Raw genomic sequence first — 71,295 nt, forward strand, 5'->3', positions numbered from 1 at the left:
CATGGGACTGAACTAGGCCCGCTGAATGTGGGTGACAGCTACGTGACTCCATCTGTTTGTGGGGTCCCTGGCAGCAGGACCAGGACTTATCCCAGGTGCATGAACTGACTTTTTGGAGCGCACTCCCTGTGGTGGGATACCTTTCTCAGCCTTGATACAATGGAGAGGGGCTAGGCTCTCCTTCAACTTGGTATGCCAGACTTTGTTGACTACCGTGGGAGGCCTTACCCACTCTGAGGAGTGGATGGGGGTAGAGTGGGAGGGAGGGGAGAAGGGGAGGGAGGGGGAACTGGGGTTGGTATGTAAAATGGAAAAAAAAGTTTTAATAAATAAATATTTAATAATAAAAAATATAATGTTTTTATTAATTCTTTAGGAATTCCATACAATGCTAAACAAAAGCCTCAGTGGAAAGCCTCACCAACAGATCATGTTGAAAGTAGGGAGGCAAGAATGGAAGACAAACTAGAGAAATTGGATCACTTAATAAAGGTCAATGAAAAAAATTTTTTTAATGTACGAATGGAAGGAGAGAGTTTTGGAGTATCATGAAAAGACCCAACCTCTGAGTTATGGACATAAAAGAAGGAGAATATTGTGGTGAAGACATACAGCATATCTTCAATAAAGTCATAGGAGAATTTCCAAATCAAGAGAAAGGGATGCCTATCCAAGATAAGAAACCTACAGAACATGAAATAGACAGGACCAAAAAGTAACGCCCTATGACACAATATAGTTAAAATACCAAACACACACACACACACACACACACACACACACACACACACACACACGGGAGAGAGTACGGAAAGCTGCAAAAGAGAAAGTTCCAGTCACTTATAAACAGGAGCTCATTAAAATAACATCTGAATATTCAACAGAAAACTTTAAAGCCAGAATGGCCTAGGAATGTATTCTTGGTTATGAAGGACCACAATTGTAAAAATCAGACTTTTTTTTTTTTTTTTTTTGGTTTTTCAAGACAGGGTTTCCCTGTGTAGCTTTGCGCCTTTCCTGGAACTCACTTGGTAGCCCAGGCTGGCCTCAAACTCACAGAGATCTGCCTGCCTCTGCCTCCTGAGTGCTGGGATTAAAGGCGTGCGCCACCACTGCCCGGCAAAATCAGACCTTTATACCTAGCAAAACTATTATCTATTAGAATTGAAGGAGGGGGCTGGGAAGTTGGCTCAGTGGTTAAGAGCACTTGTCACTGTTTCAGAGGACCCAGTGCTCAATACAATCTATGACTCCAGTGACACCCTCTTCTAATCTCCTTGGGCACCAGGCATGCACATGGTGCACAGACATATACATACAGACAAAACCTTCATACACATTAAATAAATCAATACATCTTTTTTTGTTTTAAAAGAAAAAAAAGCTTTTAATTGGATAAACTAAAACTTCCTGTAGTCAAAACAGAAGAAAGGAATCTAAAGTTACTAAGCCAACTCTACAAAGGAGACTAGAAGGGACACTTCAGCCAAGGAGGAGGACAAGCAACCCCAGGAGGAGGTCAGTGACATACCCATGGATGGTGCCACTCACGGTGAGCTGGACCCTACTATAGCAATCATCCATCAAGAACACGCACCACAGGGCTGGAGAGATGGCTCAGTGGTTAAGAGCACCGACTGCTCTTGCAGAGGACCTGAGTTCAATTCCCAGCAACCACATGGTGGCTCACAAGCATCTGTAATGAGATCTGGTGCCCTCTTCTGGCCTGCAGGAATACATAACAAATAAGTTTTTTTTAAAATAAAAAAAAAAAAAAAGAAGAACATGCACCACAGGCTTACCTGTTAGGGACACTTTCTCAATTGAAGTTCTCTCTTCTAAAATGACTCTAGCTTGTGTCAAATTGACATAATCTTAGTTAGGGTTTCTATTGCTGTGATGAAACACTATGACCAAAAGCAACTTGAGGAGCAAAGGGTTTGTCTGGGTTATAAATTCCACATCACAGTTCATCATGAAAGGGGTCAGAGCAGGAACTCAAGACAAGAGCCTCGAGACACAAACTGAAGCAGAAGCCATGGGAGAGTGCTGCTTACTGGCTTGCTCTCCATGGCTTGCTAGGTCTGCTTTCTTATCCAACTCAGAACCGCTACCCATAGGTGGCACTATCCACAATGAGCTGGGCCCTACTGTATCAATCACCTATCAAGAAAATGCACTGCTGGCTTGCTCACAGGCCAATCTTGTAGGGGCATTTTCTCATACCCAGTACCGTTAACTTGGACCAAAGTCTCGTGACTGCCTAAGTCATAGATGAGAACTAATATGTTTATTCCCAAATGAACATAATAATAAATTACCACCTAAGTTCTTGGCCTGAAGATTGGGAGCATCTTTCAACCATCATCACAGAGGTTTCTTTTTGCAGTAAAAGGTGATTGATAAAGGGAGCCATAACTGGTCACTATCCAAAGAATAAGAGGCTGGATCGCTCAGCTCTAAATGGAACATCTGTCATGCCCTGTCTTAGGGTTTCTATTCTGTGATGAAACACTATGACCAAAAGCAACTTGGGGAGAGCAGGGTTGATTTGACTTACATATATCAGGCCACAGTCCACTGAGGGAAGCCAAGGCAAGACAGAAGCCTGAAGGTGGGGCTGAAGCAGAGCTGTAGAGGAATGCTTCTTCTTGGCTTGCCCAGCCTGCTTTCATATTCCACCCAGAACCATCTAACCATGGATGACACTGCCCACGACTAGCGTGGCCCTTCCACATCAATCCTTAATCAAGAACATGAGCTTGCCTGCAGGCCAGTTTTAGGGGGGCATTTTCTCAGTTAAGATACTCTCTTCCCAGATATGTCTCAAGTTTGTGTCAAGTTGACAAAACCCAACCAGCACAGACCCACTTCAATAGAAAAGTGACTCTGCCCTAGAGGCCACCAACTACCAGTGGCTACTCAGCTGTGGTGGAGACTCTGGAGCCCTCCCCATAACAATCCATTTTTACACAAAGACGGAATTTATTATATTTTGATTATGTGTTTAGTTTTGGTTGTTTTGTTGAGACAGCTGACCTAGAACTCATTAATGACCAGGCTGGCCTCAGATTGTAGTTTCCTACCCAGTTCTGCCTCAGGAGCCCTGGTATCACAGGTGTGCACCTCCAAGCTGGATACTGTCTCATTCTTCTGAAAAATTAGCACAAATTTGGTCCATTCCCCTATTGATGCTCCAACTTCCGAATTCCAACTTTATTTTTCTGGAAACTTGGTTTTTTGTTTGTTTGTTTGCTGATCTTGGTCAAAAGTATGAACTTGTAAGAATTTTCCTTGAGCTCAAGAGTAAACTGAGAAACTCACACTTGAGTCCCCATAAAGGATAGTGACAGTCACATCCTCACAGGGGAATTGCGTGTGATGTCGCAGGCAACTGGAGAAGATCTGAACAATAGTATGGACTTACTCATAGTTTTCCAAAGGAGTTTAATATCCATTATTTTGTCTGGGTCTGGAAATAACCCCAGGAGGGTGGCCCGGTTGTCATCATTGTTTTACAGGCAAGGAGGCTGAGATGAGAGGGTCGATGTGGCAGAGCTAGCCTAGAGCGGTAACAGTAACAGCAATGACCATGTTGACAATGATGACCTTGGCTGGCACGTGCCATTTGTGCTCAGGCTAAGCTCTCTTCCTCATGACACTGGCAGAGGACTAAAGGTCTTCTGGTTGCCCAGAACCTGACAACAATCAGTGACCTTCTTCTACCCACCCTGCTGAACCAGGCTCGGTCCAGCCCCTCCAGGTTCTGTGAGTGTGTCCCCTGGGGAGAACTCAGAAGGGGAGAGCAGAGAAGTCACGGGGTGGAGTCAAAGCCACAGAGCACTTCAAAGGCTGGGGGAGGTAGAAAGACATGCACAGGCTGGGGACAGTATCATGTTTGGCTCTCAGGGAGACTGAGGGTTACACCAGGGGCTCAATAGGCACATCCCAGGGGATAGCATCCACCTAAGCAGAAAAGATAGACAGCCAGCTCTGGTCCCTCCACAGCATCCCGCCCTGCCTGCACTGGACCAACAGCTGGAGCTGGCCATGGCCAAACATGGTGTTAATGTCCTCATGTGTGTTAAATATAAGAATCAGGGCTGGGCAGTGGTGGCGCACACCTTTAATCCCAGCACTCAGGAGGCAAAGCCAGGCGGATCTCTGTGAGTTCAAGGCCAGCCTGGTCTTCAGAGTGGGATCCAGGACAGGCACCAAAACTACATGGAGAAACCCTGTCTCAAAAAACCACACACACACACACACACACACACACACAAATAAGACAGAATGTCCCATAATCTTGCATGCACAACCCCTCTAGTCAGGGAGGGATGGAGAGTTCTAGACTCATTTGCTGATTCCACCCCACACTCTGCTAGAGCAGAAAGTCAACAAGGGCTTGTGTTAATCACTTTTTCTATTGCTGTGTGAAAACACAAGGGCCTAGTCAACTTATTTAAAAAGGCATTTAATTGGGCTTACAGTTTCAGAGGGTTGGAGTCTATAGTGGTAGAGCTAGGGCATGGCGACAGGCAGCTAGAGCAGCAGCTGAGAGCTCACATCTTGATCCACAACACTAGGCATAGAGAGCACACTAGGAATGGCATGAGTCTTTGGAAACCTTAAGGCCCGCCCCTGTGACACACCTCCTCCAACAAGGCCACACCTCCTAATCCTTCCCAAATATTTCACCAACAAAAACCAGGTCTGGACCATGCACTGCTGGTGTCTGAGGCCTGGTGCCTTGCCTGGAAATACCCTAACCAGATGCTCCCCATCTCTTCTGCCTCTTTCAGGGCCCCTGTAGTGTGTGGGCAGTAGGAATAGACCAGTCCATGGGGTCTCAGGGCTCTCCAATGCCTGTGGACCCTTTTGGGTACCAGTCCTCTGGAGGCCCCAGAATCACTCCCCTCCCAAGCTTAGGACTCAGCCCACAGGCACCAGCATGCCATTTTTCTTAAGGAGCAGATGTTGGTTTGACAGAGACTTCCTGCCTGGTTCAGGGCCAGTAATCAATAAAGCAAATACTGGCTTCCATGGGTTGTAATCTCTAAAGCTCACCATGTATCCCAGGAAAAAACTGTTCCAGAGGTTGAATTAACTTGTCTGAGTTCGTGGACCAAGATGGATGACCTCAGGAACTCTTCCATCACCAGCTTCCATCCTGAAGCCTGTCACCAATGTCCGTCTTGACTCAAGGCCACAGAGCTGCTCCTGAAACTTGGGACAACACAACACCTCCTCCCCCACCCAGCAAGAGCTTCTCTCTGCAGCTCTCAGAAACTACGGGACTGTTAATCTCTGGTAAGAGGAGGGGTCCCCGTCAGCCTTGGGGGAGCCTCTTGCTTTCCATAGTCAACCTCAGGGGCCTGGCCGTTTTTCAGAGTGAGGCTTGACTTTCTGTGACCACAGGAAACCCATGTGGCTCTGGCTTCAACAAGGGGAAGCTGGGGTCATCATCTGGTCTTCTCGGGGTCTTAGGAAGCTTTCCCATGCTCCTGATAGGTTTCCCTCCTTCCTGTGGACCTGGAGACTGAATCTGCCCTCAACCAGAGGACACCCGAGAAAGACATACCCTCCTCTCCCACTTACTCGGTGCTTTGGGGACAGTTGTGGCCCCCATAAAAAGGCTTTGTCCTTGTTCTTCCAAGGCCACATCATGCCTGTCCTAGGGTAGGAGGTAGGAATCTCAGTCTCTGCAGGTGAGGTCCCCAGAGCCCACTGAAAGGGAGCTGCCCCTGTCCCATCCCTAATCATCTCTCTGTCTATTTTTCGAGCATGCACACACACCCTCACCCTTTCACCCCTGCAAGTCCATGTTCTTCAGGAGGCTCTCCTCCCCATGCAAAGCCTCCTATAAAACACCAGTTCCAGTCATAGACTTTCATGGGATAGAACCAGCTAAGAGAAAAGACTCTGAGGGACAGTAGAGTTGAGAGCGCTGTCTGAGACTGAGCATCAGCCTCCTGTCTCCAGGCCTTCCAATTTGTCGGGGCAGGGGGAGACTAGAAATCTACATTTCTATGTATGAGATTCTCAAATTGAAATACCAATTGCTAACTTGAAAATTAATAATAATAATAATAATAATAATAATAATAATAATAATAATAAAGAACAGGGAGGGCTGGAGAGATGACTCAGCAGTTAAGAGCACTGGCTGCTCTTCCAGAAGACCCAGGTTCAATTCTCAGCACCCACATGGCAGCTCACAACTGTCTGTAACTCCAGTTCCAGGGGATCTGACACCCTCACACAGACATGCATGCAGGCAAAACACCAATGCACATTAAATAAAAGAGAGAGAGAAAGAAAGAACAGGGGGAAAGGGAGAAATATATAAGTTCTGGGGGTTGGGAATATGGCTCAGTTGGTCAAGAGCTTGCCTAGCATGTACAAGGCCCTGAGTTTGATCCCAACATAGTATAAACTGGGTGTGGTGGTATATGACAATAATCCCAGCAGATAGAGGCAGGAAGATCAGGAGTTCAAGGGTATTCCTTGGCTACATATGGAGTTTGAAACCAGTCTGAAATGCATAAGATGATATTTAAAATAACAACACAAAACCAAGCAGGCTCAAGGCCCCAACACTGCTCAGAGAGGCTGTAACTAAGACTGACTTCAACCACTCTGGACTCTAAAGAGGCACAGTTACCTCAGGGACATTTTAGAGATGCTGATAACAGCCACCTGTCTCTTAGGGCAGGTCCTTGAGGGACTCCTTGTGTCTTCTGAAATTTACCACTCAAGGCCTTTCCTCTCTGAGCTTTCTCCTTGGGTTCAGCCTGCCTCTGACATGCTAGGAGTGAACAGATGTTTGTGGAGACCTACAGCTGGCTAGGTGTGCCTTCCCCACTTGGCCAGCTCCCCAAGAGCTGAAAAGACATCTGGGATCCACCTACCTGCTGCTGGCTCCTGAAGGTTCCAGAATCCCCATCCTGCAGCCAGAAGAGGCAATGGAAAGACCAGCGAGTGCTCCTTCCTGGAACCCGATGGCTGTGTGGGCGACACCTCTTAGTGTACACATTCCAAGTAGCGATGCAGCCCTGCTTAGTTCCAGATGAGGCCCAGGCTGTCCCTTCCACCCACTCCTCCATTGACCAGCTCTGCCACCTGGCCCGGTCTTGCCTATCATACGTCTTATATCCCTGAGGCCTTTTTCTCATGTAAGCCTGAAACCTGGGAAGGTATCCCCGTCCCTCACTTAGGAGCGCTAATCCTGGTCTGAAGTGTGTCTCCTCTCTCAGGCCTGCCTGCTTTCCAGACCACCTCAGTTGCCTCCAGGAGGAGCCCAGAGGACACAGGGACCAGCAGGAATGGGCTCTGAGGCCCCGACAGAGTGAAAGCATTCATGGCTTCCAATCCCCCAGGCTTGTGTGTGTGTGTGTGTGTGTGTGTGTGTGTGTGTGTGTGTGTGTTTAAAGATTTATTTATTTATTATGCATACAGAAGAGAGTGCCAGATCTCATTACAGATGGTTGTGAGCCACCATATGGTTGCTGGGAATTGAACTCAGGACCTCCGGAAGAGCAGTCAGTGCTTTTAACCTCTGAGCCATCTCTCCAGCCCCAGGCTCATGTGTTTTGACAAGTGGGTTTTGACAAGACAAGGGGCCCATCTGGTTCCAGATGGAATGGAGGGATCCAAGATCCTTGCTGGGCTCCTGCAGTATCTCAGGGTCTCTCTGAGCCTCAGACCTGAGAAGTCCAGAACAATGTGTCAAACCTATGCAGTGGAGACAGATGGACCTGCTCTGCAATCTCAGGTAAGTTCCTTTAACTCTCTGAGTCTCCAGCACGATGGCAGAGAGGAAAAGGGTGCTAAAAGCTACCCTCTGTGGCTGTTGACAGGGCTGTGAGGGTCGTGCACAGAGTATCTGGCACCGAACAGGGCTCAGCAGCCAGGCTCGGTCATGATTACTTCATAGGATTAAATGGAATGAGATAATGTGTGCACAGCAGCTTGGTGAAAAACGGTGCACGGATGGTTACAATTACCATTTATCGGAGTCTCCGCTCCCTGGGCCTCATCACCGTCCTCTGTTTCTTTCTAGTTTATTTTTTCTGGCTTGACCACTTCTTGGCCTCCTTTTCCCTAGTCTCTTTCCTTCCCTTGAATTCCTGTTGCTTGAACCAATATCCAACACCACTTTTCATCTGTCCTTACTTCAGAACTCACAGTAGCTCCCCATCAGCCCTTCTGTCCAAATTGAACAGTGGTACCAACCACCACCCTGAGTTACTGCCTCCCCTATGACCCCTTGTGACCTCTTGCCTCTCTCCCTTGTACCAGCTTCCCAGTCTGGGGGTCCTATGCTGTTAGATGCCCACCCACCCTTCAAGTCCAAATTATGTTTAATTTCCAAGTCTATAGGGTTGCAGCTAACCGCCCTGGGGTAGAGACATCCCAACGGCTTCTCTCCTTGGTAGAACCACCTTAAAACGAGCCAATATTTTCTGGCTGCAACCCTGAGACACTCACCTACCCTTTCTGGGTCTCCCTTTGTAGTAGCCATAAAGGCCAAATGAAGTGAGTGAGTTGGGCAGTTGCTGGCAGGTGCTCAAAGTATAGAAAGTAGGTAAGACATAGTCATTACTTACATTACTCTGGGCCTTTACACAATGGGTATACACAATGAAGCCATGAAGACTAGCAAGAAGTGTTCCACGGGGACTGTGCAATTAGTGGCCCTTTTGTTTTGTTTTTGAGACAGGTTCTTGTGTAGCCCAGGCTTGCCCCAAACTCACTATGTAGCAAAGGATGACTTTGAACTAAACTGATCTCCCACCTCCACTTTCTGAGTTCTAGGATTTCAGTCATGCACCACCATACCCAGGGTTTTGTGCATTCTAGGCAAGCACTCTACCTGACTGAGCTACGTGCCCTGCCTCAGCATCCTTTGTTTCACATCAAGCATCTTCTCTTAGCCTGCCAGTCAAATCCTCTCCTGTCTTTTGACATCTTATGAGAAGAGTCCTGGCTCCATTTGAACCCTGTTCTCCTGGCTTCCTGTGATCTGAAGCAAACATCAGCTCCTCCTGACCTCCCCATATCCTGTGGTGGAGCTTAGGAAGGCATCTGCCACCTGCTACAGGCTCACAGGATGACAATGAAAGCCAGGAAGGGTACCCCCCATGCAATCTAGAAATGTCACTTTACTGAAGGATGCAATAAAAAGGAGAGAGGTAATCTACTATTTTAATAATAACTTTCTGGGAGCTAGAGAGATGGCTCAGAGGTTAAGAGAATTAGGTACCAGACACAGGGGCAGTTGGAGCAGAGTAGGGGGCAGAGTGACATTGGAGTGTCATCTGGGGTCTGTGCGCTGGGAACTGCTGAGAGAGGGCAATCAGAGCCCAAGTGCAGGCTTTCACCGTAGCCCACCCACCCTACATCTGCAGGGGTCCTCGAACTTCTGGTATTATCCCCAAGGTCCCCTTGCAGAGCTCCTGAGGCAGGTTGTGCGTGTCAAAAAGCTCTGATGAAGCTTCCTCCATGATGGCATGGTCTGGGCTCACAGTGGGTCACGTGATATTGAGCTTCTCCAAATTCTCAACCCTCCCTTCTATCATCCTTCTTGCTAAAAAGAGGATCTCTCCCTCCCCCACCCCTCAAAAAAAATACTTTGCTCTCCTGGGTTATGTCTGCAAAGCCCCCATGATCCAAGGACACCCAGGAGACCCAGACAGTACTGCTAAACCCGTGGGGAGCTGTGAGGAGCCCACAGGAGGTCAGCACCAGCTGAGCCCCACAGGGTCTCTTGCTGCCCAGATGCTGTTACATGGAGTTTCTGCTCCCCAGTGGAGTTAGGAGTAACCAGAGATCGTGGCACTGGCCAAGATTGGGCTCTTGGAAGGGCTTGGATTGTATGCCTGGTGTTTTTACTTAGAGTCATCCCAGGGCATAGTCACTGAGCTCTTTATTTTGATTTTTTACAACAGAGCCTCCTTATGTAGCTCAGGCTGATCTGGAACTCGCTGTCCAGGCTGCCCTGCATTACAGGTGTGAGCCACCCAGATGTGTGTGGCATTTCCTTTAGCATCCAGGAGAACTGAAAGACCAGGGAGGCTCCTGGCACCCAGAGCTACAAGGCTTTGTCAGCGGGATCCAGAGCTCTAGGCTGAGTTGCTGGTATTTCTGTGTGTCCCCTTCCCTCCTTTGAGCCTGGTCCCTCTCTTCTCCGTTAGCTGTGGCCTTTCCTCCCCTTCATCTGTTTCCTGCCCTGGCATACAAAGCATAGGCGAATCGGGATGGTGGCTGAACAATCATTCTCCCCTGGACTCCAGGGGAGCACCAGGCTGGGAGATCCCACCTATTGATTCTCGTCTAACCTGGTGGATCTGATCAATCAATTGGTCCCTGCTCCCGCTGATCTTACTGAGACAGTTACAGCCCACTAGCAGCCTCCCTCCCTATAGCCCGTCACTTCCTGTTCCACTGACCCCCCACCCCCACCAGGGCATCTTAAACTTCTACTCATGATCTCTTTACATCCAAGAATTTCACAGGAACCTGGGCATCTAGTACATAACACATGTAAAACATACAGGTATGTAATCTATAATACAAATCAAACATCTGCTGGTAATAAATTATTAAAAATTATTTTAAAATAATTCTTCAATGTACATATAATTTTAATATTTATTAAAGAGTCATGAAATTTTTCATATTAATGAGACAGATGTGCTTGTTTGTTTTCACATGAAGAATTAAATCCTGGCTAAATAGTTGATATTGCAGGACAATAGGGCCCTGGTGGGTACCTCCTTTTCTCTAGTCTAAAGACCCAGAGATGCTGGTCCCACTAAGTGACCGACTTTCTATCTGTCTCTCAAAAACCCTCAACTCACAGGGGCCTGCAGATGCTCAGCAGATCCAGGAAGGGTGGAGAAGGGGGTTTGTCTCTAGCTTAGAGGGAGTTTGTCTGGCTTCCTGGGACTCATGATGCTGGAGACAGTGAGGCCCTGGTGAGGGCCTGGCACCTGGATGACCCAGAGCGCCCCAGACCTAGAGACAGGAAGGTGAGGGATCAGACGGGCTGGGAAGGGGCATGTGGATCTTAAATATAACGCAAGGCCATTGTTTCCTGGAGCAATTGTATTCTGCCTCTGGAGAGGCAGTTTAAACTAGGAACTAGCCAAGACGGGGCCCCGCCTGGAAGTCTTAGCGGCACAATTGTTTCCATGATGAAAATTCAAATTGTATATTTTTACGTTTAAAAAAAGCAAGCACTCCAAGGTCATACATTGGCCAGGAGCCTCCTGGAACCAGGCCTGTTTGCTCTTTTTCAATGTGACTGAATGGTGAGGGCTAAGGATCAGCTAGAGACAGTCCCCATGGGAGTCCCCATGAAGATGGCTGAGACATAGACCCAGGAGGACATTCGGTCACTGCTGCCACCGCTGCCACCCCTGCTTTGGGTTAGCTCACATTCACCAAGGGAGACTCACAGGCCAATGTGTGGCTGTGTCCTGCACCAAGCCAGGAGTATACAGAGAGACACATGGGTTAGTAGATAAGAGGACTTGTAAGCATAAGGACCCGAATTCAGATCCACAGAGCCCTTGTATAAGGCAGGCATGATGTTTGTAACCTCTGCACTGCTGGGGCAGAGACTGGGGGGGTCAGTAGAATTTGCTGGCTGCCAGCCTAGCTTCAGGTTCAGTGGGAGACCCTGTCTCTAAAGGAGTAAGATAAAGAATGACCCAGAAGGACTCCTGATGTTGCCTGGGCCGTGGTGGCGCATGCCTTTAATCCCAGCACTCGGGAGGCAGAGGCAGGCGGATCTCTGGGAGTTCGAGGCCAGCCTGGCCTACAGAGCGAGATCCAGGAAAGGTGCAAAGCTACACAGAGAAACCCTGTCTCGAAAAACAAAACAAACAAAAAGGACTCCTGATGTCCTTCTCTGGCCTCTGAGTACCTGCACCCACCCACATGCACACAGACACCACACACACATACACCACACATACCCATAGGCACAGATGCACACACATGTATGAAGGCGTGCACACAAAATAACTGCTGATAGGCACACGTGTGTGTACGTACCTGCTGCCAACGCTCTTTCCTTCTTCCTCCTTCTTTAACTTCTCCCGTTCTGTCCTCCCCCCCCCCCCCCCCCACCCCCGTCCCAGTAACACGGCATCTCTGCCCAGAGTGACTGTGGGACACATGCTTAGAGTCAGTGAACAAAATAAGGCCAGGAATCCAGGGCTTGGATCTCCCCACTGCAAAGAGATGCCCGAAGCAGCTGGGGGACCACACACTGGGCCGTCCCCATCTTCTTCTCTTCCCTGGCCCTTCCTGGCTCTGCCTGGGGGGATGTTGGGGAGCAACGTCCCTTTCTCGCCCCCCAGTCTCCCTCCTGCATGTGTGTCCCCACTCCCTCTCACCACCCTGGTAGTCCTTCCTGCCGACACTCCAGGGAGTGTAGCCTCATGGTCAGACCATCGTGTTGACAAGGCTGAGCCTTCCGGCCACCAGAGCCGTGTTCTCTTGGAGCCTGTTGTCAATGTGACTGCTCCAGCTGTGGATCTCCATGGTCTGCTCTTGAGGAGAGGGTAGGGTGAGAATGCTGGGTGTGGGAGGGTGCCAGGAGCCAGCCTACTTTTCTCTACAGCTCTCCTCTGGGTGGCACTTGGGCAGTGGGGCCTTAGAGGGGCAGCATGGAGAGAGACCCCTGATTCTCCCAGCAAGGCCGGCACTGCACTAAGCCAATTACATGAAGATGCTTGGATTTCTCAGAACACACCTCTGGATGTGTCTATGAAGACTTTTCCAGAAAGGCACAGCTGAGGTGGGAAGACTTCCCTGAACATGGGTGGTGCCTGTCTCATGAGCTGGGGTCCCAGACTCAACCAAAAGAAACAAGAAGAGCCGGGCAATGGTGGTGCACACCTTTAATCCCAGCACTCAGAGGCAGGTGGATCTCTGTGAGTTTGAGGCCATCCTGGTCTACAGAGTGAGTTCCAGGAGAGCCAGGGCTATACAGAGAAACCCTGTCTTGATAAACGAAAAGAAAGAAAGGAAGGAAGGAAGGAAGGAAGGAAGGAAGGAAGGAAGGAAGGAAGGAAGGAAGGAAGAAAGAAAGAAAGAAAGAAAGAAAGAAAGAAAGAAAGAAAGAGAGCTGAGCTAGTATTAAAATCTCTCTACCTGGATACAATGTGACCAGTATCTGTCATTCCTTCTGCGCTCTTGACACCATGGTGGCATCTGATTGTGTGCCACAACAACCCTACCTCTCAGAGGTTGCTTTCCTTGGGTATTTTGTTGGCAACAAGATCGTAGCTAAGGCACAAACCCCGTCTTACAAAGGAGCCTGGGGTCGCAGGACTGCAGCGTGCCGCTCTCGGGCTGTATGTTGAACCAGCTGCCGTGGAACCAGCATGGCCAGCTTCCCAGGTGTGCCTGCAGTCACCATCTAGCAGTTCTGAACAATCAGGAACCTTTCGGGTTTGCGCCGGGACCTGTCAATCTCACGGTCCATCAGGAGCCATTTCCATGTGACCGCCATGGCATTCTAGGGCAGCAGCTGTGTGTCTCTCTGCCTTTCTGACACTGCTTGTTCACTGGGTTTCGAGTCCTCTATCTGGGTATCCACTGGACCGACCACCTGAGCTCTGAGTCGGGGTGTGTGTGTGTGTGTGTGTGTGTGTGTGTGTACATGTGCATGTGTTCATGTATGGGAATGTTTAATGTCAATGCACCTGAGCTCTGAGTTGGTATGTGTGTACATGTGCATGTGCTCATGTATGGGAACGTTGCATGTTAGTGCACCTGAGCTCTGTGTGTGTGTGTGTGTGTGTGTGTGTGTGTGTGTGTGTGTGTATGTATGGGAATGTTGCATGTCAGTGTACCTGAGCTCTGAGTTTGTGTGTGTACCTGTGTGTGTGTTCATGTATGTGTGTGTGTGTGTGTGTGCATGTATGGGAATGTTGCATGTCAGGCACCTGAGCTCCAAGTTTGTGTGTGTGTACATGTATGTGTGTGTTCGTGTATGGGAATGTTGCATGTCAGGCACCTGAGCTCCGAGTTTGTGTGTGTGTACATGTATGTGTGTGTTCGTGTATGGGAACGCTGCATGTCAGGCACCTGTGTGAAGTCAGCCCCTGGGGTGCCGGTGCTCACCCTCCTGCTTGTTAACAGAGTCTCTATTGTCTTTCGGCGTCCTCTGCCTCTCAGCTCGCTGGAGGAGTGTTGGGGTTACAGACACACACTTTACAAACCTAGCTTTTAAGTAGGTTCTGGGGATTCGGGTCCTTGCATGTGTGTAGCAAGTACTTTTACTCACAGGACCACTTCCCTAGTTTGGTTCTTTCTCGGGGACAATGTCATCGTGAGAGACACCAAGTCCCCATGAGGATGCAACAGAGCACTTGCCTAGCATGGGCTGGATCTGCAACGTAAACTCCAGGGCATGATGTCATTCCGGCCCTGAGGTGGACCGAGAGGTCAGAAGCTGAAGGTCACTCTCAGTGACCTAGAAAATTCAAGGCCAACTTGGGCTTCATGAGACCCTGCCCCCCCCTCCAAAAAAAGCATTATTTTAAGTCTGTGTCAAGTGTAGACTTGTGAACTAACTCGGGGAGAAAGAGCCCGCGTGGGTTACGGCCAAGTGTCGGAAATAACGACAGTGAAATGAGCAGGGAGGTAAAGACAAAAGCAACACGATGGGTCCAACAAAAGGAATAGACAGTCACATCCGGTTCGGAAGCTCAGCGGGACAACGGATTTCAGGATTGGTCTGAGCTGGTCAAGGTGGCTTCTAGAATCTCCCCTGACTATATATTTCTCAGAAAGAGTGAGCAGGCAAGAGAGTCAGGGGAAGCGGGAGGAGAGGGGACCAGAAAGGAGGAGAGGAAAAGGGAGGGGGGAGAAGAGGGGAGGGGAAGGAGGGAGGGCAGAGGAAATCTCTCAATCAAGCAGAGTAGAAGGGACAGACTATGCTGGTAGCTTCAGCAGAACAGGGTCCGTGACTACCTGAAGCTGGGGTCAAGGTCACTATGCCACAGCGGGAAACTGAATGGTAGAAAATAGGGTTCTATTAAGAAACATGCCTTGTGGTCTGACTCTCCATCCCAATGTGGGCTGGAGTTCCTAAAAGACCTGTCCCTTGTGCCGTCTGAACTATGGTCCCTAGATTGTGATGTGGGTGTTGACGTGTTTGTCTGTCAACCAGAGAGTGATAGAAGAAAGGATCATGTCTTGGGTCCCCCGCATTCTCAGAGTCTTGGGGCTGTCCTAAGGATCATAACAGGCCTTTAGTCAGTCTCTCCTGGGTGAGAGAATCCGGACAGAGATCATAAAACGGACGTCCCTCTGCCCCGAAGAGGCCTTAACAACTTCCGGTGAGCTCCGAAATATACATGTATCCTTTTCCTCCCGTGATTTCTAATTGGAGAAGCTTGGCACATTAACTCCCCGGGGGCTGACGGCAAGAGACTGGACTCTGGGAAACAGGTTCCAGGCGCCTTCTGTCTCACTTCCTGCATGAGCCAAGGAGAACAGAGGTGGACAACATCCTCCAGCTGCCCCACTCCCCTGTGGCCAGGGAGACTGTGCCCACACCCCCAAGATATGGAACAGCTACAGGAAACCTAGCACCTCACAGAGTTGTCGCCGTCATGGCACAGCATTCAACTCTGGGGCTAAAAGTGGTCTTGGTTGTGGTGTGTGTGTGTGTGTGTGTGTGTGTGTGTGTGTGTGTGTGTGTGTGTGTGTGTGTGTAAGGTTCTTCCTGCTGGAGAAGTCCCAGGGAAGCAGAAACCCATTACACTCTGTTCCCAGAGACCTTGGGGTCTTCAGACCCCAGAGGCAGCTAGGTGTTTAGTCAAACCTCCTCAGCTCTTCTGTTACCATCTTTGTCTAAGCTCTGGGGTCTCTGGAGTTCCAAGGAGATCCACAGCCCCTTCACCTAGCTGGACCACCTCACCATGCTTGCCCCGGGACTCTCCAGTATACAAGGCTCCCAAGCTTCCACCACCCCATCAGGCAGGACCTAAAAATACCCACAAGGGAATGCTTAGTCACGTGTGCACGGGACCTGTAATGGGGCCACTTCCCAGACCTCCTCCTCACCAGCTGTGTAAACCTGCCCCGACTGGGGTGGCTGGTAAAATCTGGGTCAGAGCACATGAAACCATCCAACCAGTGAGAAAGCACAGGCAGGGAGAGAGATCAATAAGAGCCATGGCCTAAGAATTTCAGAACAGCTTCAGGCCCAGTGGTGGGGTGGATCTTTCTAGCCTTTTCTAAGGGCAGGAGAAAGGGGAAGGGGACAAATGGGTATTTCACATTCCAGCCAAAAGTTGGGGATCCAGGGTATCCCCCAAAAGCCCAGGTCTACAAAACCTTCAGGAGTTGGGACCTACTGGAAGGAAGTGGGGTCAGTGGGGACACATCCTTGAAGTGGGTGTCCTGACCCCCTCCCTGTCTCTCTTTCTACTTACTAGCCACCACGTGGTGGGCAACTCCTTGGGCCTGGCCTCTGGATCCTATCATGTTCTTTTCCACAGGCTGCCGCCAAGCCGAGCAGCCTCAGGTGAAACCATGAACCATGGTTAACTCTTCCTCGTGAGAGGTGATTTTCTCAGTCAGACACAGAGAGCTGAAGGGCACACCCAGCAAGGCCGCAGGGAGGCCTGCGTTCCTGAAGCCCTTAAGGCACCACTGCCTGGAGGGTGGAGGAGAGAGGCCTGGGAAATGTCACTCAGGAACCATGGTGAATTATATAAATGATTCTTACAAATATAAAACGAAGCTAGAAAGCAGGCGGACCAAAGGAATAAGAAGGGGAATGAGGGAGAGAGGGAGGGGAGGAGGAGGGGAGGGAGGGAGAGGGAAGGGAGGGAGGGATGGTCACTAATGCATCAAAGCCTGTCAAGATGAAAGCAGCTTAAAGGCTAGACCACTTCTCTGCCTTCACTAGCTCCCAACCCCTCTCCATGTGGCTCGGCTGATGAACGGCCTTCCCAGCCAGCCAGTCCTCAAAGCTGGTGTTCAGGATGGAGATGGCTCTGGGTGAACTGGTTTGAGGCTGGAATTCTGGAGAGGACAGCCACTAGTCTTCACCCCACGTCCACCGCGGACAGACCTCAGGTGGTCTAGATTGACCCAGCTCACCTAGAAATCTGAAGCGGGTGGGGACAGGATCCCAGGGAGTCTAGTCTGTCACGTGTTCCCTAAGAACTCTGGAGCCTGCGCTAATATCCCTTCCTGGCCTGCAGGCCTGTTTCCATGGTGACAGAGACCCTCATGCTGTGTCGAGAAGGAAGGGAAATGGACCACAAGTCCCTGGGAGCCCAGCAAGCTCTCCTGGCCCTCCCTACCGGCCCCTCCCTCCAGCCCCAGCCCCTCCCACTAGGTTCCTTTATGTTTAGCTGTTCAGCAAATGCCTCTGGGGAGCCATCACCCCCCTCTGAGCCCCCTCCTTCTGTCTGCAGTGGTGCATGATCCCTCACCCCTGACTGATGTAACTGGCAGAAGAAGGAGAAGAGACTTTAATGAATCTGCTGCCTTCGTTCATTATTGTAATGGCTTCAACTTGGGGGACAGGGCCTGCCATGTGCTTAATATGTTTTCATGTCCACAAACACATTCCCTGCTTGGCAGGAAAAGAGGAGGTCTGGTTTAGGTTTGCATTGTGGGGTGATTTATAAAGACACTAGCATACTAGGGGACTCTCCTGCCAAGACTTAGCCTTCTTGCACCTCTACCTGTCCCTTTGGGCTCTCCGAGTCCCTCCACCTCACCTGTTCCCCTTTCCTAGCACCTCTTCTGGGTCAGGCTTGCCTCCCGATCCTCCTTATGCCTACCTTCTCTCCGAAGCCACCAGGGCTCCCCAAGAAAATGGTTGCTGACAGACACTCTCTAGGTCGCAACTGATGGCTTTGTGCATCGGGTCGAAGGCCTCAAAGGACATTCTGGGGAGAAAGGAGGAAAAGTGTGTCCACTCTGACCCATTTCTCTGCAGCCACCCACAGAACAAAAATACTGGACAGAACACTGGACCCCTCCCTTGGCTAACAGACTACTCAAACCCCTGACCCAAGAAACAAGAATGTCCCCCAGGAGCTTCACGCTGGGAGAAGGAAAGGCTGGTGTAGCTAGAGGAGGAACCTGGCCCTCAGGAGCCATTGTACACAGCTCTGACAGCCTGGCAGCCCACCCTGCAGAAGAGACGGAAGCAGGAACAAGATGGGCCAGTGATGGGCAGGACCACACACCCTGGCCAGGATGCTCGGCTACGCACACTTCTAGGGCTCTGTTCAAACTGAAACATCATGCTATTATTCCAAGTGTGGACTTGGGGGCTCTAGGACCTCTTTATCTGCTTCCTTTCAGGGTGGCCATATGGCATAGATCTCCTTTCTCTAGTTGGATTAGTACTTGTCTCTGGAATCAGCTTATGGAGGATGAGTGGCCAAGTGTGTAGATTCTGACCCTAAAACTACAGTAACAGTAAAAGGGGAGACGTTACCAGGGAAACCTTGTGTTAACAAAACATGTTAGGGACATTATGGCTGAGGAATTCCTTTGGAGAGGTGTCCAGGTTTACTGTGACTGAGGAAGAACCATTTGGGCTCCAGGGTTCCTTAAAAAGAAGGTGCTGAAATACAGAAGAAAAACAAACAAAAACAAAAAAACACAGTGCCACAAATCACTCCTCAATGAGGTGAGCATCTCCAAGGCAACCAGCCCAGGGCTAAACACCAGGAGGCAGGAGATGCATGGTCACCATGGAAACCACATCCTAGAAACCCACTGGTATTGGTTTGCCACACTGTGGATGAGGTATTGGGGGTGGAGACAGAACTGCAGGGTCCCTGGAGGTATGGGTGGGGGGAACTAAAGAAAGGTGTGGGGGAGAGGGTGGGAGAGAGAAAAATGGAAGAAAGAGAAGGGGAAAGGAGAGAAAGGTCCAAGCCCTAGACAGTCTCTCTGAAGCTGTGTGAGGCGTGAGGGGTGTGACAGGAGCTGGAGGAGAGAGATGAAGAGGCTGTCCTGGAGCCCAGAAAAAGGACTAGCAGATGTCGCTAGGTGCCACCATATTGTCCTTGATGTATTCCGTCTCTCTCAGCCATTCACTCAGCATGAATAATACTCTATGGACACTCCACTGATGACAGACTTCTGAAGGGGTTGGAATCAAAACAACCCCATTTGGGACTCCCAGGTCCTCCTTTGGCTCTGGGTGCTCAAGTACGAGGTACAAGCTCATCCCCAAAGCCTGTCTCTGGCCCCCAATACTCTCAGACACCAATTGGCTGGTCCTTTTTTTCCTAGAAGTTAAGTAGCAACTGGGTACTTAGCGCCACCTGCTGGTGATCCCTGGAAGCAAGGCAGCAGTGACTAGAATTAGTCCGCCCCGGCTGTGTTTCAGACAAATCTACCTCTTCAAGCAGGCATTGAGACTAGGCCCCATTGCCAAACACCCTCTTGGTGTCCTGGGGACCAAATGAGTTCTAACCATAGAGTAAGCCGCAGAACACAGCCTGTCCACATCATCAATCAGCCATGTGACCTCAGCCAGCCAATGGCATCTCTGGGCTATAAGGCACGTGTGTGAAATTCCCTTTCCCCACTGGGGTTTTTGATTGCTTGCACATGAAGCCTTAGCCCTGTCCTGGAGAGTTTCACTAAATCTAAGGAGATAACACCTCGGAAACACCCCATGTCTCTTGGCATCTGTGTGATTTAAGACAACCTGGTGCAGAAGGACCCACCTTCCACGAGCCAAGAGGTGGGAGCTAGGCCCAGCACATACCACTCTGCAAATGAGCCCTGGCCAAGTCCACTGAGGCCAGCCTGCCCCCGTCTGTTGTCTAGAAGAGCTCAAGGCTCCTAGCCCTATATCAAAGGAGGATAGCTGAGGACCAAAGCTTGGCCTGTGGGCTCTGGCCTCATCACCCTTGACACAGGGGAGGTCTCCACAATGAACAGCCACTCAGAATGCAGGGGTGTCTACGCTTCCTGAGACTGGCTATCCAGTGGTAGACACAGGAGAGCTGGGGGTGGGGTGGGGGTTGTAGACCTTAGTCTGGACAGCAAATTTCACAGCCCAGCTTTCCCACTTGCTCAGCAAAGAGCACAGCCAGGTCCACCTCTCAGGGTCTGTTGGGGATTAAACAGGGTCACATGCTCGATCTTTTCAGGATGAAGCCTGGTCCGTAGCAACACACTCATCACCATGAACTCAATCTAGAAGATGCTCCAACTTCTTGCCCCATCAAGAGCTTGTATACAGCACAATCCTGGCTGTTCCCTCCACTGGTAATTCTATTGAGTGCTTACTGTATGCAGAGCATTGTTCTAGACAGCAGGACTAGAATGATGGAGGAGGCGGGTTAGGTGCTGTACCCTATGGAGCCTCTGGTCTAAGAGGGACTTGGGAGATGGACAGGCGTCATACTTAAAGACTCACAGCAAAGCTGCCAAGGAAGCATGTGACCAGGAAGGAGTGGACCGGAGTGCTTTGCCTTTCCTCCTTCCTGCTGGTAATAAGGGCTCGATGGCTGGTGTTCTGCAGCTACTCTGGACTATGAGACAAAGCTGATGGGTGAGAAGGGCCTCCATCCCTGGCAACTGCACTGTCTGCTCTTGGCTTTTATGGAGACAGAGGGGACATTTATCCTGTTTTAAGAACTTTGGGTTTTTAGTTGCTTTTTTTTTTTTGTCCTCCAAAAGCTCTGAACCACACGCCTGGAGTTCTTAAGGAGCAGGCTGCCTCCTCATTAGCCAGTAGGAATTTGGTTGGGAGGAGTCTCAGCAGGATTTGGTTGAATTCACTCCAGTGGAAGGGATTAGCAGAAGTCAGAAGGATGACCGAATAAATCCAGTAGAGATGAATCTGGAGTGGCGAGCTGGGAACGATCTTAGAGGCTGACTGCAGACACATCAGGGCAGGACAGGCCTGAGAGAAGGGTCTCAAAGCCAGGAGGCTCTACACCAAGGGTTCAAGTCCAGCCCTCAGCTGACCTGATCATGATGTCACGAGAAGACCTTAGAGTAGGCGAGCAAGGGATCTTGGTCTTGAAATCTACCTCTGACAAGCTAAGATGGCCCAGGCAAGCTCTCTGGCACTTTTGAGTGTGAAAGCAACACCCAACACTCCTCCTGTCCCCCACAATATCCAGTCCCTTGATGACAGTTTCTGGATTTTAGCTACTTTCTCAGAACAAGATGGTTCCCCAGAACCAGCTGAGCTCCAAAGAACAAGAAAAACCCCAGCCCCAGACTGCAGGAGGCTTTTACACAGGCAAACGTCTTTGGATATGTTTGTGAGTATGCAGATGTGTTTGTGCATGGAGCAGAACAGGGTGGTAGCGGAGCAGAGGACAACCTCATCCTTTCTCGCCTGCCTGCCCATCTGCCTACCTGCCCACCTGCCCGCCTGCATGCTGGGTAGTAACCAGATTGGACATTTTTCCTGATTAGGTTTTTTTCCTCCTACCAGAATTTCAAAAGCAAATTGCATTCTCCATATTCCTGACACAGTTGGCAGCTTTCACTGGAGTGCTCGTGGGCAGCGGTCTGCTTCAAACCACTGTGCCACCATGCCACATCCCAGAGTCTACTTACACACTCCTCACTGGGCCCTGCAACCGCTCTGGAGTTCCGTTCTCTTCCGTTCAGACGGGCCAACTGAGACACGGCTGCATGACCAGCAAGGGGAAGGTCTGCCTGCCTCGGCTTGTGAAAAAGACAAGTCATATTCACTAAAGGAGACCACTGGGCACCGGGCCTTTGAGCAAGGCTAGGAGGGTATGAGAGGGGCTGGTGAGCAATTTCTGGGTGGTGTGGGATAGATTTGGCCACCCCCAATTACAGAGAGAACACCAGCCCTAGAAAGGCACTGAATGTCCCCACAGGGTCACCTCATGGAACAGCAGAACTGTGGGCCAGAAATAACCAAGGCTATGAAATGCCACCACCGCCCAGGGAGGCCATGACTCATCCTCCTCCAGCGGCCCCCAGGCACCCCAGCCTCAGGCTCCCTGATTCAGTGTACTGCGGGCGGCTAGTCGGTATCCTGTAGGTATCCGGTCTGCCTCTCCTAAGCCTCCGTAAAAAGAGAAAGGTCCGCTTTTCTTTGGTGAAATGGCAGGCTTAGGACTCTTCCTGACATCAGACTCAGACCGGGGTGAGGCCGCAATAAATGAGGATGAGGATAAAACAATGCTTGCACCAGCAATCTCCCCGGAAGGAGACCATGCTCCTGCCCGGACTTCCCACCAGGTGGCGCTATGAGACAACTTTCAAAACACGAGTCTACAGACCAAGCCTGTGTCGCTCTCAGGGGGGCAGAAGGGACCCCACCGGTCATGGGTTCAGAACATTTCATGACTTCCCTTCACCTTAACCTAGATGCTCTCCAGAACGTGACTGCAGAGGAAGTGGGCACAGACCAACTGGGCAAACGGGATAACGACCGTCTACTAAGTTCTGCCATGGACATGACCAGGTCAAGCCAACACGTTCGAGCTTCACAGCTGAAATGGGTCTTTGTGAAATGGGTCACAACTCATCCCATGCCAAAATCCTATGGAATTAAGTTCCTTATTATAAAATGTGTCTGGGATAGATGGCCAAGAAAGGAACTGTGGACTGGAAATGCATTTAACTTACTGTGGTACAAAAAACTAAACATTCAAATAGCTATGCTTGTTTATATCGGCATAAATTCTAAGAAACTGGGCCTGGTAGTGTATGCTTGTAATCTTAGATCCTGGAGAGGTTGAGGTAGACGGCTCACAAGTTCAAGGCCTGCCTGGGCTGTACAGAGTGAGTTCAAAGCCAGCATGGGCAACTTATGAAAAGTCACACAAGAGGACTGTGGATGTAGCTCATACAGTAGAGCCTGAGCCTAGCATGTGCAAGGCCCTGGGTTCAATCTCCAGAACCACCAAGACACCAATCAATCAATCAATCAATCAGTCCATCAAACAATCCATCCATCCATCCATCTATCATCATCTATCAATCAATCAACCCATCAATCCATAAATCAATAAATCCATCCATCTATCATCATCAATCAATCAATCAATTAATCAATCAACCAGAAAGCCTGTATGGCATCACACGCCTCTAATCCATGCTACTCAGGAGTCTGAAGCAAGAGCACACTCAAGGCCAACCTGGGCTCTATATTGGCTCTGGACCACACCACCCACCCTTCAAGGGGCAGGGGTGCCTGTGCCTGGGTCAGAGTCAGGTTGTCTCAGCTCCTTCAGAAGCACCGATGGAGAAGCAAAGCAGAACAGGGTCAACCAGCCCAGAACCCAAGGGCACAGAGCCAAGGCACCTCCAGCCCCAGTCTCCTCTGCCCTGTGTCCTCACGCAGCTGTCGCCAGCTCCTGTCCTCCAGAACCCACCTGGACGTGAGGGTCGCCTGCTGCCTCTGGGACTCTCATCTGGACCCAAAAGCCTGCTCATTTGTCTTCAGTGAGACACTGAGTTCTCTTCCCAGGATGCAGACTCTGGGAAAGGGAACTGAATTCCAGGAAGGGAGGCTCCATTCCCACAACTGTAAAGCTCCAATGTGTTACATGAGGACTCTAATCCACACCCCGAAAGACATCTCACGTATGGAACAAGTCCCACCACAGATCTGAAAGTGGACCCGGAGTCTGCTGTGGCTGGGGAGATAAGCAAGCATGCCTGCTGGGGCAGGAGCTATCACTGTGAACAGTTGAGGTCACAGCAGCTGGCAGCCACCCTCCTCCTCCAACAAGAAAGCCCGTAAGTCCCCTCCTCAGGCCCAGAAATGAAGACTCAGAACACCTTTGGTAAAGGAGACCCACCCTGACACAAGGCTCCTAGCCCCAGCAGGGAGCAGCGGACACAGGGACCCAACAAAGTTCTTCTGAGCAGGAGAGCAGCCCTGAGAAGAGAATGGAACCATCTCTGACCTGTCCTCCCGAACACTTGGCCACATACAGACACCCCCAGGAATCTGAGAGCCTGAGGTTCCCAAAGGTCTCCAGGCTTCACTGGGGAGGCAGAGCCAGGAGGATCTCTGAGTTCAAGACCAGCCTGGTCTATAGAGCAAGTTCCAGGACAGCAGGAGCTACACAGAGAAGTCCTGTCTCAACCCCCTCCCCCCAAAAAAGAGTTCAAGAGTCAAAGCCAAGGACCCTCCTCTCAGGGAAAGTGGTCTAACTCAACCAACACCCACTGAGGACAGCTCACTATGGGTTTCTGAGCTGCTGGTGTTGGAGCAGCCGCTGGGGAGAACCCCTGAGCAAGAGACCCCAGACATGCACCCCATTCTTTGCCTCCTAATGCATCCCCAGTCATTCTGGCCAAAGGACCACTCCCCAGAAGCTGACCTTGGAGTTCAGTGTGTTGAGGTACACAGACCTTCCCTCAGGACCAGGCAAGGGGTCCAGGCCTGTGCCTCACCTCCCAGCTCCCCACCACTTCTTCAGTTTTCCAGAACACACAGCTCTGAGGCATTCAGCACCTTCTCAAAAGAGACTCAAATTTGTTTATTTGAAAATATCACAATAGCTGGACACGGTACTGCACGCCTGCGGTCCCAGCACTTGGGAGACAGAGGCAGGTGGATCTTTGTGAGTTCAAGGCCAACCTGGTCTACATAGTGATTCCACTGGCTGCAAGGCTACATAGTAAGACCCTGTCTCAAAACCACCACCACCACCCAAAAAAAGAAAGAGAAAATGTCACACTAAAGAAATGTCAGTACTCTTCCTCATACAGAAGAGCAGCTAATAAAAAGACACCATTAGAACAAAGGAATGCTGTCAAAGTCTGGACGATGCCTAGCTGCTCCGAGTTCCAGTTCTGCTCCTGATTGGGGACTTGTGTTCTGGGGAAATACAACATACTAAGCCTTTCTCACCCTGGGCTTGTACTTCTTAGTGGAGGCCCCATGCCCCTAAAAGCCTTCCAAGGAACCAGAGCCCTCTGCAGCTTTCAGTGATGCTGGCCCCTAGTCCCTCTGCCTCCTGGTTAACACAGTGGGGGAATCCACTGGTGGTCCCATCTCACACCCTCCAAGCACTCCCAAGCTCCCTCCCCCTGTCCCTGCTCTCACACCAAAGCCCAGCCCATCATAATGAACACTCCCACTCTCTGTGTCCCCCAAAGGTCACCGCTGGCTCAGGTGGGACACCAAGTAGACAAGGCCCACTAGCAGGAGGCCACGAACCCCAAGCATCATGAGCAAGAAAAGCAGGAGAATGGAGGTCACGGGTTCCACCACATGGTTCCCAAGATGCCACTGGGGGAAGCCCATGTTCACCAGCTGCCGGTTCAGGTCATTGAAGGGAGACTGGGCGGCACCTAGCCTGGCACCTGCCTGCTGCTGGCGGGGGCCAGGGCCCCCTGGAGGTCCACCATGACCTCTGTTGAGAAAGCCCTAGAAGATAAAGACAGACAAGAGAATCCAGAGGAAGCTTTCTTGGAATTGAACCACCAGCCAGGAGACTTGGAGGCTGGGTCCCTCCCTCCCCCAGGGCTATCCTACAATGGTGCTTCCTTCCTAGGAACAACCAAGTCACAAAACCTCACAGCATAAAGAATCAAAGCCTGTGGTCCCTTCCCCATGCCTGGGACAAGGAAGCCAGGACCAAGAGGAGAGGAAGGATGCATTCCCAGTGGATAACTTTAGGTCAGCATCCTTGCCGTAAAATAATCTGCAGCCAGCCACTCATCTCCATAGCCAACCAAACTTCTTGAGAGATGCTGGCTCCAGTGGGGTTTGCAAACCCCACCCAAAGAGAGTGAGCCTGTAGGTTTGAGGCCTGGAGAAGGCTCCCTCCCCAGGAGACAGGAGCCACACATAAGTCGGTTTCATACTCTGCTAGACCGTCTGTGGAGAGAATACCAGCTAGAGAAGGGCAGTTCTCAACCTGTGGGTCATGACCCATTTGGGAGTCAAAGACCCTTGCAACAGGGGTCGCCTAAGACCATCAAAAACCACAGATAGTACAATATGATTCATAACAGGAGCAAAATGACAGTTATGAAGTAACCATGGAAATAATTTTACAGTTGGGAGTCACCACAACATGAGGAACTGTATTAAAGGGTCACAGCGTTAGGAAGGTTGAGAACCGCTCCCGTAAGAAAGTGAGAAGCCAGCTCAAGACACTTCTGGGAGTTGGGGCCAGCGGCTACCCTTCTCTTCGAGATGGATACCTACCTGCCGAGGACTGCTACTTCTCTGCTGGGTGGTGGTCCTCACTCGGGGGTCGTCATCTTGAACTATCTCCCCATTGGCCAAGATCCTCACCATCCTCCTGGAAGCTGTGAATTCCTGCCGGGCTGTACCTGCAAAGAGTGCACAGCCTGCCAGGTGTGTTACCTCAGAGGTCCTATCAGCAACAGCCCTTGGGGATCTATCTTTCTTGTCCCTGACCTCGAGGGGCCTGCTGCAGATAACTGAGCCCCGGGGGTGTTTTTCAGTGGTCATAGGGTGACCCACCCTTAGCAAGTGCTTGTCTGCTTGACAAAAAGGAGGTGAAATAATGCAAGGGAAAAAGAGGAGGGAGGAGAGGGAGGCAGGAAGAAAGGGAGGGAGGGGAGGGAAGGAGGAGAGTCCCAGGAGCCTGGCAAGTGGTGCACACCTGTAATCCAGGACTACAGGAGGTGGAGGCTGGGTGATCAAGGGTTAAAGGGCAGTCTGATGTTTGGGGGTAGCCTCAGCTATGTGAAGCCCTACCTCAACAAAAAGAAACAGGGAAGGAGGGAAGTACTTTGCATGCCAACTTAAAATAAAAAAATTGAGGGGGTGAGGGTGCGGTTCCCAGGGCCTGTCAAAAGAGTAAGCGCTAAGGATCTATCCGGGTCCCCTTAGGTCTCCTCTCAGGTAGTCGAATGCAACCAGGGGGCCACCTCGCGGGGAAGGGAGGACCCCCGCTGCAGAGGACACGCCCCCCCCACTGCCCCTTTGCTAAAGGACAAGGCCCAATGCTCGCACCACACACGGGGCGCCAGCTGCAACTGCAGCTCTGGGGGACCGCAGCTCTGCAGCCACCAAGGGTGACAGCGGGCCGGGCACTGTCAGGCGCGGAGCGCCTCGGTGCTCATCTGGACTCCCCACGCGCTGGGGCACCGAGCAAGGCCAGGCCCCGGGGAGGAGCGCGGCGTGGACCTGCAGCATCGCGGTCCCGCGCGGCGTCCTGTGCTTTGTCATCTGCAGGCTGGACCACCCGCGCTGCCGCAGTATCTCGGCCCAGCGGGGCTCCAGTCCCCGCAGCGGTGGGGAGGGACCCGGCCCCGGCCCCAGCCCCGGCGCGAACACCCACCTGCGCGCACGGTTCCCGGGCCTCCACGTCCACGGGCGGCCGCTTCCTCCCACCTGACCTCACAGGAAGCGCGCGCCGCAGGGGCGAGGTCCGGCACGGGGCTCCCTCTGCCGGCTGTCTGGGGAACTGCAGCTGCGGAACCGGGAGGAGGGGGGAGGGAGGAGGGAGGAGGAAAGAAGGCGGAGGAGCAGCTTGACTGGGGAGGGAGGAAAGAGGAGGAAGAACTCTAGGACAGAGATGAGGGGCTGAGAAGGATTGGGATGGGGAGTAGTCAGGGAGTGTGGGAGAATACATGATGGAGAAGAGGAAAGGGAAGAGAAGCCCAGGATGCGGGATGGAGAGAAGTGGGCACAAGCTGAGGCCACAGGTAGAATCTGCTCAAATGCGCCCAGGTGACTCTGCAGTACCCCTGGAGTAGGACCCAGGCCCGCCCTTCAGGAGTTCCGAGCGCCTTGGGAGGAAGAGGCCCGGATCACAGGGCAGGCTCTACTAATTTGCAGCAGACTCCCCCGACCCCTCGGGGGGGGGTGGGGGGGGGGGGGGGGGGGGGGAGTGGGGGTGGGAGTGTTTGAGACAGGATGGAGAGAGACAGAACCCAGAGACGGCTAAGCCAGTAAAGTCACTCGCTTCCCAGCCTGATGACCGGAGTTAGATCCCTGGAACCCACGTGGAGGAAAGAGGGAATTCACTCCCTGGCAGCCCTCTGACACTCTTCTGGTGGAAATGCTGAAGAGTATGGCAGCCTCCCAGGGTGGAAATCTAGGCCCAGCGAACAACTGGCCATCACAGGCGAGGGCTCTTTCCCATGGTGTTCCGCTTGAGCAAAGCTGCTATCATCATCTAAGAGTTCTGTCTTGCTAAGTATCCCTTCCTAGCCTTCTGGGCAGACTTCCTGATTGGCTTTTACTGTCCGCAAAATTGGCTGCTTCAAGGTTGCTAGCAACTCCAGATCTTTTTATTTTTATTTTTTTTAAGATCTATTTATTTATTTATTTATTTATTTATTTATTTATTTATTTATTTATTTACAGAAGAGGGCGCCAGATCTCATTACAGATGGTGGTGAGCCACCATGTGGTTGCTAGGAATTGAACTCAGGACCTCTGGAAGAGCAGTCAGTGCTCTTAACCTCTGAGCCATCTCTCCAGCCCCCAGTAGCAGCTCCAGATCTTAATCTGAGATCAGAGCACAAAGCCAAGGGTCCCTCAGCCAAGGGCTGCCATTCCTGGATCTCAGGGGTCCCCGTCCGCCTGCTCCACCCTAGTTTTCAAAGTCTTGTGTTTGTTTTACACTTGATATCCAGGGATGTTTGTTGTATTTAATAAGTGCGTCTACCCCATCTTGTTGGATGCACATTGTCAAGCTTTGAGTTACAGTAATTAAGACGTTGTGGCTGAGGCACTTGACTGACAAATCAGCAGTGGGTAAGTAGCGTTGGAACAAACCTGAAAATTGCGATCTATGATAAAGATCTATGGAAGTATGGAAAAGCAAGAGCACCCGTTCCTTTTCCCTCCTCTCTTCTTTCAGACAAGGCAGCCCTGGTTGGCCTGGAACTTCCTATGTAGACCAGGAACTCAGAGATCTGCCTGTCTCTGCCTCCCTGAGATGAAAAGTGTGTGCTACCATGCCCAGCTAGAAATGTTTTATTAGCAAATAGTTGTGACAACTAGGTCTCCAGGGGGACTTTATTCCACTAATCATGTAAGACAAAAACAAAGGCGTCTTTGTAATTTATGTGACTTCAGAGTTCTCACAACACATTGTTTGTTGTAGAATACTATTCTAAGGTGTGTTACTTTTGTTTATGCTGCATTTGTTGAACTCTGTGAAGCTGTGTTACTGTGCCTGTCTACAACACCTGATGGGCTAATAAAGAGCTGAACCGTCAATAGTGAAGCAGGAGAAAGGATGGCCAGGGCTGGCAGTCAGAGAGAATATATAGGAGAAAAAAAAGAAAGCCAGAGAAGGAAGAGGACTCCACAGGCCAGCCACCCAGCCACCCAGCCACCCAGCCACCCAGCCACCCAGCCACCCAGCCAGCCACAGAATAAGAGTAAGATTTACAGAAGTAAGAGAATGGGAAAGGGGGGGGGGCGGGAGAGATGGCTCAGTGGTTAAGAGCACCGACTGCTCTTCCAGAGATCCTGAGTTCAATTCCCAGCAACCACATGGTGGCTCACAACCATCTGCAATGAGATCTGGCGCCCTCTTCTGGCCTGCAGGGATACATGCAGACAGAGCACTGTATACATAATAAATTTGAGAGAGAGAGAGAGAGAGAGAGAGAGAGAGAGAGAGAGAGAATGGGAAAAGCCCAAAGGCAAAAGGTAGACGGGATAATTTAAGGATAGCTGGCTAGCAACAAGCCAAGCTAAGGCTGGGCATTGATAATTAAGAATAAGCTTCTATGTGTGATTTGTTTGGGAGCTGGGTGGCAGCCCTCCCCCCCACAAAAAAGCAAAAACAACAACAGTTAGTGTCAACTGTAAAGGAAATGATTGATAAACGTCATTGTTACATTGAGCCTACATTAATCTTGGATATAGCTCAATGGTACAGAATTTGCCTGGTACTTTTTTTAAAATTAAAGATAGGGCTTTTCTATGAAGCATACCCTGGCCTTGAATTCAAGATCCTCCTGACTCAGTCTTTATCATACTAGGATTACAGTTATTACAGTTAGGATTACTCTACTACACCTAGCTTAAGCTATTTTTAAAAAAATATTTATTTATTTATTATTATGAATACAGTGTTCTGTCTGCATACCAGAAGAGGGCACCAGATCCCATTGTCGATGGTTGTGAGCCACCATGTGGTTGCTGGGAATCGAACTCAGGACCTCTGGAAGAGCATCCAGTGCTCTTAACCGCTGAGCCATCTCTTCAACCTAGCTATTTTTTTAAAAAGTAAAAAAAAAAAAAAAAAAGCAAACATCATACAAAGAGAGGTTTTTGCAATATAGATAATATGATGATTAGTTTTAACTGTCACCTTACCACAACCTAGACTCACCCAGGGAAAGAGTCTCATTAAGGAATTATTTTGATCTGGTTGACCAGGGTGCATGTCTGTAGAGGATTGTCTTATTAATTGACCAAGCCTACTGTGGGTAGCACCATTCCCTAGGCCAGACCCTGAGCTGTGTTAAGAGTAAAGAAAGCCAGTGTAGATGCATTGGTTTCTCTCTGCTCTTAACTGGATGTGGTGTGACCACTGCTTAAATTCCTGCATTGACTTGCCCTGGACTACAATCTGGAACTGCAAAGCAAATAAACCTTTCCTATAACTCTAAATTATTTTTTTAGTCAGAGTATCTTATCACAGAAATGAAACTAGAACAGATAACCAACAACGATAAGTCTGATGTCTGAAAAGTAGTAAAAGAATATGAGTATCTGCAAATGAATAATATAAGCAATCAAGTTAAAACCCAGACAAAAGATTTGGTCAGGCATATTATAAAAGAAATCTAAATGACCAGTACATTTTCAAACCGTGCACTATGTTCCAATTGGAACACTATGAACCATCAGATGGCCTGGGAGTAGAAAGTGTGACCACACCACATCCCAGTGATGCTGAGCTGCACCGAGTGTTCATATGCTGCTGCTGCTGCTGCTGCTGCTGCTGCTGCTGTGTGGATAAATACACACCACTCTGGAAAACCAACAGGAAATGGGAGTAGATTCGTTCCTCTTCTCATCCCTGTGATAATATAACTGAAGGAGGCAAATTCAGAGAGCCAGGATTTATTTTGGCTCATGGTGGGGAAGGCGTGGTAGCTAGGACTCCCTCTTTTGTGATGAGAGCATGCAGCTGCCCCTTCTTATAAGGCTCCAACCAGGAAACAAAGAGACAGGGACAGGAAATAGGGACCAACTTTCTCTGAATGTCTCTTCCCAAGATAGCTCCAGCTGACACGAAGCGTTCACAGCATGAGCCTGTGGGACATGCTATATTCAAAATGCAACAGATACTTTAAAACATCCTTTAGAAAGATTTGTGTTACTTGTGCATAGGTGTGTGTGTGTGTGTGTGTGTGTGTGTGTGTGCGCGCAGTTGCCCACATAGGCCAGAAGAGGGCATCAGATTCTGCAGAGCTGGCATTATAGGTATTTGTGAATTTCTCAATAAGGGTGCAGAGAATTGAGTTCTGGTCTTCTGCAAGAGCAACAAACTCTTAACCACTGAGCCAGGTCTCCAACTTCAGCCAAAGCTTTGGTGGTTTTGTTTTTGTTTTTAAACCAAAGAAATTAGCCAGGCAGTGGTGGCGCACACCTTTAATCCCAGCACTTGGGAGGCAGAGGCAGGTGGGTCTCTGACTTTGAGGCCAGCCTGGTCTACAGAGTGAGATCCAGGACAGCCAGGGCTACACAGAAAAACCCTGTCTCAAAAACAAACAAACAACAAAGAAATTATTATAAAATTGTAGGGGTGAGTTCTAGGCAAGTAGGTGGGCTAACACTGGCAAGAAACTTACATATGACAGGCAGGGTTCAATTCCTTGGCCTGTTTTCTGGTCCATGGACATTCCCTTTGTAGTAACCTGCTAGCCTGCATGGGAAAGAGGAAGAGAAGGTCCAGGAAAGTGCTCAGATGGCTCTGTTCTCCCTCTGTAGTGGCTTGGACAGGGTGGACAGCTTCAGGGGCCAGGGAGCTGAGATTTGTATTTTCTGACTTCTCCACCTATTTGCTGGTTGACCTTGTGTGGTTCCCTTACTTTGTCTTGTTAGCCCTTCTGCCAAACAGGGACAGTGTGACCTCTGTGAAGATTGGTAACTCCCAGATTGTTAGAAGCGGGGTGATATAAGTGTTAAATAAGTTCAAATTTGTGGATTTATTCCACCAAGAAGTCTTAAATACTGCGCTGTGCTAGCCCTCTGGAGCCTTCACAGGCAGTAAACTTGACCCCAGGGCGCAACTCTCAGAACGGGGGCTACTTCCTACAGTCTGTGAAGCTCTGTATTTCATACTTTGCCACTGATGTTCAGGTTAGATTAGGACTTGGACTAACCTCTACCCTCCAATCTCACAGAGTCCTAGAGCCATTGGGACTAAAGGACAGGAAGTCCGGAAGGCCCTCATTGGCTGCTTGCTTCTGTAGCTAGGCCTGACTAGCCCCAGGAGTAAAGGTGGCCCCCTTTCCTACTCCAGGACGCAAAAGAATAGACAGAGTTCCCAAGTTCCCAGAAAAAAAAAAAAAAAAGTCATGTCTATGTTAAAGACTCTACCAGTTTGGGGCTGGAGAGATGGCTCAGAGGTTAAGAGCACTGACTGCTCTTCCAGAGGTCCTGAGTTCAATTCCCAGCAACCACATGGTGGCTCACAACCATCTGTAATGAGATCTGGTACCCTCTTCTGGCCTGCAGGCATACATTCAGACAGAACACTGTATACATAATAAATAAGTAAATCTTTAAAAAAGACTCTACCAGTTTGATTGAATCATTAGAACTTTATAATCATAGGGAGTTGGAATGTTATAGATCCAGAGCCAAATTATCTTGGGCAATCTCTAGTCCCCCTTAATAGCCACTCATTGCCCATCTCTACATCTGAATGAGCATCCCTATAGGTATCAAGTAATACCTTTAGGAATATAGTAACAAGCCGCTTGCTCCCACCCACCCAAAAGCTGAGATGCCATAAGGTTGCATTGAAACCTATAACAGAGATTGCCTCACTTTACAGTAGTAACCCCTGATGTTTCCGCCAATGTATTCAGGAAATTCCTTGATTTATGGCTTGTTGTTGTTGTTGTTGTTGTTGTTGTTGTATAACTGTAAAAACTTGCAACATGTTCTTTGGGACGACCTGAATCCATGTTCTCAGGCTGCGGTCACTCATAGCGGTTCAAGGATGAAGTCTCTTATTCCCTTAGAGTGAGAGCTGTGTGTTGTGTCCACAGAAATCACGTTGTGAGGAAAGACGGGCCAGGAGATGGCAAAACCAGCCTTTCATCTGTCTTCCCTCAGAGGAAGAGGCAGAAACAGAAGGGTGGGGGTGGGGTGATCGAGAAAGCAACTGATGGTAGAGAAGGAGGCTCGCCCAGCCAAGGGCTTTTTGTGGGGTCTTAATTAAGCTCAGAGGCTCCATTGTTCCTTTCAGGGTGAAACATATGTTCAGGGCCTGGCTGAGGTTTGGGACTGGAATTTCAATGGTGCTTGGCCCCATGGCCTACCAGGGGAGGGGGGAGTGGGAAGAAACACACTGTCCCAAGCTATATGGGGGTCAACAGCATCCCCAGTCCAGTGTCTCACCTTCTACTGGAGGCGCCAATAAACAGCTTGGTGTGGACACATGCAGTGTGGCCTTCAGTGGACCTCAGTTGCCAGCTGTGCGCCATTCAGATGAAGCTGAGAAACTCATCCCCAGGATCGCCACCCTCTGAGCAGAAGCTGTCTAATGGTCAGATGGCCATTTGAAGGGATTTGGAGAAACCACGTAGGGAATTGGGCACATGATCACATGGTCCTTGAAGTGTGAAGAATGCTGGTGTTGTATCTCTTGACAGAACCACTCCCTCTACTTGGGAGGCAAGACTGAGCCAACAGAGCCTAAAATGGCTGAAACAGGAAGTAAAAACTTTGCTACTGGGTCATTTGGAGTGCATTCTGCCATTCCGGTTTCCACCTCTTGACTCCTGGCTGTGGGAAAAGCAGTACCCACATACCAGACTCTGACTGGCAGTATACCTGTCTCCTGGACGACCCTGCCCCAGCCTTCCAGGCGGTTGTCACCTAATTAGTGCTGTGTCTATGTCTTTTAAAGTTCATCCCATCAAGCTAGATGCCGCAGGACAGTGGGGACCTGCTGAGACCAGTGGACTCTGAGCACAGGCCCACTGTTACACTTCTCTGTCCGTGAAGTGAGTTCCTTGGTCCGAAGCAATGTTCTGTGGATGACCATGACCATGGATAAGGCATTCTGTAAGTCCTCGGATGGTACTATAAGTAGAAACATGGCATGCACAACAGGCAAGTCCATAGCCAGAGGACGTATCAACTCCAGTAAGGTCAAAGTGTTGTTCTAGCTATAAAGAAGTGATCCAATGTAGTCAGCCTGCCACCTGGTCACTGATTGGGTCATATCCCAGAGAATGGTGCAACTCAGGGTCGCTCTCTGCTGCTGACACTTAGCAGTAGCTGTGCCCAGGTCAGCCTTGGTGAGTGGAAGTCAGGTTGCTGAGCAGGTACCCTCCATCCCTTCCCTGTGAATACATTGTTTGTAGGCGCACTGAGCAGTTGATGAAGTGGGAAGAAAACTGTCCGCGTGGCAGGCCATCCTACCCACTCAGTTACAAAGGTTTCTCTCTGCTGATGTCATCTCTCCCTCTGCCTCCCCCCCCCAACACACACACAAAAAGCAGGATGTTGTTGTTGCTGTTTTTGCAAGGTTTCCTATATACATTTGTCAAGGAAAATATTTTTTTATGTTGATCATCCACAATACAAACCAAACCAATCTCCACAGAGAGACTGACTCCTCTGTGTCCTGGCAGACTTGAGATGGAGCAGGCCACCCTAAGGTCAACCTCTGTCTGTACATGAGACACAAATATCCTTGTCCCTTGCCCATTGGAAGAATTCTAGCCATGTCTTTTTGCCATCCGTTTCCCAATCATGTTCCTTCCAAGTCCCTGACCATTGAGAAAAACTGCTAGTTACTGTCTATGAAGCAGTGTATAGTCACCCACCTGGGCATTTTTTTCTTTCCAATCATAATGTACAAGTAGGTGTACGGCCTCAAGTTCTGCCCACTCTGAATGTTTACCTTCACCAATACCCTTCAAGATGTCCCCAAAGCAGGCTATAATGCTACAAGTATCCATTCTCCAATAGTGTTTGCAAGCATCCAGAACTATCTTTAAGACACAGTTTTCTCTTCCCGTCACCTGGTCACCACGAGGCCATAGGGGCATGCTGGTGGCTGGAAGGCACTGTAGCAGGACCAGGCACTGTGGATATTTGGGCCACTTCTTCATGTAACTTTCTTATGCCTTCGGGATCTGCTCAGGCCCAGTTAGGTTCACACCACTTGTATTTGCTCATGGTTGCTGATGTGCACACCCCACTTACTGGCTTGATGGGTCAGATAACATCTGGCTCATGGTGGACCATTCGGGTCACATGATGTTTCAGTTGGCTTTCTATTTCTGTGATTAAAAACACTCTGACCAAAAGAAACTCGGGTAAAAAAGGATTCATTTGGCTTTTACTTCTATGCCACAGTCCATCATTGAGAAAAGTCAAGGTAGGAACTCAAGCCAGGAACTTGGAGGCAGGAACTGATGCAGAAGCCATGAAGGAACGTTGCCTACTGGCTTTGCTCCCCCATGGCTTACTGATCCTGGATTACCCAACCCTGAACCACCTACCCAGATGTGGTACCACCCAAAGATGGCTTGCTCCCCCATGGCTTACTGATCCTGGATTACCCAACCCTGAACCACCTACCCAGATGTAGTACCACCCAAAGATGGCAGATGCTCCACATTAATCATGAAACAGGAAAATATCCCACAGACTTACCTACCTACCAGTCAATCTGACGGAAGCATTTTCTTAATTAAGATTTCCTCATCCCAGATGACCCTAGTGTGTGTCAAGTTGGCAAAAAAAAAAACAAAAAAACAAAGAAAAAAAACTAACCAGAATACATGGCGACTTGGCGGCTAATGGGCAAGAGCTCTCCATTAAGGACCAAGAGCTCTCTCCCAAATGGAGAATTGATATCTGAAGATATTCCAAAAGCCATGGGTCTCTGTTGAGACTCATCTGAAGGGGACTGCCAAAGGCTCCAACAGCATCCCCATCTGCCACTGATAATCTGAATACTTCCTGGTTTGCTAGATCTTATAACCCAAGAAAGCAGGCCAGTGAGCATAGCATTCTGGACCTGTTCTAGGCCCTACTCATTGGGAATATGGTCTGGAGTAACAGAGGCTCCATAGTCCACACAGGCCAATGAAACATGCCTTTCTTGGTAGTGTAATCATAGAAGGGCTGTCTCTGCATGTCCTAGCCCCTAGACTCTTAGAATGTCTAATAGGGTCTCTTACTTAGAATTGATTCCCCATACTCTGACATGCAAGCGCTTAACCAACTCCAAAGTGGCTGATACTGCCTGTTCATGGTCCAGTTGGCATAATGCCATCAATGGAACGGACCAGTGTGGTACCTTGTGGAAGAGACAAGTGATTAAGTTCCCTGTGAACTAAGTTATAGCCCAGGGCAGGAGAGTTAATACAGCCCAGAGATGGAACTATAGAGGTGTATTGCTGGACTTGATGAAAAGCAAATTGCTTCTAATGGTCCTTCCAAACACACTTGCAGCAAAAGCCATTCAGGGATGAACAGCTGCATGTCAAGTATCAGGAGTGTATTGACCTTCTCAAGCAGAGAGCCCTCAGCAGGTACAGCAGATGCAATTAGAGTCATCACTTGGCTGTGCTTGTGATAACCAAAAGTCAACCTTCTACACAGGCCAAATGCGGGAGTTAAAGGAGATGTGATGCATCTTTCAAGTCCTTAATGGTCTCTCCAAGGAATGAGCTATTGTTCTCCACTCACTATTTCCCAGGTAACTGAAATAGCTTAGTTTAGCCTATATCTCCTCCAACTCCCTGCAAGACCATTCACTCCACAGGTCATGGAACCAGTATGGGAATGTTGCTAACTCTTAAGAACATCTGTTCCAATTATACATTCTGAACTGGGAAAATACCTGTCTTAGATCTCCTATTGCTGTGAAGAGACACCATGACCATAGAGACTCTTGTTGGTTTTTTTGTTTGTTTGTTTGGTTGGTTGGTTTTGGTTTTTTGAGACAGGGTTTCTCTGTGTAGTTTTGGTGCCTGTCCTGTATGTCACTCTGTAGACCAGGCTGGCCTTGAACTCACAGAGATCTGCTTGGCTCTGCCTCCCGAATGCTGGGATTAAAGGTGTGCGCCACCACTGCCTGGCTGACTATATCGACTCTTACAAAGAAAATGTTTAATTGGAGTGGCTCACTTGCAGTTTCAGAGGTTTAGTCCATTGTCATCACAACAGCAAACATGGCAGTGTGCAGGCAAAAGTGGTGCTGGAGAAGTAGCTGAGAGTCCTACATCTTGCAGGCAACAGGAAATCAACTGAGACATTGGGTGGTATCCTGAGCATAGGAAACCTCAAAGCCCGCCCCCACAGTGACATACTTCCTCCAACAAGGCCACACCTCCTAATAGTGCCACTCCCTATGAGATTATGGGGGCCAATGACATTCAAACTACCACAATAGCCACAGGATGAATCTGGGGGCCCATCAGTGTCAGACTTTGCCTAACACACTATTCATCACCTAACCTCCATAAGTCTCTATTTCAACTGAAGGGTCACAATGCTGCTTGGGAGCTTGCAGGATCAACATCAGTGCAAAGCAGCTAGCATCCAAAAAGGCCCCAAAGGTTTGATTATTGTGCTGGGATTTCCACCCCCTGCGCCACCCCATGTTCAAGGCTGAGGTCCCCTTGGGGAAGGATGGGAGAAAGATTAGCAGTAAAACTTGTTGGTGATGTACAAATTGGTCCTTCTTCAGCGGCGTCTGCCCTTCCCCTCATTCAAGGAGCTCTGGCTGGGTCTAGGGACCAATCCGAGTCCTGGAATTGTTGAGGGGCCATGATTCTCTTTTGCTATGAGTTGGTAGCCTCTATTCACTAGCACTGGAATGTGTCCACCCATACAGATGGAATGAGAATTTGGTAGACTTCCTATTATTCCCTTCTGGGGACGCCATGATTAATTAGCCATTTTTGATCATTGCTTTGTCCTCTGCTCCACTGAACAATTGAGGGCTGCCACTTGGTCCCTGCCACTCTGGAATTTGGTTATACCATTTACAGTTCCCAAATGAATGACCGTGGCTCCCACTATAAGGCCTGGCCCACAGAGAAGAGCGCAAGCCCCCCTCGAAGGATGTAGGCGCTTCCTTAGGAAGTCTGTCTCCTATGGTAGCCACACAGGACACAAAGACCACTGCCTCTGTGTCCCACCAAACATCGTGGGAGAGTGGGTAGAAGGATCATAAGTGCCAGAGGATGGAGACTTGAAATGCTAAGAAGTGCTGACCTCTGGGCATGGCCATCAGTCATCAACACACAGCACAAGATGTGTACACACACACACACACACACACACACACACACACACACACACTAAAATAAATAAATACTTTAAAATTTAAGATACATTACAAATTGTTTAAAATCAAACCAACTAACCCAAAATACTATTATATGTATTGGTATGTCTTCTGGGTACCCTGTGATGGAGGAGATCATTTAAAAGTAAATAATCCCCATCTCTTTGAGCCTTTTTTTTCTTCTTTTTTTTTTTTTTTTTTTTTTTTGGTTTGTTTGTTTGTTTTTTAGAGACAGGGTCTCACTATGCAATCCTAGCTGACCCGGAATTCAATATGTAGAGCAGGCTAGCCTTGAACTCATAGAAATCTACCTGCCTCTGCCTCCTGAGTGCTTGGATTAAAGGTGTGCACCACCACACTAGGCCCACAGTTGGCCACTTTTTGCTACATATTACTGTCAACCACATAAACTGTTGGCACCTCCTCCTCCTCCTCTTCTTCCTCCCCTCCTCCTCTTCCTTTTTAACTCTGTGAGCTACTACTTTCTGCCTGATGGCCCGGGTGTCCGTAAACATGGCCTAATGAGCTAATATTCCTTCCACTAATACCCCACACTCTTAAAATTCATTCCCATACAAGCCCCTCAGACCTCTCTCTCTCTGTCTCTCTCTCTCTCTCTCTCTCTGTCTCTCTCTCTGTCTCTCTCTCTCTCTCTGTCTCTCTCTCAGATTTATTTATTTATTATGTACACAGAAGAGGGTGCCAGATCTCATTACAGACGGTTGTAAGCCACCATGTGGTTGCTGGGAATTGAACTCAGGACCTCTGGAAGAGCAGTCAGTGCTCTTAACCTCTGAGCCATCTCTCCAGCCCCCTCAGACCTCTCTTGCACAATGAGGAAGCCCCATGTATTCTTCGGGACTCCGGTGAAGCTCACTTCTATAAACCCGTGGAAACTTGAGTCAGATCTGGAGGCAAAATGAGTGTAAGTGTGGATCCCTGGGGAACCAGGATTGCCTCACCTCAGACCTGTATTGGGGAACATGACTGTTTCTATAAGCAATTCGAGACTAGTTCTTCTCAGTAGAGCCCAGGAGGCCAGCACCTCAGGGGTTGTGGTAGGGATGTGGCCACTGCCAAGTGATGAGGTTACTTCCTCCAGCAGAATAAACCCATCAGAATTGAGGGATTCAGAGGACCAGGGAGATGGTTCAACAGGTAAAGGGGCTTGCTGCAAAAGCCTGGCAACCTGAGTTTGATCCCTGGCAGTCACACAAAGGTGAAAGGACAGAGCCAACTCACCAAAGCTGCCGTCTGACCTCCAGACACTCTTCCTGGCCTGCATGCCCCCACGCACAAATAAGTAAATAAACAAAATTTAGGAGTTCAGTGTCCTCTGCCTCACCAGCATCTTCACACACATTGCTACCCTGTCACTAGGATGGAAAGAAAGATCCCATTCTTTCCAATCAATGACCCCACACTTCAGGGTGAGACTTAAGTGTTCATCGTCCTCTGGTTATTCAGCAACTTTGGCCCTGTGACTACATGGGCCCTACTTTGCCCTTCTGGGGATAAAATATTCCATATAGTCATGGTTCCACTTCTGCCTTCAAGTCTTATTCCTGCAATACACATGCTATGGTGCATGCTAACAAGTTCCTCAGTGAGTGCATGGTGGTAGCATGGTGATGAGTTTGAGAGAGTCTAGACTCCCTGGGGAGATGGCCTCTGGGTGTCCTGTGAGACGTTATCATCTTTGATTATGTAAATTGATATGGGAAGCCCCATCTTCATTGTGGACAGTACCATTCGCTGGGTAGAGTCCCGGACTATGTATGTAGAAAGTGAGTGCTGGCCCTTCGCTGGTCCCTCTTGGGTTCCTGCTTGTGTGACGTGACAGCCGCTGCAAGCTCCATGCTCCCTTGACTTTCCCACCATGATGGACGGTACCAACCATGATGGAGAAGAAACCCTTTCTCCTTTCAATAGCCTTTTTTTTTTTTTAAGATTTATTTGTTATATATAGTGTTCTGCCTGCATGTATACCTGCAGGCCAGAAGAGATCTCATTACAGATGGTTGTGAGCCACCATGTGGGTGCTGGGAATTGAACTCAGGACCTCTGGAAGAACAGCCAGTGCACCTAACCTCTGAGCCATCTCTCCAGCCCTTTCAATAGCTTTTCTTGAGGTATTTTTTTTTCTATCACAGAGACAGGAAGGTGGCTCAGATAGCTGGTAGATTGGAGCCTTCTGCCAGTCAAGAGGAGAAAGGGTTTGTTTTCCATGTCTGTAACAAAATACTCTGACCAGAAAAGAAACTGAGGCAGGGAAGCATTATAGAAAACAGTCCACTTTACCTTAACCCAAGACTAATCATACTGGACTGGAACCCTCAAGGATTCTGAGTGAAGAAATGAATTAAGTCCTTCACTTGTCTGTCCTATATGTGTTTATTTAGGGAACCCACTATTCTCCCGCATCCATTGCAACAGGAAACATTTTTCGTCACCTTGCACATGAGCTCTCCAATGGGCTAGCTCAGTCCATGGTCTCAGAGCTCTATATGTGGAGAGAAAAAAAAAAAAAGCCAGTCTGAAGAAATGCCTTTACATGACCATTATTTCCACAGGGAAAGAAAAGGAGCAGAAGGTATGTACTCCCTACCCCAGCACATGCGCAGATGTTCTGTGGTTCAGATTCGACTGTGTATTTCAGGACAGGCGTGGGTTCGTGTGCCGTTTTAAGAACTAGGATGGGGAGGTCGTAAGGAACCTTTCTCAGTAGCTTCCAGCAGAGGCATCACAACAGGCTATACAGCCTCACACCAGGTAAGGGACTGGGACACAGTCAGGAATCAGAACACCGCAGACCCCACAAGGACTGTTCACACTAACCTTTTTGTAGCCATAGCTTGATCCTTGTCGACCACTAACCTATTCTGTATTTCTATAATTTTGTCAGTTCAAGAACCTTGTAGAGCTGGACAGATGGCTTGGTGGGTTGGCACTTGCCACACAAGTTCAGTCCCTGGAACCGACATTTTAAAAAGCCAGATGCAGTGGTGTGCCTCTGTAATCCCAGACTCACACCCCTAGAACAAGAAGGGAGACTGCAACAGGAGCATTGCCTGAAGCTTGGGGGCCAACTAGCCTGGAGTTCGCAGGCTGTATAAACAAGAGACAACCTGCCTCAAAAAATAACTTCTCTCTTAGGTATTTGTCGTGGCAGTGAAAAAACCGGGGAACAACACTAATCAGACATAACTCAAACTATAAGTGGATATCTAGAAGTCCACACTAACATAAATAAATGTCCAGGCCCACAAGCAAATAGGAAGATGGATATTTTCCTATATTGAAGAATTCCAAGTAATTATATAGACATTTGTTCTTTCAAGTGGGACTTAATTCTCTGCTCTTTAAGTGTGGTTGGCACATAGTGACATTAATATATATGTATATATGTGTAAACATACATTTTTTTGAGACAGGGTCTCTCTATGTAGTCTTGGCTGTCCTGGAACTCCATAGGTAGACCAGGCTGGCACTAAACTCACAGAGACCTTCCTGTCTCTGCCTCCCAAAGGCATGTGCCATCATACTGAGCAAAAAAAAAATTCTTTTTTTAGCTAGGATCTCTTGTGGCCCAGGTTGGTCTCTAGCTCACTATGGAGCAGAGGAAAACCTTGAACTTGAACTTCTGATCTTCTTACCCCCACCTCCAGAGTGCTGGCATGTAAACATGTACCACCATGTTTGATTTTACATGGGAATTGAACTCAGGGCTTCATGATTGCCAAGCAGGTGCTCTAGCAATGGAGCCCCACACTCAGCTCCTGGTGCAATGTTTCTAAAGATTATACTAAGGAAAGGAAAAGAATGGACAAGCGTTCTGCAGTGGAGAACCCATGAGACAGAGGAAGAAGTGTATCATCAGTAACAAGGCAGTCAGAGCTTTAGCAACACAGTGTAGCAAGGAATCAAGAGGCAAGGATACATTTCCACTGTATAAATTTACTCCTGGTTCAAACTCTACGTGGGGTTGGAGATGGTTCAGCAGTTAAAAGTGCCTACTGCCCTCCTATCAGTGGATCCCAACTCAGACCCCAGCCCTCACCTCATCTCACAAATGCCTGTAACTCCAGCTCCAAGGGATCCAATACCCCCTTCTGGTCTCTGTAGTTACCTGCACACACACACACACACACACACACACACACACACACACACACACACACACACACACGAAAAAATAACTCTTTTTAAAAAACCTTCTAAGTGAATTAGAAATTGAAAGAACTTTCTCTAAGGATGAATTCCCTCTGTGAAAACCACAGTTGACATGATATTTTTTTGTGGAGAGATGAGAACCATGCAAGGGAAGTAAAAAATACCTCATTAATAAATGCCCTGTGGGAAGTGCCATGTTAGAGAGGGGGAAATGGAGAACGTAAGCATAAATGCTGAGTTCTCGACACGTCTTACAACGCTTGGTATATCACAGGCATGTATGTGTCTGTGGGCTGAAAATTTGCAGGAAAGGGCTGGTATGGGCTACAGTTTTCTCAGGCTGAGGACTGCAGTATTACACAGATATAGATATAGATATAGATATAGATATAGATATAGAATAGATATAGATATAGATATAGATATAGATATAGAATAGATATAGATATAGATATAGAATAGATATAGATATAGATATAGATATAGATATAGATATAGATATAGATGTAGATGTAGAATAGATACAGTATAGATGTAGATATAGATAGATGTGTGTTATCATGCACTTTTTGAGTGTGCATGTACATGCACACATAGACCCAAGGCTCTTGTCAGGAGTCTTCTCCAGTTGCCCTTCACCTTATATATTGAGACAGGGTTTCCCAATCGAACCCAGAGCTCTCGATGTAGCTAGGCTGGCTAGCCAGCTTGTTCTTGAGATCCCTTGTCTCTGCCTTCTAAGGGCTGAAATTATAAGCAAGCCACCATACCCACCAGTATTATGTCCTGTGATCCAGCAAGTGGTCTTCACACTTACCACTTGCCTGGCAAATGGCTTAGCCACTGAGGAATTTTCCCAGACCTCAAAGGGTTTTTATAGTGGGTAAGTAAGTGTCCCTTAGCGGTGTCCGTCCTGTATAGAAAGTGACTTCCCAATGTGTAATCTATATAACTGAATAGTTATGCTAACTCTATGGTCATGAAGTCACGGAAGGAGATAGGACTTCTAATGGTCATCTATTCCTCTCCTCTAAGGAGACCACACAGTCATTTCAAGCTGGAGAATATGTCTTTACAGGTAAGATTCTACCCCTGTGCAGAGGCCCCTCACCATCTTTGTCTGCTGGGGTGGCATGATTGGCAAGAGCCTCGATCCCTGCTTTTTCTAAGTCACTGTCCTTAGATCTAATCTCTGGAGCCTTGGAAAACAGCTGATTACCATCTTCTCATAGTGACCCTTCATCAACTCTTACAGGACAGAGGGAATTTGGAACCAATTGACCCAAGGCACCTTGATGCCTGGGCGTTGACAAGACTTGATTTGCAGCTTTCTGTGCAGACTATTAGTTCTGCAAAGTCTTGCTTTTTCTAGACATGTGTCTGCAAAAGGCAGTCTCCCATCCAAGGATGATTTGCAGTGGGAAAGAATGGATGAGCCATCTGCATGCACCACCAGGGGACCTCATCAGCTAGCCTTCACCCCCTTCTTAGATATTGTCCAGCAAGGGTCTAAGAAGGGTCGGTTCTATCATCAGCTCAGCAGTGGGACCCAGTGCATAATGTAGAACAAAGGGGGATGGGGCACAGATTTAGGACCAGGACCAGGGATAATATGTAGTAAATCCCAGCTACATGGGAGGCTGAGGCATTGAGATCACAGGTTCAAAGCCAGCCTGGATAACTTAGTGAGATCTTGTCTCAATAGAAATAAAAGAGGGCTGGTACTAGAGGTCAGCAGTAGAGTGCCTGCTTAGAGTGGGTGGGGAAGAGCTAGGGCTGGGTGAAGGAGATGCTGTGCCAAGAATGAAAGAGTCAAGGAGGCCCTCAGTCTTGGAGGTGCACAAGTCTGTCCTTTCTCCAGACTCCAGAGCAATGCTTCCCAACCTTCCTAACGCTGCGATCCTTTAATACAGGTGTGACCCCCAGCCATAAGATTATTTTCATTGCTACTCCATAACTACGTCATAACGGTAATTTCGCCACCCTTACAAATCATAATGCAAACACCTGTGCTTTCTGATGGTCTTTGGCGACCCCTGTGAAAGGGTCATTAGACTGCAATGGGGTCGCGACCCACAGGTTGAGAACCACTGTTTTGATGGGGGGGGGCACAACGTTCCAGAGCACCTAGGAAGAGGAAGGAAGTTTTGTTATTAATAAATAACAAAAGCCTCTTCCATTCCTGGTGCCCATAAAGCCCCAGTGGAGACTTGCCCACCTCCAAAGGGCACCAAAGGGTGGAGGGATGGAGATCCTGGGTGCAGGCAGTGGGCTGGGGCCAGGAGGGAAACAGTGAAAATCCCCTGCTGGGTAGCTGGAATGGATACAAAGGGAGCTGCTTTCCAGTCTGGGGTACCATAGCCTTAACTGCAAAGGTGTAAAAGAGGAATTTTCAAAAGTCCTTTCTGTCTCCCCAACAGATTATCTAAGAAGGTGATCTGCCCCCCTTAAAATTCCATATAAATAGTACTGCTACTAAGCATCAAGTGGTATGAATAGTTAGTCCTGTTACTATGTATGAGTGGGACACATGGTACTGTTGCTAAGTATGAGTAATATGAATGGTACTGTTACTAAGTACTGAGCAGGAAGCCGTGTTGCATCAATCCTGCGTTAACCTAGTATTAACCTTAATTTTCTTATTTTACATGTATGGGTGTTTGGCCAACATGTATGTCTGCTCACTACATGCATGAGGCTGAGAAGAGGGTGTCACCCTACCACCCCCATGAGATCCGAATTACAAACAATTGTAAAACCTGGGTGTTGGGAATGGACCCCAGGATGTCTGAAGGAGCAGCCAGTGCTCTTAACTGCTGAGCCATCTATCCTGCTCAGCATTTTTTTTTTTCTGACAGTACTAGATTTAACTAGAAAGAGTGAGCCATGCTCACACTGAAAGGAAGGCAGCACACTTTTCTTCAGAAACAGGTTGGGCAAGGGGAAGCGCCTGAGAGTCACACCCAACCCCCATCTGGATAAAATGGAGGTCTGAAAGTCTGGCATCAGGAGGAGACGCTACCATGGAGTGGCCCGGGGTTGCATTTGGGCAAAGGGCTGCTGGCCGGAAGCTGGGGGCTAAGGATGGCCTTCTAACACCAGTGCCAAACTTGTGCCTACCAGGACTTCCTCTGCAGCTCCAGCCCTTGAAACTGTTGGTATAAAGGAGTCATTGGCCAGAAGTGCGGCCTGGATCTGTGTTGGGGGAGGGAGGCTACTGATATCCAAGACTCCCAAACTTTGTATATTTGAAAGGAGAGTGTCAGCATATCCCTCCCTCCCACACACACACAGCATCCTCCCTCAGTGGATAGGAAACTGGTAGATGCCTACAGAGATGAAGCCCCATACCAATCATGGCTGGAGACAGAGGCAGAATGAGGCTTCCTGTGCAGCCCTGCACACACACACACACACACACACACACACACACACACACACACACACACACACACAGAGGTGTGCTTCTCACTATATTTTCACTGTACTTAGTCACCTAGTCCAGGTCTGGAAACCTGCACCAACCCATCGTGGATGGAGACCTGCACACAAAAGAGCTGCAAACACAAATCCCTCGGGATTATGGTGGCCTCCGGGTGACCTCCAGAACCCAGAGTCAGAAGAGGGCCAGAGTTCAAACCCTGCTGCTCAATTCCACTCAGCCCAGAGGGTCCCTATCCAGGTTGCCTTAAGGTGGGCATCCTCCAAGAGCTCACTTGGCTTGATTATTGCAGAAAGGGCAAGCACCAACTAGGTGAAGCTTGGAGGTGGCCTCCCCACGTTCTCTAGCTTCCCTTGTTTGTTTGTTTGTTTTTTTTTTTTTTCTGGGTAGAGAATCACACAGTCTGTTTATTTCCCCAAGCCGGGCAGGCGAGAAGCGGGACATATGGGCGGGCGTTTGCGCTCCGCATCTGTGTCCTCAGTCCCGGTTTCTGTGGGTGCTTGCGCGTGTGTATGTGTGTGTGTGTGTGTGTGTGTGTGTGTGTGTGTGTGTGTGTTCGGGGCCAGGCGCTGGGAACAGACGTGCATCTGTTAAACCCGACAATAAAGTCCTAGAGTAAAGCTGCCAAGATTGGGGCGTCGGGGGGGGGGGGGCGGAAGACAGAGGGTAGAGGAAAGCTGGAATCTCAAAGGCGAGGCCAAAGCACCCGGCCCAGGTATTATGTCGGGAGAAGGTGAGGCGAGCAGCTGCTCCTTCTCGCGGGGTGTGTATGGGAGCGAGGGTGCGTGTGCGCCTGAGAGGAATACACACGGGCTGCCCGACATATGTCGCCACAAAATCACAGTAACTGTCCCTCCTCCCGCCTCCCACCTCCCCGCGCAGTTCCTGACCCAAGGCAGAGCTGGAGAAAGCGCTGAGAAGAGACGCTGTTTCAACAGGTGTCTGGGTGCGCAATGCACCTTTTCACGCATTGACAGGCGCGGCTGGCGGCAGCAATAATGTGGACACTTTGTTTCCTGGCTCTGCGCGCGAGCTGCGGGCGCCCGGGGGGGAGGCGGCTCCAAGCAGAGCGGGGGATCTGGAAATAAAGACCTCGGGTGCTCCAGAGTGTCCCAGCCCCTCTCCTCCCTTTGTTGGAGGACTCCCTGGGCCGAAGCTCCCTCGTGCGCTCTGTGGGGTAGCATATGGCGCCCTCTCACCTACCCAAGAAAAGGAATCAGCCACCCATTCAAGAGCGCACGGGCTCCCAGGGCCCCCGGAGGGGGGAGTCACTAAGGGAATGGCCCCTCTCCTAAAGCCAGTGAGCAGCTCGCCTTATCTGTCCCCACCCAACCTCCACCATGCTCTCAGCTGGCGCAGCAGCCGTTGGGTGGGGAGCAAAGCGCTGGGCAGCACCAGCCTGCGGAAGCGCCCCAGCTCCTGGCAGATGAAATATGGGGTTGGTGAGCCCCTGGAGACCATATGCTTTCAATAAAAGAAGACAAATAGGACCGAGATAGGCCTTGCAGCCAACCTGTTATAAATGAGTGGCAATTGGGCCAATGTACACGGGGGCAGGGCCCCCGGGGGGGAGGCCCGCTCAGTGCCAAATCCATGTGTCAGCTTCTAGGACAGGTGTGCCCAGGGGCCAGGGGCCAGGTCTCCCCCGCTTTGGGTTTATCACGGCAAAGGTAATATTGTGCTAACTATGAGTAAACAGTCATTGTGAAGACCAAGGAGAGTTTATCAGAGACGAACTAGTTGGGGGGTGGTTTAACAATAAAGTTGCTCGCTTTAGGAGCAGGTGATGGCTAGTTGCGCTGACTCCCGCTGGAGACGTTTTCCAAAGCACCCCGCTTTACAATCTCTTGTAATTATTTATTAAACGAAATCTATTTATTATTATTTTAGCAAACACTGGAGACAGGTGGGGCTTTCTTTTCGTCGACTCCTTTTGTTTGAAGGGCTGTTTGAAGTGGCCAGTCTCGGTCCCGGCAGCCTCGCTCGCCAGATTTTTGTCTTCCTCTTTTTCAGGGCCAAAGCGAAGGCGAGAGAAAGAAGCCCCCTCCTCTGGCAAGCCATTAGCTATTCAGCTTCCCATGGAGGCCCCCCTTCTCGCTCGATCCTCAAAGAGCCCCCAGGCAATGCTAGCATTACCCCTGCGCGACCGCAAGGCGCTAGGGCCCGCCGCTGCCTAACCCTCTGTTGCAATCTGCCTGCCGTCTCCAGGCGTCTGGCTGTCTCTCTCTCAGAATCCCTCAGTTCTTCAGGCAAGCCCGGGTCTTCCAGGTGGAGGGGTGCAGGCGTTCTGGAGGCCTCAGAGGCGGTAGATGGATGGCCCCTCACTGTAAGAACAGGCTTTGCTCAGGCGCGCAGAGGGCGGTTTTACAAGCACAATTGGCGCGCACTGCGCAGTCAACTGCGCCTCCGCCTCCACCTCCACAAACCCGGGGATTAACTTTGGCGAGGGGTCTGTGTGTCCTTTGCAGCTGAGAAAGAGAGTTTGGATCCTGAATCTCTAAACTTCAAGGACTCCTAGACATTAAGCTTGGCCTCCTAGCTAAATGAAGACTAGCAGGGAGTTTGGGCATCACTTAGGCGCACTGCCCCTTTGCGGTGCGCTCCTTAAACCTGACTGCTTTTTTTTTGCGCAAAAAGGCTGCTGGCAGCCTACAAGCCCAGAAGGGCCCTGAGCCAGAGAGAGCCTGAACAAGAATTCCAAGAGGGTCTCTACCAATCAAGAAATTTTGCCAAGAACCCCCAGAATTCTTCCTGGCACGGGAAGCTCTGCGCTCTAGCCAAAGCCCATCAAACTCACAGAACAGGACTCAGCCAGGACGAGTCCCATCCCCATTTACAGTCACAGGATAGATGAGAGTCACCGATGTAGGTTGCTTTTCGGGAATGGGAGGGGGGCAGACACCCATGATCACTAGGGTCCCCTTGCAACCCAGGTTCCCTCCATGGAGCCTGATGGGGCCTCAGGACTGCAGGAACGCCTTTTAAGTCACTTTCCCAGTTTCTAATTATCAGGGCGGCGGGGGGAGGGGGAGAGGGGGATAATTCAAGCAAAGCTCTGGTCTGGGACAGAAAAACAAGAGAGGTTGACTCTGCCTAGTGTTGGTTCTGTTGGCTAGGAGGGTGGACCATTACTTCTGTACTAATCTGATCCTATCAGTCTTCAAAGGCTCAGAACATTCTCTGTTCTCTGCATTTTGGGGTCTCTCATTCTACCTCAAACCAAATCATGGCAATGAGTGAGGGTTGGAGGGGGGGGAGGTATCTCGGACTAAGACGAGGCTTAGCTTCTGAATTCTTCACAGTTCTGTTAGGATTTGCTGTGTGACCTTGGGCAAGTCACTTCCTTCTCAGGAACTTGGCTTTTCCATCTGTAAAAGGGCTCTGAGTCCCCGTTCCTGGGACCAGAGAACAAGCTTGAAGCAAGGCATGACCTAAAGCAAGAACTGTAGCAAAAGATAGAGCCTTGGGAACCCTGCGCACAGGATAGTCTGGCCTTGTCTCCAGATTCAATTTCTCAGCAGTGAAGAAGGAATCCCCCTCCTCACTCAGGATCATTTAGAATCCATGGGGAAAGCGCCGCTGCTCCCACCCAGTCCTACAACCCCCTCCTGCCCCAAGTAAATCACCCTCTGCCCAGGAGATGCTGTGCAGCTCCCTCCCCTCCATCCCAGGCAGCCAGAGGCCAGCACTAGAGCCCAGCCACAGACCTACCGCGACCCTGACCCCATCCCTTAGTCTCCCAGCCAAGGCATGGCCCATTCTGCAATTTCCGGGAGTCTCGGAGTAAGAGGACACTCTAGAAAGCATAGAGTTACTGCCTAGAGACTTAACTCCCAGCCCGCAGCTGCATACCCAGCACTGGAAAGTTGAGAGAGCCAGAGCGGCGGAAGCCACAACCCCTCACCCTAAGTGACCGGAAACAGAAGACCACGGGGTGTCCGAGGCGGGGACAAGAGGGGCGGGTCTGCAGGGAAGAAAGGACTACATCTTCGGACCCACCGGGAAGATTTCCAGATAGCTTTAAGAGGGACAAACCAGAAGGCTTGGAGAATCCCTGCCCTGTGATCACCCACAGTTCAGGAGTGATGTTGGGGCGGGTTTGGGATGGGGGAGGAGGGGCTGGACTAGGTGAAGCTGTCGGCCCTCTCTGGCCTGTGATTGGACAGGACCAAAGGGGGGACAGAAAGTAGATCCGCTTTCTCCCTGAGTCTGCATTGAAAAGACAAAAAGGCTAGCCGAGAACAAGCCCCTGCTGACCTCTTCACATCACCTGCCTCTCGGGTCAGGCCTTCCTCAACCCCAGGATACCATCCCTGAGGGGAAGTAGCGGGATATCCCCTGTGCACTCCTTCCACAACCACCTTTGCCTCGGGAATGGACTCCGGTGTCTCAGATGCAGAGTATGGTGGAGGTTTTCCACCTCTGGTCTGGGAGTTGGGGCGTGGGCAGCATCTCGGTGTCGTTGGACCTGGACATCGCCTAGCGATGGTCTCCGAGTAAAAAGGACTGGAGCAAGGCCTTCCCAAGTCACCCTGTCTTCCCTCCCAGAATAGAGAGAGTCTGTAAAACGCTGCTCACACACGTTTCCTATCCTGACCCACAGTGCCAGAGAGCTGGGTGGCAACTTAGAACTAACTGGGTGCTCCTCCAAGCTGCTGGTCAAGACACTTGCCTCCTAGTCGCTGGTTGATTCAGGCAAGCCGCTTCCCTCTCTGAACCAAATTTGAGTCCCCATGTGTAATACTCAAAGAAGAGGTCTTCCCTACAGGCACCCCCAAACCTCCTTCATGCTACCAAGATAGGGTCTGGATAGATGCCAGGGAGAAAGAGGAAAAAAGCAAGGCTGTCCGAGGCGGCCAGACCTGAGCCAGACCGGGCTCTTCTGGCTGGGTGAGGTTCTTTGAGGAACCGAGAGTTGCTGGGACCGAGCCCGCGATGGGGGAGGGGGGAGCAAACAGAGTACTGCTCCCCCCCCCCCCGCCCGTCCGCCCTTTGTCCGGAATCCAGCTGTGCTGCGGGGGGGGGGGTTGTAGAGGGGGGTGGGAGGAGCGGGCTCGCGTGGCGCGGCCCCTGGGCCCCCGCTGCTGATTGGCCCGTGGCGCAGGCAGCCGCGGGGCAGGCACGCTCCTGGCCCGGGCCGAGCAGATAAAGCGTGCCAAGGGGCACACGCCTTGGAGCTCAGGAAATCTCCCTGGGTCTCAACGCTGCCGCGGCGGAGGCCGGGGACCCCCTAGGCGCTTCTCTTCTGCTTCCGGACGCAGTTAATTCCAGGCGAGGGCGCCTGCGGCTCAACAGAACTTCGGAGGGAACAGAGGCCCTCAGCTGTCCACTGCTGCTTGACACTGACCCACCCAGCGCTCTCTATTCTTTTGTGCCCGGAAGACTAGGTAACAATTAGAAACCACCAAGGGATAGACAAGGGGCAGCGGGTACCCCACTCCCGCGTGGGGTGACCTCTAAAGCAAAGGCTGTCTCACTCTTACCCTTCCATTTTTTGCCAACCACAGGATGGCGCCTTATCCCTTGGGTGCGCCCACTATCCAAGTGCCCCGAGAGACCCAGCAGCCTTTCTCCGGAGCCTCGGACAATGAAGTGCTCAGTTCCAAATCCACCCCACCAAGCCCCACTCTCATGCCGAGAGACTGCTCCGAAGCAGAAGCAGGTGACGGCCGAGGGACCTCGAGGAAGCTCCGCGCACGGCGTGGAGGGCGCAACCGGCCCAAGAGCGAGTTGGCACTGAGCAAGCAGCGACGAAGCCGGCGCAAGAAGGCCAATGACCGGGAGCGCAATCGCATGCACAACCTCAACTCGGCACTGGACGCGCTGCGAGGTGTCTTGCCCACCTTTCCGGATGACGCCAAACTTACAAAGATCGAGACGCTGCGCTTTGCCCACAACTACATCTGGGCACTGACTCAGACGCTGCGCATAGCGGACCACAGCTTCTACGGGCCGGAGCCCCCTGTGCCCTGTGGGGAGCTGGGCAGCCCGGGAGGTGGCTCCAATGGGGACTGGGGCTCTCTCTATTCCCCAGTTTCTCAAGCTGGCAGCCTGAGCCCTACCGCCTCACTGGAGGAGTTCCCTGGCCTGCAGGTGCCCAGCTCTCCCTCCTGTCTGCTCCCGGGCACACTGGTGTTCTCAGACTTCTTGTGAAGAGACCCGTCTGGCTCTGGGTGGTGGGTGCTGGCGGAAAGGGAGGAGGCCAGAGCCGCTGAGGTGGGAAGTAGTGAGGCCCCCAAGCGTCCTTGCTCCTTCTGGCTCTCACTAGCTGGATCCCTGGCCCACTCACTGGTTCGACCAGGCTCTCCTCGCAGCACCCTGGCTGCTGCCCATGCACAGCGGGCATTGCAGGCTGCTGTCTTCTTAAATCTCCTCTGTGCAGCAACCTTAAACTCTGTTCAAAGTGGATGAGATGGTAACACCACACAATTGGAGACTCCCCTGGTGACCCCCCTGCTCTCATTCAAATCTGTCAGCCTCTGACCACCGCTTTCTCCAGGAGGGCCTAATCCAGTGGTGGGTCTCACTGCACTGGCTCTCTCATCTAGCTCCTGCTCATCCACCTTGCTCCGTAGACAATGCTCATCCTCTCTGCTGCCCATCAAATACAGGGTTTCCCCGGCCTCTCCATTCTGCCTTAATCCACGAAGGTGATGGATCATCTATCTGCCTTCTCCTTCTGCACTTTTTGAGTCTTTACCCTCCCCCAAGGGGAGGTCCTAGCCTCTAGCTGAGAGCGTCTCCCTGGCTTGGCTCCTGGGTCTGCAATGTGAGCTGCAGGGGACAGGCTCCTGGAGCGCTGCTTGTCTCCCTAAAAAAGAAAAAAAAAAATCAGTTTGTAAATGATATAATGCCTTGGGAAATGAATTTTGTTACGGTAAATTATATGCCTCCTCCCCCATTTTACACATTTGTATTTATTGATGTTATTTCATGGTAGGAAATTTTATATTTTGTACATAAGAGTATCAGGGACTGGTGACTGAGATTTTGAGCTAACTAATAAAAGATGGATCAGAAAGGTAACTCCATGGCGCCGAGAGGAAGGGAGGAGGAGGGTGGTAACCACTGCTGGGATGAGAGGGCAGTTCCACTCCCGGGGGTGAGATGGGGATTTTCTGGGTTCTGGGACTTCTCCCCTGGGTGCTGGGCTGGAGGTAGGACAGGTCATTTTCAGAGTATAGGAAGTCTCTTAAGAAGTCATTAGCCTTGGGCTCTTGTTTTCTCTGAGACTTGCCTGTTTCCAAGAGCAGTTCAGAAGAAAGGCAGAGCTCTAACTGGGGCTAGTGATTTGGTAAGTGCCCACCCCACCCCCTGACTTAGAACTACACTGCCCTTAGGAAAGGGAGAGAGTGATAACTTAGAATTATAACAGGAGTCCCTAGAACACCGCCCCCAGGAGTTTCTCCCCTCCCAATCTATTTTGACACCCAGCAGCATGACCCACTCCTAAGACACATTTTATTGACCAGGCTCCAGAAAAACCACATTTTCAAGCAGTTTGCCAGAGAAGGTAGAGAGGTCAGCCGGGATTTCTATTCGCCTAGAAACGTGTGCCCTTGACTGACTGTGCATCTGCTCATAAAGTACCCTGGCTTTTCAGGCCAGTGAGGTGGCTGGAGACTGGCTCATGGTAGCACTGAAGGCTGTCCTGGAGGTGCTGGCAGAGAATTGAGGCATGGCGTTGCCTCGGAGAAGTTCCGCTGAGCTAGAAGAAAATGGCACAGCTTGCTCCTTGGGGCCAAGAAAATGGAGGGCAGATAACCAGGGACCCACCCAGAGTGGGGGGGGGAGAGAAAAGTGAACCCACCCAGGTGGGATGCTGCCAGCGACTGATCTGTGATGTGTGAAGGTGGCTTCTGTCCCAGAGCTCCCAGGTGTCAGTTTCTCAGGCTCTGGTGCCAATGCCTCTTGTGTCTTTCTAATGTCCTCCACCCTCTCAATCTGAACGTTTTCCTCTATTTCCAAGTCCCTGGAGGAAGCTCAGGGGAGCTGTCTTCCTTATCAAGGATGGGGTTTTGGGGATGGAAGGGGGACACTGCAAACAAGTGAATAAACAGAGCGTTGTTTCCGCTGGTGGCTTTAATCTGGGAGGAGGAGATTAATGGGTTATTGGAAACCTCAACAACAGCCAACTTTCAACCTGGGGCACTGCCCAGGATGTCAACAGCTCCGTGTTGCACAGACCCAGCCTGTTATGTGTCGGGCATTGGGAGGGGGAGGGGTATAGGCAGATCTGAAAAGCAGGAAGTTTCCCCCAGCCTCCTGGGACAGTAGCATGGATATAGACAAAATCATTCAAAGACCAAAGAAACATTCTTACATGAGATATGAGCTCTAAGTGGTGGGTGGGACTAGTACCTGGGCTCGCACTGCTTGCCCAAGGAGGTGGGGGGCTGGGGGATATGACTGAAAATATGGAGAATTACTGAAGTGGAAAGATACCTTTTCCTGCAACAGACTGTGGAAAGTAGTGTTTCTTCTCGTGGGTGGGTGGGAGCTCCTTTGGTACAAGGGACTGTCTGAAGCGAGATAGTGTCTGGACAATGGAGAAGGCTGAGGTGCACCTGCTGCCAGATTTCCCAAGCGCTCTCTAAGGGGAGTAGGCCAACAGACAGACTCACCCTCTGCCCCATGAATGTACATGTCCAATTTAAGCATTCTGGCTCAGCTGCTACCCAGAGTTAAGTGTGGATTTGACTCCAGAGCTTTCTGGCTTATTCTCCAAGTCTGGAGGGGGTGGATGTGGGTTTTAGGATTGGATTTGAATTCCTGCAAAATTTGGGGGTTCTGTGGTTTGGACAGCTGCCTCAGTGTGTGCTCCTTACTGAAGCGCCCTTCTTGGGACTATGAGAGTAGCGAATCTAACCACAAAACAACCTCGGCTCTCGCCTCTCTGGACATTCGATGTTTTACAGCTTTTAAAGCTCAGTGCATCTGCTGGGAACTCCTTCTGGCTGGCTTTCTTTGGTTGGTCTTGAGGTCTGGGGTCACCATCAGTCCCCAGCTCCCAGAGACCCTGACAAGATCCCAGGTCCCGTCAGGAAAAGCCCTTGGGTAGAGTGAATCTTCACCCTCTCCTGCTTTTGTCTGCATCCAAGACAAGCTCCCAGAACAGCACATGAATCTTGGACTCAACCCCCCCCCCCCCAACCCCTTCAGCACACACAAGCAGGTAGATTTATGGTGCCCTGCCCCCATCCCACCCCTCCTCCCAGCCCCCAGCCGGCCTTGGTCAGAGGACAAAGCAACTCAGAGCTGTTGGAATGCTAATGTCTGGGAGTCAGGCCACTGGGCTGGTACAAAAGCAAGTGGGACTGGGAGCACCCTTCCCCTTTGGGCTACAGGGTTGTGTGACCTTGGACAAGTCTCCAAGTCTCAGCTAAATCAAAACAGAAAGAAGTTAGAGACAGTTTCTAAAAACCCACTCACTAGATTTCTGGGAGATCAAGAGAGAAGGCTATGCTTCATAAAGAACGAAGTTACAGCTCCCCACACCCCTCACCCACACTCCCACCAGAAATGGTGTAAAACGCCCTGAAGTCCCTAGAACCAAGGTCAATGTGGGAAGGCATGGGATGGAGTAGTTTACAGAATAAACACCAAACAAATCTAATTACACTTATGCAACACTTCTCTTTTGAGCCACCCCCCACCCCCCACTACACACCAACCTTCAAAATTCTGGCAGAGCAGTGCTCAAGAGAAAAGCAGGAGCTGGCAATTGCTGACCTACCTTCCAGGAGCCAGATGCTAGGATGGATTATAGGGGATTTGAGGCTGGGCTCCCATCTCAGGCACTCTCCTAATGCCAGTGTACAGGGCAAGATGAATGAATGGCCTCACTCATGAGAACATCGATCCCAGAAGTGACTTGCATATGGCCCGTGGTCATTTGGTCACGCACTGTGGGAGGAAACAGACCTGAGACATGGGTTCTAGTTTAGTGGCTTGGAGCTTTTCACTCTGTGCCTTTAGATAGAAGAGGAGCAGGAGCCAGAGGACAAGTCTTTGGAGTCCAGCCAAGTTCCTCGGGGTTCCAGTAAGGTCCAGAAGCTCCTTTGTGCATGTTCCATCCAATTTCTAGGCCTTCTGGTCAACTTCCAGGTCCTGTCCACCACCTCTGCTTCCGAGATCCCTGGTCCAAGAGCCACTGATGAAACGTCACTGCATGGCTGACTTTCAGTGGCGTCTGCTTAGATCCTGAAGCCTTAAGCTCGCCCCTGGCCATGGTGCTGAAACAGCCACACTGACCTACTAGCACAAAAGATGCTCCTGGGCAGCATGTCCTGTCCTCAGCCCAGAAAACTCCCTGCATACCCCTTTAGTCCATGCTTCCAGGATGGAGTCCTAGGAACATCAGACTGCCAAGCATCCCTAAGTGGGGGAGTATGGACTCTATTGTTACTGGCTGACTGCGTGACCCTAGCAATCTCTCTCTCTCTCTCTCTCTCTCTCTCTCTCTCTCTCTCTCTCTCTCTCTCTCACACACACACACACACACACACACACACACACACACCAAATTAGAAGCTAGAATTGAGCAACATGTTCAGAAAATTCTAACAGCATCTAAGAAGTCTAGGAAGTAACAATGTTGCAAGTTTGGCGGCATTGTCTGAAAACTTTTCCCTCAGTAAGGTGTTTTATGTTTGAGTTACAATGAAGTTTTAACGATTCCAAGAAGAAGAGTAAAAGAAAGTCTTCCAAGTGCAGACACAGAATGGCAGAGAGGTGGCTAGCAACTGCTTTAGACTCAGACACAAGGGTTCAAATCCTGATGCTGCTGCTAATGAGTGGCTTTGCATTAAAGCCCCCTTTATCTTCCTGAAGCCTATTTTCCTTGTTCATGAAGCTGAGACAATGGCTAATAGCCATGTAACTGGGCTGTTGTGTTCATTAAGTATACTTGTTTTGTCTTCTAAGCTCTAATATATGATACCTATTTATTTCTAAATTTGTCTCAAGTCTTTCTATTCCTTTCTGGGATAGAGAAGGGGAACAGTGAGTTTGAATTTGCTCTCCACCCTCTGCTTGCTGTAGACTGGCACAAAGTCACACACCACATCCCAGTAACCTTTCCTAAGCCCCAGAAATATATGTACAGCTGCCCCTTGGGGACTCCAGATAAGATGCCCCAAATGGAATTCCTCTGCATCTCCTGTCAAATTAGCATTGCCTCCTGGGTACTACATAGCATTATTTTGAGTAGAAGTCTAGATTCTTCTAGACTTTCCTCCCTCACTGACACTTCATGGGTAGCCTTCAAGTCTTCCTGATCCACCTTCTCTTTTTAATTTTTAAAGTTACATTCACCTATTGAATTAGAGCATGTGCACACATGAATCTATGTGGGGACACAGTGTAAGTGTAGAGGTCAGAGGACAGTCAGTCTAGAAGCCAGTTCTCACCTTCTCCTCTGCGGGTCCTGAGGACTGACGTCAGGTTGTCAGGCTTGGTGGCAAGCATCTTTTACCTGTGAGCCATCTCACTGCCCATCTTTTCTTGCACGTGGCTGCTTCTTTCCCTTCACTTCAACTCTCCCCCCCCCCACATGGAGAGATGACCTAACTCAGTTTCCCTCCTCTGACCTGTACCCTCCATATTCCTGTACCAATCAGAGTCCCATCCAATATGCAGATGGCCTTGCTGCTCTCCTGTTTAGAATCTTCTTATAGCTTCCACATCTCATGATGGAAAGCTCGCATTCTAGCATGGCAGAGTAGGGTGATGGGAACTGATGTGACTCAGAGTCTGGCACCCAGCTGGCTCACTATCAGTATGAATACGAACCAGTTTCTCGGTCTTTCTTTATCCACAAAGTGGAGACTGGCTACCTTACCTTTCAGGGTACAGACTTCCGCCAAGTTGTTTGAGAACCTCACTAACAATTCCCCAAGCTGAGCATTCCTGGTGGGTGGGTAGCACTGCTCATGCCACTGTTTATGAGCTCCTTCTGTCTTTATCTTCCGTCAGTTCCTAGGTACTCGACAACCAAAAGACTGAGGTTACATCACTGTGGTCCCACCAGTGAGAAAGGAAGTTAAGCACAGCCCAGGCTCACCCACAGCCTTCATGCTTCAACCCTGTAGCATCGCACAGCACTTATTTCCTTAGACAAGGAGGACATGATGACAAGGTTTGACTTAGCTAGATGAGAGGTTGGATTGTATTTGGCTTGGAGAATTGAAGACTGGATTCTGGTTTGAGGTCAGGACTGCGCTGGGTAACACATGTTTTTTTTTTTTCCTTTGATTTATCATACCAGAATGTACACCTGTGACTAAAGAGCTGACACACCGGTTTTGAAGTGTGCAATGAACATTATCACTAACCTAGGACAGTTGAAACTCTGTACCTTTGAATCAGCATCTTCCCATCTTCTTCCTCCTCTTTTTTTTATTAAGTTGGCTTTTGTAGTTTTCTTTTATACATATGGGTGTGTCACCTGCATGTATATCTGAGTGCCATGTGCGTTGTGACTGGGGTCCACAGAGTCCAGAAGAGGGTGCCAGATTCCCTGGAACTTACAGACAGCTGTGAGTCACCATGTGGGCGCTGAGAATTAAACCCAGGACCTCTGGAAGAGCAGTCAGTGCTCTTAACCACTGAGCAATCTCTCCAGCCCCTCATTCTCTTTCCACAGTGCCTTGCCTTCAATTCCAGAAATACTGACCTGTCAGATGTTCCCTTTGACACACACAGATACTCATTCTGTGCTTTCTCTCTAGGATTTTCTGTCTGTCCCAAACCTGTCTCCTTTTCCCATTCCTCAAGCCTCCAGTGTGGAAACTTCCTCTGTATGGTTCCCCCTTCCCCCTGCTACTTCTAGAAGATCCCATGAGTGTGACTACCCATAAATATGTACATACATGAGACACTGTGATCTATGTATACACTGTAGAGTCAAAAATGTAAACTAACATACTCATCACTTACTTCATCAACGTGTTATTTTTTAAATGACATTTACTTATTTGAGTGGGTGGGTACGTGCACACATGCCATGGCACATGAAGAGGTCATAGGACAACTTGTAGAAGTCGGTCAATTCTCTCCTTCCACCGTGTGAGTCTCAACAATCATATTCAGGTCCTCAAGCTTGGTGGCAAGTACCTTTACCTGCTGAACCATCTCCTTGGCGCGCGCGCGGCGTGCGCGTGTGTGTGTGTGTGTGTGTGTGTGTGTGTGTGTGTGTTCATGCACCCACGTGTGTATGCATGTGTGTGTACTGAGAATACTAAAAGTCTGTTCTTAAGTCTACACTGTGTTATCACTTACTGTAGGACAGTTGGGGTCACCTGACAGGCATGCCATCTCTCTGAAGTGAATTTCCAGTCCAGCTGAAGCCTCGCACCCTTTGATTAACATCTTCCCATGCCACCTCCTCATTCTCTGGCCCCCACCTCTCTAGTCTTTGTTTCTTTGAGATGGCGTTTTTTGAAGTCCCACCTATGAGCGAGATCACATACCGTTTCTCTGGGCCTGGCCTATTTTACCCAGTGTCCTGTTCTCCTGTGCCCCCTGGGTTGCTGTATGTTATTCCTCTGTGGATATATGTCACACTTTATCCATTCCTCAGTTGGTGAGCGCTTGTGTTCAGATCTCAGATACTGTAAACAGTGGAGGTGCGGGCCTGTTGTCCTCTATACACTGAATCTAATTCCAGAAATGGATCGGTGGATCTGTTTCATTAGGAATATCCAGCCCTCCACCCACTGGCTAGCACATCACCACTAGTGAATATCTGTTGAATAAATGAGGGAGATGATTCATGTATAGACACAAGACCTATGCTGACTCATATTTTCTTCTGTACAAGAGTAACCAATATTGCCTGCCCATGGACCTATTTTAGAAGAGACCTTATCTGGGTTCTCACGGTGACTATGGTGTTTCTGAGCTCAAGAATAGCAACGCCATTGTGCAGCCGATTCCTCCTGAGATCATTTCAATGGGCCAATGGGAAGAGAAGGGCTTGCCAATGATCTCATCTCTGATACGTCATAATCCCATCAACTCTGGCAAGTTACTTGGCTGCCCCAAGCCTCAGTTTCTCAAGCTATAACGATGGTGAAAACCACAGCTGCTCGTGGAGTTGGATGAGGATGCTGGTAAGACAGCAGGTGTGTTTACGCATTTCCTGTGATGCCAACGACTTGACAAGACTCCACTATGGTGCCACCCGCATCTCCTCTTATGCCTATAGATGACTAGCAGAGAAAGCATGGGCTAGGAGTGACTTTCCAACCTTAACCAGAGGGGTGGTGTGGTTTACCAAGCACTGGGACCAGTTGTCATGGAGATGCACGGGGTCAAACCACTTCTTGTGTCTGTATTAGGTATCTATTACTGTTTAACAGATTACACAACACTTAACTTCTGAAGGCCAGCAACAGTGCACACAGGCCACTTCTGAGGGTCAGGAACCTATGTGTGGCTTAGCTGGGTTCCTTTGGCTCAAGGCATCTAAGGGTCTGTAGTTAAGGTCATCAGGCAGGCATGCTCTCTTGCCTGATGAGCTGACTGGAGGAGAAGCCATATCTATATGCATCTGTGTGGCTGTGGCCAACATTCAGTTCATCTGCGGTTTTTGGGAAGAATGCTTTAGATCGTCACTGACTTTGGGATAGAGGGCTTCCTCTGGTCCTTCTCACATAGTTTTGGTCACATAGGATAGCTCAGACTATGGCAACTGACTTCTTGTATGAGTGTATTATGTAAGTACATATTTTTGAGCTAGGGTCTCACTATGTAGTCCTCACTGGCCTGGAACTCACTCTGTAGCCCAGCCTGGCCTCAGACTCACAGAGATTCACCTGCCTCTGCCTCCCAAGTGCTGGAATTAAAGGTGTTCTTTGGGTTCACCTAATGAAAGCATCAAAAGGTATAGGGCACCCAAGACAGAGGTTAGAGGCTTTTTGTAACTAAATTTAAAGGGTGATAACCCTGGCGGGGGTACCCAGCTCAGGTAACCCCAATTCTCAGGAGGCTGAGGTGGGAAGAGCAAGAGTTTCAAGCCAGCCTGAGGTGCATATCAAGACCTCATTACACGTGACCATCCACATGTGACTATCCACACGTGACAGTCTGTTACACATGACAATCCATCACCTTTGCAACATTCAGCTCACAAGGAAGAAATTCAGGAAGTCCTGCCCACTGCCCAGTGATGGGGTTACACAAAGGAGTGTGGACTTGGAGGCAGAGGTCCCTGGGGGCAATCACGAGGTGTCTATCACATTCATGGCTGCTGAAATCTTGGCTACAATGCCCCCCATTCCACCCCCTACCCTATAAGAATACTCGGTAGGTGAGAGCATTTGCTGTTCAGGTTTCACAACCTGAGGTCTCTGAGACCCTCACTTATTACTTACTTTTCTATTGCTTTGATAAAGACCCTGAGCAGAAGCAACCGGAAGGAGGAAGCGGTGTATGTGGCTTCCACTCCCCATCATAGTCTATCATGGAAGGAAGCCAGGACAGGAAGCCAAGGCAGGAACTGAAACAGGAGCCACGGAAGAACAATGCTTCCTCCCCATTGCTAGCTCAGCCTGCTTTCTTATATAGCTCAGGATCACCTGCACAGGCATGGTACCACCTGTAGTGGGTTGGGCCCTCCCACATCAATTGTTCATCAAGGCAATGCCCCCCACAGACCTACCTATAGGCCAGTCTTGTGGAAGAGGAATTTCTCAATTAAGATCCCCCCTTCCCAGATGTGGCTAGGTTTGTGTCAAGTGGACAAAAACCAACCAGCTCATCATGTAGAGATGGAAGGGGAGAGCTGGCTTCCTCAAGTTATCCTCTGACCTTCACATGTGCAACCATTGCACACATGCGCGCGCACACACACACACACACACATGCGTGCACATGCACACTTGGACTCTTTGAGGCAAGCATACTAGAATTTACGTAAAGGAAGTCCAGGTATTTTCTTTGACTCCTGAGCCTGAAGCAAGTGTCTCCTTATCCCCAGTGTTCAGGTTGACTTCTACAGAAGGCCCAGAATGCCCAGCCTGCCACACTGAACGCTCATCTCAACCCCACCCCACCCCACCCCAAGCTCCTGCACTGATCATGGACATCCATTCACTGCTTTCATAGGCCTCCCTGCCCCCACCCGTGAGGCAGAGATTTAGGATGTCTGGGGCCTGGACACAACACCCACTAAAGAAAATTTACTGCCTCTGGAGAACCAGGGCCTGACTTGGGGTCTTGAATGCGTCTTTCCCCCCTTTGCCTTCCCTTTATTAGGTTAGTCATTGCCTGAATCGGTTGCCATGGTTTGGGCAAACCCATGGCGACTCTATAATGAAGCCTGAAAGACTTGGACCCCATTTATCATCCTCAGTGTTTGGGAGGCCCGGAGCCTCATTTGCCTGCCCTGGGGTCTGGACACCACTCTTCTGCCTGCTACCCCCACTCCTGGGCCCCTTTTGAATGAGGAATGAACAGGTGGCGACTTGGAAGAAGAGAGGAGGCGACCCACACAGGTGGAATGAGAAATATACTTGCATATACATGTATATGCCACACAAGCGTGCGCGTGCACACGCACACACACACGCACACACACACACACACACACACACTCTAGGAGTCTGAACACAGACCAAACATATATGCAGCCAGACTTTCTTTTTCCCTAGGGAGTAGGAGACAGACGTGTGCTCTCCAGATACAAGGAGTGTGCAACCCCTCTTAGAAATATGGGGACCTACATCCCAGCAGATCCAGGTGTTGCTACACTCTCCGTACACCTCAGGAATAGCCTGAGCAATGCTGCAGTCCCACAGTGAGTTAGGGCAGATGGGACATGGACCCATGTGGAGATGAAGACTCAGGGAAGTTCAGTAACACGTTCACCATCGCCCAGTGATGGGCAGCTAGGATACGGAACGGAGCCCATTGGATTTATCCTGGAAAAATGTGTAGAGAGAGGCGCTTTATGACTTCTCTCACACCTACTGCCCAGATTCAGGAGTTACTACCTTAGAGTCGATCACAGATGACACAGGTCCCTGCCACCCCCTCAGCATTCCTCCACGGGTCACACTGGAGCAACCCAGGAGCCGCACAGTCCCAGTGATGTGCCCTTCACCGCTGTCCCTTCTGCGCTCAGGGTGAACTGAGTAAGTCGTGAGTATGGTCATTGATAGGCTTGGCTGTGAAGACAAAAGCCTAGGGTTCTACTTCCACCTCCTCCTCTTCCCAGTGTGGCACTGGACCCACCCAAGGGTCTGACCAGGTCAGTCAATGGTGAAAGGAAGCAATGTTAGCCTCTCACAGCATAACTGTCAGAATTAAATGACACAGGGACAGCATCCAACAGGCATCAGCACCTGTGGAGACACACAAGGCTTCCATGATTCCCGTTCCAGTGACCACTACACACACACACACACACACACACACACACACACACACACATACACACACACAGCAGCTGTTGTCCTGGCAAAAGATCAGCTTTATAGCAATTCCTCTGTTTTAAAAAAGACTGTGTGTGTGTGTGTGTGTGTGTGTGTGTGTGTGTGTGTCTGTCTGTCTGTCTGTCTGTGTGTGTGTGTGTCTGTGTCTGTGTGTGCCATGTTAGTGCAGGGCAGGCAGAGGCCAGAATAAGAACCTGGATCCCCTAGAGCTGGAGTTACAGACAGCTGTGAGCTGTCCAGTGTGGATGCTGGCGCCCAAACTCGCAACTTTTTGATGAATTTTAATGGCAGGGTTTGTAACAGCAGAGCTATTTCTCCGGCCCCAGAAGGCCAGCTCCTGGCTTTGTGTCCAGGTGATTTGGTGTAGGTCCCTGGAACAGCTGCAAGTGTCCTCTTGCTACTTCATCTGGCACTAGGTTCTCAGCAGAGAGCTTGGTTCCAAATGCTGACATCTCCCTGCCTCAGCTCTCACAACCGTGTTTAGCTCTGCTTCATGAGCCCCCCAAACAGCTAATCAGTCCCCGTCTCCTCTTTTGGCATCTTGGGTTTTGCCGCCTCTTCACTGGACCTCGCATGGGAGCACCTTTTACGTGTGTGTTCTTGCTTCTCTGGGGGTGCTCCGCCCCATTCTTGAGTTCATGCTCAACATTCAGAGAGATGCCAGGACACCGTGACCTGTCCTCCTGCCTGAATGTCAGAAGCAGGGAGGAAACTGGTCCCTGAGTAGAATATTGAGGCGCCGAGTTTTCCTGGAAGAGGCCGGCAAGCACTGTCCACATGGAGACTCGCTGGTGGTTGCTCTATGCAGGCTGCAGCTCGGGGAAGACAAGTAACCCACCTAGATCTCTTGTGCAGGTGAGGCCTGATCTTAGTAGCTGGCCTGTTCCATGGGGGTTTTGCTTACTCCAGGAGCCTGGAAGCAGAGTTCAGAAGGGTTCTGGCTGAAGGGCATGGTCTCCCTCCAAAATGCACATTAAAAAAATTTTAATGGCAACTCATTGTTATTGGGGTATACTGTAACTGACTCACTGGTACTGGGGTATACAGTATGTGACTCACTGTTACTGGGGTATACTGTATGAGACTCACTGTCACTGGGGTGTACTGTATCTGACTCACTGTTACTGGGGTATGCTATATCTAAGTCACTGTTACTGGGGTATACTGCATCTGACTCACTGTTACTAGGGTGTGCTATATCTGATTCACTGTTACAGGGGTATACTGTGTCTGACTCACTGTTACTGGGGGTATATACTGTGTCTGACTCACTGTTACTGAGCTATACTATATTTGACTCACTGTTATTGGGGTGTACTGTATCTGACTCACTGTTACTAGGGTGTGCTATATCTGACTCTTCATTGCTGGGGTATACTGTATCCGACTCACTGTTACTGGGGTGTGCTATATCTGACTCACTGTTACTAGGGTGTGCTCTATCTAACTCTCTGTTACTGGGTACATTGTATATGACTCACTGTTACTGGGATATACTGTATCTGACTCTCTGTTACTGGGGTATACTGTATCTGACTCTCTGTTACTGGGGTATACTGTATCCGACTCACTGTTACTGGGGTATACTGTATCCGACTCACTGTTACTGGGATATACTGTTACTGGGGTATACTGTATCCGACTCACTGTTACTGGGGTATACTGTTACTGGGGTATACTGTATCTGACTCTCTGTTACTGGGGTATACTGTATCTGACTCTCTGTTACTGGGGTATACTGTATCCGACTCACTGTTACTGGGGTATACTGTTACTGGGGTATACTGTATCCGACTCACTGTTACTGGGGTATGCTGTATTTGAGGCAACACTAGTGCTTTCTGCTCATTAGTCTAGAGTGAGAGTTTTCTTTTCTATTCTGCAAATGAAATGGAGGCAGAGCAGTTAAAAACATGATACTGGCTCCCCAGGGAGAGGTGGAACAGGCCCCACGCCCAGGCCTTCGGGACCCAGAGCGACTGCCCTCTCCACAACGGCCAGATTTCCCTCTCCTTTTTACAAGTTTTGACTTTGGACACTTTCAAGTGGACACAAGTGCACAGAAAATAGACTACTATGTCTTCATGTGTGATCATAGGTCTCTACTTGCTAAAATCAGTGAGTGAGGAGAGGCAGGAGAGGCTGGAGAGCATGGGAGTATAAAGAAGTTTCCCCTGTGGCCACTAATTCGAAGCCACCCTTGGTTTATCTATTTGCAGCCACTGTCTCAGCCTGCAGAGACAGCCCAGACATCTGTCACCCACAGATACATTTGTGTCTTGTTTTCAGATAACAACTCTTTTTTGAGACGCTGTTTCATACAGCCCTTGCTAGCCTCACAACTCATTATGTAGCTGAGGATGACCTTGAACTTGTGATTCTCCTACCCCTTCCTCCTGATGCCGGGATTACAGGAGCACACACCACACCTGGGGATAGAACCTAGGGTTTCATGCATGCTGGGTAATCACTCTATTACCCGGAGCTACAATTCCTGCCCCACAAGGACATAAAAATAAAAACACAAACACCAAGCCATTTTCTCATCTAACGACTTGACAATAACTCCCTTCTTATCCCCATCATATCCCACACGAGGCTGACTAACCATCCTGATTTTTCTGGGACTTCTGACATTGGCACTATAAGCCCCCTGTGCCAGGCAAACGTGCATGGTTGGTCACCCCACAAGGAGCCGGAAACCCAGAGCCCACCCCAGCATTCTCTGCCTCTCCTGGCTCCAGTGTGGGGTCCACTGAGAGAAGAGGGAGCCTACCATTGAATTCCAAGGACCCTTGAAATGCCAAATAATTTACCGAAACCTTTGAGGGGCCCTGGTGTGCCCAGCTCAGCAAAGAGAGCCCTGAGCATCCCCCCCCCCCCCCCCCCCATACACCGCCGCCAGCCGCCAACACCAGTGGCATATCAGGGTCTTTTCACACCCAGGAGGCCAGATTCAGTGGACTCCTCCCTCTGGCTTTGGCCGTCTCCAGATCTAATGACAATCCAAAGAGTTCCTGATAGGGTTTTAAAAGATGCTCTCCCATTCACCGTCCACCAAGCATGAAAATCCAGCTCATTTGTGTCCATTCTTCATTCCTAAAGGCCTAGCCGGCCCAGGGCCTACAGCCCCGAACCTGTCACTCAACTTTTTAGTTGCTTTTGTTGGATTTGCCTTTAGTTCATTCTTCTGTCTTCTCAGCACACCCTCCTCTCCCCCCTCCTCACTCCATCCCTGTCCGTCCCGTCCCCCCCACACACACACACAGTCCCAGGACTTCCCCAGTCCCTCTTTGCACACACAAAGCGGTAAGGCCAGTCTGGGAATTTCTTTACAGACCTAGGCTCCCACCCCCACCTCTTCTCACCCCTGGCTTTTTTTTAGAACATCCGTAGCAAAAAGTCAGCAGTGGCTAAAAAGGACCCAGGACCTAGTCACAAAGCAGCCTCAGGGCTTGGCTGGAAATGGCCTGGGTGGGGGGTGTCTTAGAGTCCCCAGTGTTGACTTCAGGGCTGTGCAAAGTAAAGGCCAGGAAGGGGAAGGGACAATGTAACAATGGCTTTAGTGGCATATCCGGTCCAGTGCTAAGTAAGCAATCTCTCAGTCTGGACCCCGCCATTGGGAGTTGATGGTAACTCCTTGGTCCCACTGCAGAGAATTTCTGTCTGTCCCCTGTGACCGGTGTGGTGGTAACATATGAGCCAGTCATCATCCTAAACTAGACTACTGGTATTGTCTTCACTAGACCTGGTGGACTCTGCCTCAAAGTCCCTATGGAGCCTGCCTTCACCTCTCCCACAGTCTTCTCCATTGACTCTTGACTGCAGATGATCCACGCCATGGAAAGCCCCACATGGAGCTCCTGCTATCTCTTCCTCCGGTATAGCATACACAGTAGAGCCTAACCTGTAAGCTTGTGTCTCCTGCTCTGTACACATGGTCCCAAAGCCACTTCCTTTCTTTAATAGGCTGTGATGGTCAAGGGTAGGGAATTTGGGGTGAGGGGACAGATCTGCCCTCGACCAGCGTGGTGGTCTCAGGCAACTTCTTTTAGCATAATGCTATTGTAAAACGTTGGAACTTCTCTCATAAAATAAAGACTGAATGTGGAACGTGTAATAAAAATGAATAGTCATCCTCCAGTATGCTCAGGGGACTGATTCCAGTACCTCTGCGGATATCAAAATCCAAAGACACTCAAGTCCCCCGTATAAAGTACGCAGTGATGATCTTGAAAAAAATGGGCTATGGAGATGGCTCATTCAGTAAAGTGCTTGCTGGGCAACCATGGGGACCTGAGTTCAGATCCCCCGCACCTGTGTGAATGCATGCCCCAATAACCTTAGTGCTAGGAATGTGGGGTGGGCAGAGGCAGGAGGGTCCCTAAAGCTTGAGAGCAGCCAGTCTAGATAATTGGAGAGTTCAAGGTGGATAAGGAACCCTGTCTCAAAAGACAAGGTGAGGAGTGAGACAGGAAGACGTAAAACATCAATCTCTGGCCTCGACACATGTGTGAACACAGTGAACACATACACTGCAGACATACTCTCTCTCTCTCTCTCTCTCTCTCTCTCTCTCTCTCTCTCTCTCCCCCCCCCCCTTAGGGAGTTGGGGAGATACCTCAGTATGTAAAGAGCTTGCTGCACAAGCATGCGAACCTGAATTTTAATCCCCAGCAACTGTAAAAAGGCAGGACTTGGAGTATACACGTGCTAACTCAGCACCTGGGAACCAGAGACAGGCAGCTCTTGGGGTGCAGCAACCAGCTAGTCTAGCTAGCCCAAGCAATGAGGCTCTGTCTCTAAAATAATTAAATTGGAGAAGATAGAGATGGATACCCAAAGTTGACCTCTGGCCTTTGCACACACACAAACAAGAGAGTGTAACCCTCCTCACATCACACCTCTCTCTCTCTCTCTGACACACACACACACACACACACACACACACACACACATGAATCTATTAAGTCAGTTTACGTTAAAAATAGCAACCACAGCTGAATCACACCTGAGAGGCTGAGAACCCAGCCTTGGGTCCTTGGGGCTGGGAGCCTCAACAGTCAAAGTCATCACACTGTAACTGTCTCTCACTTCAGAGGTTGACCACTTGGTAGTTAGTCCACAAAAACTGGACGACTGGAAGCTTCCTGGAGAGCTGCTGGTCCCTGGTCTATGATAATAGCCTGAAATACTGGTTTTGACACCAGCAAAGGAATTGGCAGCAGTGGTGGCATCAGCAGCAGCCACGAAACAAGCCAATACAGAGGCAAGAGAGCAAACGACGAGATCAGCAGCTCCCTGAAATTCCCTTTTGATCTGGGCTGCTACCAGAAGGTGCCCCCAAGGTCAGGGTGGGCCTCAATCAAGACCATCAGGACAGTTCTCCAACTGAGTTCTTCACCCTACTCAGATGATGCTAATTTGTGGCAAGTTGACGTTAGTGTCACCCAGAATTCTGTGTCACTGCAAAATTCATTTATTCTATCTCAATGCGTTCCCAAAGTCTTAACAGTTGCATTGTCATTCAGAAGTCTATGCTGGGACAGGAGGGATGGCTCAGCAGGTAAGAGCACTGTCTGCTCTTCCAGAGGACCTGAGTTCAATTCCCACCATCCACATGATGGCTTACAACTGTCTGTAACGTCAGTTCTGGGGATTCCGGTGCCCTGTTCTGGCCTCTACAAGCACTGCATGCATGTGGTGCACACACATTCATGCAGCCGAGATACCCATGCACATAAAATAAAAAGAAATAAATCTTTAAAGAAAAAAAGAAGAAGCCTACATTTACCAGAGAAGTGGTAGAACATTTTCCCAACTTGTGAGACAGTGAGTTTAATCCTCACTCCAAAAAATAAAATAACATAATGTTCACGTTCCAAGTCTCCCTTGGAATTCAAAGGGAGTCCCTGTCAATCAAAAAGAAACAAACATACTTCTAAAATGCAATGGCACAGAACAAATATTTCCATTCTACAAGGGAAGACATTCGATTTCCCTGGCGCCTCCACCATCCTGGGTTCTCCACGGCATCTCAGACTTCCCTTTACAGTTCCAGAGGGAACATGACATTGCTACACATTGCTTGGCCTCTTAGGCTTTCCTTTGCATCTAGGTGGAAGCCTCCATGACCCCGCAACTCTTGCATTCTGCAAGCCTGAAAACCAGCATGGCAGGAGTGACAGGTGTGCTTCCAGATTGGGGGGCATCTAGGCCTCCTTAAAGTCTTAGAGAGTCCAGGCAGCTGAAACAGGGAAAGCATTTCCTTGACAGCTCTGTGCAGGCAGGACACCTGGCACTCTCATCTTAATCCAAGTCTTTCAAATGCGTTAAAACTTTACACCCTTAATCCTGCAAAAGGTCAAAGTCAGCAAGTTCTTGAGGTACCCTCCAAATACCTCTCTACTGTCCTGGTGCAAGGTACTTAATTTCTTTAATAGCATGCCCTTCTTACCCACACTTTATACGTGATCTTTTTCTGGCGAAATTGTAAAATTTTCTAATCTCTCTGCTCTACTGTTTGATCCTGATTCTCACTGTAAACCTGGAGAAAAGCAGCCGGCACTAACCATGTCATCGCCAGGATGCCATTCTGCCGTGGCACTTTCTCTGTCGAGCTGATTAGTTGCTCTCTTTCCAGTTCAACTTTGCACACCAGGCGGTGGTGGCGCACGCCTTTAATCCCAGCACTTGGGAGGCAGAGGCAGGTGGATCTCTGTGAGTTCGAGGCCAGCCTGGTCTCCAAAGCGAGTTCCAGGAAAGGCGCAAAGCTACACAGAGAAACCCTGTCTCTGGGGGGGAAAAAATCAGCTTCACTCAAATCCTCAAGACACAGACAAATTCTTTGCCCGAATTTGTCAGGAACGACTTCTAGTCTAATCCCAAGTGGAGTCCTCCTTTCAACCTGAACCCCACGGGAACAGTCTTTGCTGTCCTCATCACTGCATACTGCACAACTCCCACCAGAGCTGCCCACTGGGCTACCATTGCACTCCAAAACCCTCCTCGGAGCCAGTTCCTAAGTCTTAAGATACACATGGTCAAGTTGGTCACAGCAACAGCTCTTCCTTCTCTGATGTCATCTTTTTTTTTTTTTTATTCGACTATACATCTCACCACTGTGACAGTCCATCTGACACATCAACTTCAAGGATGAAGGACTTATTTTATTTTGGCTCACAGTTTGAGAATGTTCAGTCCCAACTACTTAGCCCCATGTACGAGAGCAATGCACCATGTACGAGAGCAATGTATCATGGTCGGGAAGCACATGGGAGAGAAGGTTCTTCATCTCATGGTGATAGGAAGCAGAGAGAAAGGAAGAGCTGGGACTCAGGTGTAACCTTCAAAGGCCCTCCTCTGTAGCCTACCTTGGACAGTTAGTTCTCATCTCTTAAAATTTCCACAACTTCCCAAAAGAGTGACAAGAATGGTCACCAAGGATTCAATACAAGAGACTTTTCACATTTCAAAGCCTCACATTTTCATGGGGAGGCAGGGAGGTGCTGTTGTAGAATATTATTTTAGGGTGTGCTACTTTTGTTTATGTTGCATTTGTGTGAAACTGTGTTACTGTGCCTGTCTAAAATACCTGAGTGTCTAATAAAGAGCTGAACGGCCAATAGCAAGGCAGGAAAAATGATAGACAGGGCTGGTAGGCAAAGAGAATATATAGAAGGAGAAAACTGGGGGAGGGGGGAAGTAACCAAAGAAGGAGGAGGACATCAGGGGTCAGTCACCGAGTTACTCAGCAAGCCACAGAGTTAAG

At 49.6% G+C, this 71,295-nt stretch overlaps 2 protein-coding genes and 1 pseudogene across 2 annotated transcripts; 1 reads left to right on the forward strand and 2 right to left on the reverse strand.

Annotated features, from left to right (window-relative positions):
* The window catches only part of LOC118569409, a 14,287-nt pseudogene extending 855 nt beyond the window's left edge, over positions 1-13,432 (reverse strand).
* Positions 13,433-24,648: 11,216 nt separating this feature from the next.
* Positions 24,649-27,378, reverse strand: Fam241b (family with sequence similarity 241 member B). Its single transcript, XM_036167962.1, has 3 exons — positions 27,288-27,378; positions 26,183-26,310; positions 24,649-25,396 (listed from the first exon to the last, which is right to left on the reverse strand). Exons 2-3 carry the CDS (start codon positions 26,273-26,275, stop codon positions 25,127-25,129), a joined length of 363 nt encoding a protein of 120 aa, XP_036023855.1. The 5' UTR covers positions 26,276-26,310; positions 27,288-27,378; the 3' UTR covers positions 24,649-25,126.
* A 23,766-nt stretch (positions 27,379-51,144) lies between these two features.
* Positions 51,145-53,063, forward strand: Neurog3 (neurogenin 3). Its single transcript, XM_036168267.1, has 2 exons — positions 51,145-51,473; positions 51,594-53,063. Exon 2 carries the CDS (start codon positions 51,595-51,597, stop codon positions 52,237-52,239), a length of 645 nt encoding a protein of 214 aa, XP_036024160.1. The 5' UTR covers positions 51,145-51,473; position 51,594; the 3' UTR covers positions 52,240-53,063.
* Positions 53,064-71,295: the final 18,232 nt, after the last annotated feature.

The sequence above is a fragment of the Onychomys torridus genome, chromosome 18 (genome assembly GCF_903995425.1).
Source record: "Onychomys torridus chromosome 18, mOncTor1.1, whole genome shotgun sequence".
NCBI classification, from domain to species: domain Eukaryota; kingdom Metazoa; phylum Chordata; class Mammalia; order Rodentia; family Cricetidae; genus Onychomys; species Onychomys torridus.

Excerpts from the sequence above, each read along its gene's own strand:
- Neurog3 (XM_036168267.1), top strand. The coding sequence starts at position 51,595 with ATGGCGCCTTATCCCTTGGGTGCGCCCACTATCCAAGTGCCCCGAGAG.
- Fam241b (XM_036167962.1), bottom strand. The coding sequence starts at position 26,275 with ATGGTGAGGATCTTGGCCAATGGGGAGATAGTTCAAGATGACGACCCC. Across the intron at positions 25,397-26,182 it reads GAAGTAGCAGTCCTCGGCAG|GGCTTTCTCAACAGAGGTCA; the intron begins GTAGGTATCCAT and ends TTTATCTTCTAG.